Genomic DNA, 72,089 nt, shown 5'->3' on the forward strand with positions numbered 1-72,089 from the left:
TGATAGGAGGCTTAGGGAAAGGCGTAGAGAGAAATTAAGCAAACCTGGGTCCTCAGCTAAATCCTGGTCTGTCCTTTCGGAACCTATACCTCCTTCTGCTGTTCCTACCTCTTGTTCTATTCCTGAAGAAGAACCAATGATATTGGGGTCCACATCCGCCTCCAGGAGAAAGTATCGCCTAGAAAACGCTCTGTGTCTGTATTGCGGCAAACCTGGACATATCCTGAGAAACTGTCCAACCAGACCTAAACCACCGCCGGGAAATCGCCAATGCCTGAGTGATTGCCGGGAGGGTCACTCAGGCACACAGGTACCTCCTAATAATATTGAGAAATGTTTACTCCCTGCTATTCTTGTTAATGGTAATAAAACTTTTGCATGTCAGGCGATGGTGGATTCAGGTGCCACCATGAACTTCATCAATGAAGTGGTGGCGCAAGCTCTAGGAATTGAATTAATTCCCTTGAAATACCCATTTCAGGTATCTGGAGCAGATCTAACCCCTTTGTCTGAAGGGAAAATCTTAGCCCGTACTGCTGAGGTGCAGTTTTTTGTCGGCAGTTTACATGTTGAAAAAGTGTCATTTTTTGTTATTAAAAAAACTGTCTGCAGACATTATTCTTGGTTTACCCTGGTTGCGTGTACATAATCCAGTGTTTAATTGGGAAACTTCGGAGTTGGTTAGATGGGGAGATTCCTGTACTTCTCATATTAATACTATTTGTACTATCAAAAATGATATCAAAATTCCAGAATTTATTACCGAGTTCAAAGACGTCTGACAAGCTCAGTGCGGAGGCCTTGCCTCCACATCGACCTTATGACTGCGCAATTGATTTGGTTCCTGGAGCTAAACTACCCAAAGGTTGCATTTTTAACCTTTCAGCTCCAGAACGCGAGTCCATGCGCCAGTACATTAAAGAGAGCCTATCTAAAGGACATATCCGACCTTCAGTTTCTCCTGTGGGGGCGGGGTTTTTCTTTGTTGAAAAAAAAGATGGTGGCCTCCGACCTTGTATTGACTACAGGGAATTGAATAAAATTACAGTCAAAGACCAACATCCTCTGCCACTCATCCCGGATCTTTTTAACCAGGTGGTGGGGGCTCGGTGGTTTTCTAAAATTGACCTCCGCGGAGCTTACAACTTGATTCAGATAAGAGACGGGGATGAGTGGAAAACCGCATTTAATACCCCGGAAGGTCATTTTGAATACCTAGTTATGCCTTTTGGTTTGAGCAATGCTCCGGCGGTATTTCAACGTTTTGTGAATGACATTTTTAGGGATCTGTTAGGTAGATATCTAGTAATTTATTCAGATGACATCCTCATATTCTCACCGGACTGGGAGTCACATCAGCAACATGTAAAAGAGGTTCTTCTTAGGCTACGTCAAAACCACCTCTGTGCTAAGTTATCCAAGTGTCAATTTGGAGTCCAGGAGATAGGTTTTTTGGGATACATCCTTACTCCTGGTACCATTGGTATGGATCCCAGAAAGGTATCTGCAGTACTTGAATGGGAGAAACCTACTACCTTAAAAGAAGTTCAAAGGTTTCTAGGTTTCGCCAACTATTACCGAAAATTTATCCGAAATTTTTCTTCTATTGTTAAACCTCTCACCAATTTGACCAAAAAGGGGGCGGATCCTGCCTCCTGGACACCAGAGACGGAGGTAGCGTTCGCCACCTTAAAACAACTTTTTACTTCTGCCCCAGTCCTGGTCCATCCTGATCCTGAATTGCCCTTTATTGTAGAGGTTGACGCTTCAGAAGTAGGTGTAGGAGCGGTCCTGTCTCAGGGCACTGAACCATTTACCAACCTCCAACCTATCGCCTACTTTTCCAGGAGGTTCTCCACTACCGAGGCCAATTATGATGTTGGCAATAGAGAGCTTCTGGCGATTAAGTGGGCCTTTGAAGAGTGGAGACACTTCCTGGAGGGGGCCAGACATAAAATTACTGTACTAACTGACCACAAAAACTTATTATATTTAGACAAGGCAAAAAGATTAAATCCCCGTCAAGCCAGGTGGGCTCTATTTTTCACTAGGTTCCACTTTGTAATTACCTACCGTCCCGGCTCAAAGAATACTAAAGCAGATGCCTTGTCTAGAAGTTTTGGTCTTAGTGGTAGTTCTGATGGGGAACCTGAAAATATACTTGCTCCTGGGGTGGTAGTGGCAGTTTTGACCTCGGATCTTGAAACCCGTATTCTCAACACTCAGGATGCTGCCCCTAGTGCGCTACCACCAGGTAAATTGTTTGTCCCTAGCCACCTCCGCTTGGAGCTCTTAGAGGAGATCCACTCCTCTGTTCTGGCGGGTCATCCAGGCATTGCTGGTACTGGGAATCTGTTATCACGAACGTATTGGTGGCCATCTTGGCAACGAGATGTTAAAAATTTTGTTCATTCTTGCGAGACCTGTGCCAGATCTAAGGTGCCCCATGAACTTCCAGCGGGTCTTTTACATCCACTCCTGCTACCCAATAGACCCTGGTCACACATATCCATGGATTTTATTATCGATCTCCCGTCCTCTAAAGGGAAATCGGTAATTTGGGTTGTAGTAGATCATTTTTCTAAGATGTCCCACTTTGTTGCCTTGAAAAAATTGCCTTCAGCTAAATTGTTGGCCTGGTTGTTTATCCGCCACATTTTACGTCTGCATGGTATTCCTTCAAATGTGGTGTCGGACAGAGGCGTACAGTTTGTGTCCAGGTTTTGGAAAGCCTTTTGTAACAGGTTGGGAGTCTCGCTTTCTTTTTCCTCAGCCTTTCACCCAGAGACTAACGGTCAAACAGAGAGATTGAATCAATCTTTGGAACAGTATTTGAGGTGCTTTGTGTCTGATTGCCAAGATAAATGGAGTGAATATTTGCCCATGGCTGAATTTGCACTAAATAATCATGTCAACTCCTCGACTCGGTCGTCCCCTTTCCACATTAACTATGGAACCAGTGATCGTTCAGGGGGAACTAGAGTATGAGGTGGAACGGGTCATTGATTCACGCAGAGTGCGGAATTCCCTTCAGTTCCTCATACATTGGAAGGGGTATGGACCAGAGGAGCGTGTTTGGGTGGCAGCCAGAGACCTTCACGCTCCTAGATTGGTGGAGAAGTTTTACCGTTCTTACCCTACTAAGCCAGGGGGTCCTCTTGAGGGTCCGGAGGCCCCTCCTCAAAGGGGGGGTACTGTCAGGATACGGAGTCGCCGCGGTCTCCTTGCTGCGCGGCGTCTCCCTGGGAGACGTGTTAGGAGTTCTATTGGGTGTGCTTAGGTCATTAAGGGTTAATCTTTTCCTTGCTCTCAGTCTCCATGCCATTAGCCATCAGGTGTGTTCTCTGCTGCTATTTAAACCCCACCCAGGCATGGATCCTTGCCAGCCATTCACTTTGGGTTTCCTGGTCCCCCTGCTCAGTCTGTTTCCCTGTCTGTTTGTATTTGGTCTGATCCTTGGTTATATACCCGGCTTGTATTTTTGACTATCCCTTGTCTTTTGATTCGGTACCTTTATTATATCTCCTGGCTTGACCTCTTGCTCGTCTGACCTCGCCTTCTCTTCTGTGTCTTGCTGGGACTTGTGGTCCTCCCTGGTTCCATGCTGTTTAGTCTTTTGTTTTGCATTGCAGTTACACTGTGCTTTCTGTTTAGGTGTGACCCCCGTGACTCCAGTCCCTAGGACTTTCAGGGCCTCCTCTTCCCTTATCCTAGCCGCCGGGATAGAAGCGTAAGGAGTCGTGGTAGGTGCACTTCAATTAGGAAGTGCATTGGTCTGCCTCATCTCAGATATTACAGCATAGTTATAGCTGCAGGGCCTACGACCCCTTTTGTCCTTAGCTGCACAGTGTTGCTTTCCCAGTTGTGTCACTTTGCACTGCCTGACCCTGACTCCAATCCTTACAGTCATATTATGGAGGTATTCTTCCCTATTGCTACAAAGGTGAAATTGTAACTTAACACTGCTTAAATCTGGTATCATCTAGAAAATCTATTTTATCAGCATTCACAGTAAACGAAACAGGTACAACTAATAGAGATGAGCGAGTAGTACTCGATCGAGTAGGTGTTCGATCGAATACTACGGTATTCAAAATACTCGTACTCGATCGAACACTACTAGCTGTTTGAAGTTAAGATTCGATGCAGAACCAGCGTTGATTGGTAGAATGCTATACATTGCCAATCAACGCTGGTTCTACTCTTACCTTTAGAAGTCTTCTCCTTGCGCAGCGTCCCCGCGTCCTCTTCCGGCTCTGCATTCACTCTGAACCGACTGCGCATGTCCGCGCGGCTCTGCCTAGGCCCGATCCCTAGCAGAGTGAATTCAAGGCCGGAAGAGGACGCCGGACGCTGTGCAGGGAGAAGAATCCAGCCCGACCCTCACTCATGGACTTGGTAAGTAGAATTTGATCGAATGTTGCGTACCCCTGAAACGAGCATTTCCCATCATAGACTATAATGGGGTTTGAAACCCGTTCGAACAGTCGAACAGTGTGCGGCTGTTCGAATCGGATTTCGAACCTCGAACATTTTAGTGTTTGCTCATCTCCAACAACTAACAAGTTATGCCACATTCAGTCCTGCTAGATATGTACAACCTGTGCATGGTCTGTACAAAAGATGGCTTCCATCTTCTGCGTACAACACGTGTCTTTAATCACAATGGCTGCAGTTAAGTTGTTATCTTTTTATGTGCTTTGGATCACCTTTCTCATGAAAATCGCTACTTCTTTATGCTATTTCCTCCAGTCTTCATCAACTGAAGAAACAGCTGCCAATAATACATTCAACCTTCATGTTAGTAAATGCACCCAAGGACTAGAATCTCTTGGTAGGAAGCAACATCTTGATGTTCTTAACATCTTGTACAGAACTAGTCACATAGAGAAGGTATAAACATTACATACAGGAGCTTTGGGAAAAAAGACATATCACACCGTAAAAAAATGAATCCTTTCTATCATGTAGAAAGAAGAAAACAAACATACAAAAATGTTATCAAAAACATTGAAGCTGGCAAAAATCTGAGCCTTTTCCTCTCGAGATTTCTGTAAATGTAAGCGCATTGTTTTTCTCTCCACACTTGCTGAGTGGGCAGGCTCTCCATGATATGAGATAGGGAAGATATTGGCATATGGTAATGCAGAGTATGAAGATTGCAATGTTGAACACATCTCTGGATATTCTTTTGTTCAATATGTTTTGCAAAATATTTAATTGGTTGCATCGTATATAACCGATAAAATACAATGTACATGACAGGAATAAAGAATGACTACAGTGAAAAAGAAAAACTTCACAGTGCTCTTTGATCCTTATGAACAGTAGTGCAAAAGCCTTTTCCTTTAAAGTTCAGTTGTTTGAGCTGCAAATCTCACCTTGCTCTTGATTCATTACTAATACAAAGTTGTTATTATTGTCTGCCATGAAACAATGGCTTGAAGCCCAGTCACCGGTCACTGTGCCTACCAACCTGCTACCTTATGTTAAAGGGATCCAATCATTGGATTCCTTTCCTAACATGTAGGAATAGCCTTAAGAAAGGCTATTCTTCTCATAACTTTAGAAGTCTTCTCCGTGCCGCTGTTCGGTAGAAATCCCGGTTTTCTTCTTCATGCAAATGAGTTATCTAGCAGCACTGGAGGTACCCCAATGCTGCGGGCATGTGCAGTCGGCTCTGCCTGAGGCCCGATGGAAGAGCTGACTGCGCATGCCTAGAAGTTTAAAACCCACCACCAGAAAAGACGCATGGAGGGAGTTCCCGGCGAAGATAGAGGTGTCGCTGGAGATTTCTCTGCGCTGTTTGAGCACTGTGGACTACCCCCAGTGCTGCGAGAGAACTCATTTGCATACAGAAGAAAACCGGGATTTCTACCGAATGGAGGTGCGGAAAACACATCTAAAGGTAGGAGAAGAATAGCCTTTAGGGGAGAAAAAAAGGAAATTCAATGATTGAATCCCTTTAAAGGGATCCTATCATACCAACGCTTTTTTTTTCACGTTGGAATAGCCTTAAGAAAGGCTATTCTTCTCCTACCTTTCGTTGTCTTCTCTGCACCGCCATTCCGTAGGAAACCCGATTTTTAATGGTATGCAAATGAGTTCTCTTGCAGCACTGGGGGTGGACCTCATCACTCAAACAGCACTGGGGGCATCCCCAATGCTGCGAGAGAACTCTCTCCAGCACCGCCTCCATCTTCGTCAGGAACGTCCTCTTCATCATCTTCTTCCGGTGCAGTATTGTAAGCGGCCATTTTCTCGTGACCTGTGGGCATGCACAGTCTGCTCTGCCCAAGGCCCGAGGCCTAGAAGTCTGAAACCTGCACCGGAAGAAGAGGACGTTGCTGACAAAGATGGAGACGGCACTGGAGAGAGTTCTCTTGCAGCATTGGGGACGCCCCCCGTGCTGTTTGACCGCTGGGGTCCGCCCCCAGTGCTGCGAGAGAACTCATTTGCATACCGTTAAAAACTGTGATTCTTACGGAACCGCAGCACGGAGAAGACAACGAAAAATAGAAGAATAGCCTTTCATAAGGCTATTCCGAAGTGTTACTCAGAAAAAAAAGTGTTTGAAAGATACGATCCCTTTAAAGCTGACAAATCTTTTTTCTCATGTAGGTCTCATGCACACGACTGTAGTTTTTATCTGCAATTGTCATAAAAGAACAACCCATCCATTTCTATGGGCTCATACAAGTGGCTGCATTTTTTGGGGCCGTGTGAAAGGTCTGTAAATTATGAAGCATGTCTTAGTCTTTTTGAAACCTTTCACTCCTTACTCACACCCAAGGTGCAGACGCCATTCACAGACCTTAGTGCTGATGACCTGGCCATGTATTTCCATGATAAAATTGATAAGATCCGTCAGGAAATTACTGCCCAAGCCCCAGGTGGCATTGACTCCCACACCTACGATAGTACTGATCCCCTCACCAGCCGCACTTTAGACTGTCCATTCTCATCTTTTGAACCTGTCACAGAAGAGGAAGTCTCCCAGCTACTTTCTTCATCTTGCCCCACAACCTGCAGTAGTGACCCCTTCCCCTCACACCTTCTCCAATCTCTGTCCCCTGCTGTCACTACTTACCTTACTAAAATATTTAACCTCTCTCTCTCTTCTGGAATCTTTCCATCCTCCTTCAAGCATGCTGTTATAATCCCGCTACTGAAAAAACCCTCCCTGGACCCATCCTGTGCTGCTAACTATCGACCCGTCTCTAACCTCCCCTTCATCTCTAAACTTTTGGAATGCCTGGTTTATTCTCGGTTAATCCGTTATCTCTCTGCTAACTCTCTGCTTGACCCCTTACAATCTGGTTTCCGCGCTCTGCACTCTACTGAAACAGCTCTCACAAAAGTCTCTAATGATCTACTAAAGGCTAAATCCAATGGTGACTTCTCTCTTCTTATTCTTCTGGACCTCTCTGCAGCTTTTGACACTGTTGACCATCAACTTCTCCTCACTATGCTCCGCTCAGTCGGCCTCAATGACACTGCGCTCTCCTGGTTCTCCTCTTATCTCTCAGACCGCACTTTCAGTGTATCATTTGCGGGCTCTGTTTCCTCCCCTCTTTCCCTTGCTGTTGGGGTTCCTCAGGGCTCGGTCCTCGGCCCCCTGCTCTTTTCTCTCTACACAGCCCCCATTGGACAAACCATCGCCAGATTTGGCTTCAGGTACCATCTTTATGCTGATGACACCCAATTATACACATCTTCCCGTGACATCACCCCTGCACTCATACAGAACACCAGTGACTGTCTCTCTGCTGTCTCTAATATCATGTCCTCGCTCTATCTGAAACTAAATCTCTCTAAGACTGAACTATTACTGTTTCCACCATCTAACAGATCTGTCCCTGATATATCCATTGCAGTCTCAGGCCTTACTATAACTCCTAGGCAGCATGCCCGCTGCCTTGGGGTCATATTTGACGCAGACCTTTCCTTCACCCCTCATATTGAATCACTCGCACGTTCATGTCACCTCCACCTCAAAAACATCTCCAGAATACGCCCTTTCCTTACCAGAGATACACTAAAGACACTTATTGTCTCTCTGATTCATTCTCGCCTTGACTACTGTAATTCCTTACTAATCGGTCTTCCCCTCACTAAACTCTCTCCTCTACAATCTATTCTGAATGCAGCAGCCAGGCTCATCTATCAGGCTAGATGCTACAGCGATGCCTCCGGTCTGTGCCAGTCACTACATTGGCTGCCTATTCATTATAGAATAAAATATAAAGTTATTACTCTCATCCACAAGGCTCTCCATAATGCCACACCTCCCTACATTTCTTCCCTCATCTCTGTCTACCGCCCAACCCGTGCTCTCCGCTCACTCAATGACCTAACACTTACATCCTCTATTATCAGAACCTCCCATTCTCGTATACAAGACTTCTCCCGAGCTGCACCACTTCTCTGGAATGCTCTACCCCGGACAATAAGATTAACTCCCAACTTCTACAGTTTCAAACGCAAACTAAAGACGCATCTTTTCAGACAAGCCTATCACAATTCCTAATGCACAAAATTGTCTGAACACTGTATAAGCAATGCCGCCCCTGCTACCTCTTGTGTCACCCCCTCTACCTCATAGATTGTAAGCTCTTTTGAGCAGGGTCCTCAGTCCCATTGTGTGAAATGACGTTCTTTGTTATGTATGTCTGTATCTGAACCCTATAAATTGTACAGCGCTGCGGAATATGTTGGCGCTATATAAATAAAATGTATTATTATTAGTCTTGGCCACATTGATGTTTTGGACAAGGCCATCTACAGGCAGGTTGAAATTGCAGATAATCTATCGGTGCACATCCATTTATTTCTCTCACTTGTATAGCGCCATCATATTCTGCAGTGCTTCATAGAGATATTGTCAATGTTGTCCCTAGTAGGACAGCACAATCTAAATTCCCTAACTTGTAGGAAACCAGAATACTCTGAGGAAACCATGCTAACACAGGGAGAACATACAAACTCCTTGTCCTTTGTTTCGGACCTAGGATTCCAGTGCTGCAAGGCATCAGTGCTAACCACTGAGTCACCATGCTGCCCAAAGACTTGTGTCCATAGCTTCACCACAATTGTGTATGGTGGCTAAGCAATGAAGGGAAAATAGAGTTTGGAATATAATGTGACCTATTTCAGAGGGTTTGGTCTAGCAAGTGACAAGAGTATTAACCTTTCATGTCTTTTTGCATATCTGCAAATATGGAAGACTATGGATGCACTAAAGACCATATTTGCAAACGGTGCATCAGATGCAGATGACATACTGAACAACTATGAAATGTAAATGCGGATGGGTTAATCCCCAAATTGTGGGCGGTATATTTTATAAGGTCATGTGCAGAAGCCCTTAGGGAGCCTTCACACGGAGTATAGTGCATAAAAACCAGCTCACATTGACTTGAATGGGTGCCGTCATACGAGCGCTCCCCATTGAAATCAATGGGAGGCTTTTTTCCCTATTGCTTTCAATGTGATACGTGTAAAAAACCTCTGTGGTCAACTCACTATCACATAGCATAGACTGCTAGCTTGAATCAGTTCCAAGGCTGCTGCAATTACAGACCACATAAGTACCTGCTATAGACACACAAACAAAAAAATTTGCTATGTGGGTAAATAATTCAATGTTGCTACTACTGGGACCCGTATGTCTTCTTGTAGGCTGAGGCCCCACATTGTGGAAACGCACCTTTTCTGTTGCAGATTTTGCTGCATTTTTTTTGAGCCAAAGCTAATAATAATAATAATAATAATAATAATAATATAATGGCTTTAAAAGGAATGGGAAATATATAGAAAGTTCTTATACTCCTGCTTTCTGCTCAATCCAGTCCTCGCTCGTAAAAACGTAGCAAAATCTGCAACAAAAAAAGCTGCGTTTCCGCAAAGAGAAAGTACAGTGCTTAAGTAATTCAAGTCCTTATTAAAAAGTATGATGCTAATAAACAGCATAAAGTACTTATTTAGACTTCAATGTACACACTAAAGCGCAGACCCAAACAGGTTTTTAAGTGCATCACTAAAGGTACAGTACATAGTAGTGTTAAATGTTCATTAAAAAGTATAGGTAAAATGGTTTTGAGGCTTTGAAGTTAGAATTACAACAATCATTTATGACAATGCAGCTAATAGGTTGCAGAAATCTGAAATAAATCAGCCATATTTTAAGAACATAATGCAATTTCCCACTGTGGGGGGCTAATAATATCTTATGAAAAATTGTGTATAGAGGTGGGGGTTGAGATGGTTCTATCTGTCCATCTCTCTCTCCCAGAGAGATGCAGTTTGGATCTTGTCAGACTGGTTATGCAAGACACTATGCACTGTGCTATCTTACAAAGAAACTAATTAAAATGGAGACAGATCGTCTGGAATCAGGGGCATTGTTAGGAAAGGATCAAAGACCAAAGACCCTTCCAAAGATAAAGGGACAAGAGAAGGGTAATTAAGCTAATTGTCTCCAACAAGGATGTCTATTGTCTTTAGAATACCATGAGATAGACATCTAGGATGTGTATTTGAGACATGTGCTGATGGCTGCCATTTTGATTGATACATGCGGCTACCATGTGCTCACAAGACTCCATTTTAGAGTAAAGCCAGCCTTCAGGGGTGTGTGTCCTCTCTCCAGTTTCTTATCCAATAGATATGCATCAGGGCTATTGTTACAAACTTCTCCACCAATAGATGTAAGCTAATTCTACTAGCCAATCCTGTTCTGTCTATGCCATGTGATATATACTTTGTTCTAGCCACCATTAAAGTAGAATCCATTTTGATACACGACCACCATGTGTCTCTGTTGATTCTCCGGGCTAAAGATGGCGGCAGCCGATCTTGGCCTGTTAATTAATTTTCCTTTACAGACAGCATATCTCTGGGGTATTATGATTTGACCTCGACACCGCCCACCACTTTGTATATGCCGATCCTATGCAGACCAGTGTGTACATAGACTGCAAAGGAACCCTGTACGTAAGGTGGTATTTATACAGGGCGTGGCATTTCTCTGACAATTCTGTCTCTTGACAGCCAGAGACATCTAATATTCTGTCAGATATAAGTATATGGGCTTACCCACATGTCTACTTTCAGTGGACGTGTGATGTCTATTGAAATCGCAGACTATATCCACACCCATTGATATTAATGGGTGCATACAAACCATGGACAATACAGGTCATGTACTAATAAGCTTGTAAATATATGAAATGAAAATATTGGACTCTAACCCTAATGGTACTCCATTGATGAAACTCTTTCTATGTATGCTGTTTTTGGAAGATAGAAGCTGTGCTTTTCTAATCTTATACAACCCCTTTAACATCTTCCCTTCTTTTACGAAGGAAGTTGCAACAGTATAAACAACCACAAAACCGCCACACAACTGTGAAGAGATTTCTGTATTTATGGCAATGTATGGGCTTAAATTTCTATATTGTAGTTCTGTAAAAAAAATTTTTTTTTAATAAAAAGGGTCTGTGTGTAATAACCTCATGGGGCATTACTGCAGATGGGTAAAGGAATAGCAGCATATGGCCAAGATAGAAAATCATCTGAATTTTCTTTCTTGTGGACCTTCTCCCCTTACACATCTGTAATGTATCCCTTCTGGTGAAGTCTCACTAAATAATTATTATTAGACTTCCATGCAGCGGCTCATCACAACTTACACGTAGGATAACATAACCTATAAGCCTGCATGTTGTTGTAATGCGTCTTATGGCTGTAAATTGTTCACAGCTTTATTGTTCACGTGGGCAAATAAATCAAAAGCTAATAGATTAGAAGGTTCTGTTCAGCCTTCAGGGCTACAGATAATATGAACACCCTATTTTTTTATGATTATTATTATTTATTTATTTATATTCTATTTTATTTTTAATTTCTTTATTTTTTATTTATGCTTTGATTTTTTTTTTTTTGTGCTTATTTTATGATTATTTAGTATGTAACAGACTTTTTCTATTCCTTTAAGCAATTCACTGGCAATATAATTTTTGTTGTTGCTTGGTTAAAGAGGCTGGACTCACTGAGATCAACTGATGGCTAGGTTGTGATCAGAGGGTTGTGCAGATGGGACAACCCCTTTCATGTAAGATAAGATAAGATAAGATAAGATAATCCTTTAATAGTCCCACAGTGGGGAAATTTCAGTATTTTACAGCAGCATAGTAATACAGATACAGGATAATACACAGTAATATATTACAGATGTAGACATATATATGCTGAGTAGAGAAGATATGAGGAGTCCATAGCAGCTAAGGAAGAGAAGAAAGAAAGAAGGAAGGAAGACTTCATAGTCATAATCATTAGTTCTCTGTGCAGAGTGATTTTCGCTTGGTCTGATGTAGATTATACAGCCTGGTCGCGGTTAGCGATAGCGCTCCTTCTCACACTTGAGATGAAGTAGACGGTCACTTACAGTGCTGCCAAGTCCCATCAAGGTCCCATACATGGGTGGGATTTGTTCTCCCGCATGGAGCTCACTACGGACAGTATCCCTCTGTCACCCACCACCTGTACTGGGTCCAGGGGCTCCCCAGAACAGAGCTGGCCCTTCTGATCAGCCTGTCAAGTCTATTAATGTCCCAGGTTGATATACTGTTCTCCCAGCAGGCTACACCGAAAAAGATGGCTGAAGCAACCACAGAGTTGAAGAAGGCCCTAAGAAGTGGCCCCTGGACTCCGAAGACCCTCAGCCTCCAGGGGCTACTGAAGGCTGTAAGAATGTCTGCTAAATAAAGGATCAAAATTGAGACTCATTGGTACTGTTTAATGAACTAACTTGAAAGGTGATGACAAATAGCAAGCTTCATGATTAACAACAACTCCACTCAAACAGGGAGATTCAGGACCTCTGCTCTCATGAGTTGTAGGGGGCCCAAGATCTGAACACTTACACATCCAGCAGATTCCCCTCTACACTGGGAAGGTAATAACTATCTGAATTGACTTTAAACATCCATCTTTATTAGAGATGAGCGAACAGTGTTCTATCGAACTCATGTTCGATCGGATATTAGGCTGTTCGGCATGTTCGAATCGAATCGAACACCGCGTGGTAAAGTGCGCCATTACTCGATTCCCCTCCCACCTTCCCTGGCGCCTTTTTTGCTCCAATAACAGCGCAGGGTAGGTGGGACAGGAACTACGACACCGGTGACGTTGAAAAAAGTAGGCAAAACCCATTGGCTGCCGAAAACATGTGACCTCTAATTTAAAAGAACAGCGCCGCCCAGCTTCGCGTCATTCTGAGCTTGCAATTCACCGAGGACGGAGGTTTCCGTCCAGCTAGCTAGGGCTTAGATTCTGGGTAGGCAGGGACAGGCTAGGATAGGAAGGAGAAGACAACCAACAGCTCTTGTAAGAGCTAAATTCCAGGGAGAAGCTTGTCAGTGTAACGTGGCACTGACGGGCTCAATCGCCGCAACCCAGCTTTCCCAGGATCCTGAATGGAATACACTGTCAGTGTATTCCCGTATACCCGATATATACCCCGATACCCGTTCCAACGGTGTGCCCCCCCACCTTCACCCCAGAAATACCCTGCAAGTCCCCTAGCAATAGAATTGGGGCTATATACACCCACAATTTTTACTACTGGTATACAGTGCCATTGTCTGACTGGGAATTCAAAGAATATATTGGGAATACAAATACCCTCATTTCTTGCTACTGCCATATAGTGCCAGTTTCTGACTGGTAATTCAAAGAATATATTGGGGTTACGTGCACCCACAATTTTTACTACTGGTATACAGTGCCATTGTCTGACTGGGAATTCAAAGAGTATATTGGGAATACAAATACCCTCATTTCTTGCTACTGCCATATAGTGCCAGTTTCTGACTGGGAATTCAAAGAATATATTGGGGTTACGTGCACCCACAATTTTTACTACTGGTATACAGTGCCATTGTCTGACTGGGAATTCAAAGAATATATTGGGGTTATAAATACCCTCATTTCTTGCTACTGCCATATAGTGCCAGTTTCTGACTGGTAATTCAAAGAATATATTGGGGTTACGTGCACCCACAATTTTTACTACTGGTATACAGTGCCATTGTCTGACTGGGAATTCAAAGAATATATTGGGAATACAAATACCCTCATTTCTTGCTACTGCCATATAGTGCCAGTTTCTGACTGGGAATTCAAAGAATATATTGGGGTTACGTGCACCCACAATTTTTACTACTGGTATACAGTGCCATTGTCTGACTGGGAATTCAAAGAATATATTGGGGTTATAAATACCCTCATTTCTTGCTACTGCCATATAGTGCCAGTTTCTGACTGGTAATTCAAAGAATATATTGGGGTTACGTGCACCCACAATTTTTACTACTGGTATACAGTGCCATTGTCTGACTGGGAATTCAAAGAGTATATTGGGAATACAAATACCCTCATTTCTTGCTACTGCCATATAGTGCCAGTTTCTGACTGGGAATTCAAAGAATATATTGGGGTTACGTGCACCCACAATTTTTACTACTGGTATACAGTGCCATTGTCTGACTGGGAATTCAAAGAATATATTGGGGTTATAAATACCCTCATTTCTTGCTACTGCCATATAGTGCCAGTTTCTGACTGGTAATTCAAAGAATATATTGGGGTTACGTGCACCCACAATTTTTACTACTGGTATACAGTGCCATTGTCTGACTGGGAATTCAAAGAGTATATTGGGAATACAAATACCCTCATTTCTTGCTACTGCCATATAGTGCCAGTTTCTGACTGGTAATTCAAAGAATATATTGGGGTTACGTGCACCCACAATTTTTACTACTGGTATACAGTGCCATTGTCTGACTGGGAATTCAAAGAATATATTGGGGTTATAAATACCCTCATTTCTTGCTACTGCCATATAGTGCCAGTTTCTGACTGGTAATTCAAAGAATATATTGGGGTTACGTGCACCCACAATTTTTACTACTGGTATACAGTGCCATTGTCTGACTGGGAATTCAAAGAGTATATTGGGAATACAAATACCCTCATTTCTTGCTACTGCCATATAGTGCCAGTGTCTGACTGGGAATTCAAAGAATATATTGGGGTTACGTGCACCCACAATTTTTACTACTGGTATACAGTGCCATTGTCTGACTGGGAATTCAAAGAATATATTGGGGTTATAAATACCCTCATTTCTTGCTACTGCCATATAGTGCCAGTTTCTGACTGGTAATTCAAAGAATATATTGGGGTTACGTGCACCCACAATTTTTACTACTGGTATACAGTGCCATTGTCTGACTGGGAATTCAAAGAGTATATTGGGAATACAAATACCCTCATTTCTTGCTACTGCCATATAGTGCCAGTTTCTGACTGGGAATTCAAAGAATATATTGGGGTTACGTGCACCCACAATTTTTACTACTGGTATACAGTGCCATTGTCTGACTGGGAATTCAAAGAATATATTGGGGTTATAAATACCCTCATTTCTTGCTACTGCCATATAGTGCCAGTTTCTGACTGGTAATTCAAAGAATATATTGGGGTTACGTGCACCCACAATTTTTACTACTGGTATACAGTGCCATTGTCTGACTGGGAATTCAAAGAATATATTGGGGTTATAAATACCCTCATTTCTTGCTACTGCCATATAGTGCCAGTTTCTGACTGGTAATTCAAAGAATATATTGGGGTTACGTGCACCCACAATTTTTACTACTGGTATACAGTGCCATTGTCTGACTGGGAATTCAAAGAGTATATTGGGAATACAAATACCCTCATTTCTTGCTACTGCCATATAGTGCCAGTGTCTGACTGGGAATTCAAAGAATATATTGGGGTTACGTGCACCCACAATTTTTACTACTGGTATACAGTGCCATTGTCTGACTGGGAATTCAAAGAGTATATTGGGAATACAAATACCCTCATTTCTTGCTACTGCCATATAGTGCCAGTGTCTGACTGGGAATTCAAAGAATATATTGGGGTTACGTGCACCCACAATTTTTACTACTGGTATACAGTGCCAATTTCTAACTAGGAATTCAAAATGCGCAAGGCTCCCGGAAAGGGACGTGGACGAGGCCGTGGGCGAGGTCGGGGGAATGGTTCTGGGGAGCAAGGTAGCAGTGAAGCCACAGGGCGTCCCGTGCCTACTCCTGTGGGGCAGCAAGCATTGCGCCACTCCACAGTGCCAGGGTTGCTTGCCACATTAACTAAACTGCAGGGTACAAACCTTAGTAGGCCCGAGAACCAGGAACAGGTCTTGCAATGGCTGTCAGAGAACGCTTACAGCACATTGTCCAGCAGCCAGTCAGACTCTGCCTCCTCTCCTCCTATTACCCAACAGTCTTGTCTTCCTTCCTCCCAAAATTCCGAAGCTTTACAGAACAATAACCCAAACTGTCCCTGCTCCCCAGAGCTGTTCTCCGCTCCTTTCATTGTCCCTCAACCTGCCTCTCCACGTCACGATTCCACGAACCTAACAGAGGAGCATCTGTGTCCAGATGCTCAAACACTAGAGTCTCCTCCATCTCCGTTCGATTTGGTGGTGGATGACCAGCAACCCACCCTCATCGACGATGATGTGACGCAGTTGCCGTCAGGGCATCCAGTTGACTGGCGCATTGTGCGGGAGGAGGAGATGAGACAGGAGTTGGAAGAGGAAGTGGTGGATGATGAGGACACTGACCCGACCTGGACAGGGGGGATGTCAAGCGGGGAAAGTAGTGTGGATGTTGAGGCAGGTGCAGCACCAAAAAGGGTAGCTAGAGGCAGAGGCAGAGGTCAGCAGCTTAGGCGAAGCCAGGCCACACCCGGAATCTCCCAAGATGTTCCAGTTCGTACCCAGCCCCAAAAAACTCCCACCTCGAGGGCACGTTTCTCGAAGGTGTGGAGTTTTTTCAAGGAATGCGCCGAGGACAGATATAGTGTTGTCTGCACAATTTGCCTCTCGAAATTGATTAGGGGCTCTGAGAAGAGCAACCTGTCCACCACTTCAATGCGCCGTCATTTGGAATCCAAGCACTGGAATCAGTGGCAGGCAGCAACGGCAGGACAAAGGCCGCCTGCCGTTCACGCCACTGCCACTGCCTCTGCCTCTGCCACTGCCACTGCTGACTGTGCTGGCGATGCACTCCAGAGGACGAGCCAGGACACCACTTCATCTGCCTCCGCCACTTTGTTGACTTCTACCTCATCCTCCCCTGGTCCTGTCTTATCTCCTTCTCCTGCACCATCAAAGGCACCATCAGGCGTTTCTTTACAACAACCCACCATCTCTCAGACATTGGAGCGGCGGCAGAAATACACTGCTAACCACCCACACGCGCAAGCCTTGAACGCCAACATCGCTAAACTGCTGGCCCAGGAGATGTTGGCGTTCCGGCTTGTTGAAACTCCCGCCTTCCTGGACCTGATGGCAACTGCGGCACCTCGCTATGCCGTCCCTAGCCGTCACTACTTCTCCCGGTGTGCCGTCCCCGCCTTGCACCAGCACGTGTCACTCAACATCAGGCGGGCCCTTAGTTCCGCGCTTTGCACAAAGGTCCACTTGACCACCGACGCGTGGACAAGTGCATGCGGACAGGGACGCTACATTTCACTGACGGCACACTGGGTAAATGTAGTTGAGGCTGGGACTGCTTCCCAAACTGGCCCGGTGTACCTCGTCTCCCCGCCTAACATTCCTGGCAGGGACACGAGAAGAACACCCCCCTCCTCCTCCTCCTCTACCGCCTCCTCCTCCGCCTCCTCCTCCGCCACCGCCTCCTCCTCCGCTGTTAGATTGACCCCAGCTACGAGTTGGAAACGTTGCAGCACTGGCGTTGGTAGACGTCAGCAGGCTGTGCTGAAGCTGATCAGCTTGGGGGACAGACAGCACACTGCCTCCGAGGTGAGGGATGCCCTCCTCGATGAGACGGCAATATGGTTTGAGCCGCTGCACCTGGGCCCAGGCATGGTCGTTTGTGATAACGGCCGGAACCTGGTAGCAGCTCTGGAGCTTGCCGGACTCCAACATGTTCCATGCCTGGCCCACGTCTTCAACCTAGTGGTGCAACGTTTCCTAAAGAGCTACCCCAATGTTCCAGAGCTACTGGTGAAAGTGCGGCGCATGTGCGCCCACTTTCGCAAGTCGACAGTAGCCGCTGCTAGCTTAAAATCTCTCCAGCAACGCCTGCATGTGCCACAACACCGGCTTTTGTGCGACGTCCCCACACGCTGGAACTCAACGTTTCAGATGTTGAATAGAGTGGTTGAGCAGCAGAGACCTTTGATGGAATACCAGCTACAAAACCCTAGGGTGCCACAAAGTCAGCTGCCTCAGTTTCACATCCATGAGTGGCCATGGATGAGAGACCTTTGTGACATCCTACGGGTCTTTGAGGAGTCCACAAGGAGGGTGAGCTCTGAGGATGCGATGGTGAGCCTTACAATCCCGCTCTTGTGTGTTCTGAGAGAATCCCTGATTGACATCAGGGATAACTCAGATCACACAGAGGAGTTAGGGATAGCATCCGATCCGTCACAGCTGGAGAGTAGGTCCACACATCTGTCCGCTTCACTGCGTTTAATGGAGGAGGAGGAGGAGGAGGAGGAGGAGGAAGAAGAGTTGTCCGATGATGTGATGGTGATACAGGAGGCTTCCGGGCAACTTCGAATCGTCCCATTGTTGCAGCGCGGATGGGTAGACATGGAGGATGAGGAGGAAATGGAGATTGAACTTTCCGGTGGGGCCAGAGGAGTCATGCCAACTAACACTGTGGCAGACATGGCTGAGTTCATGTTGGGGTGCTTTACAACCGACAAGCGTATTGTCAAAATCATGGAGGACAACCAGTACTGGATCTTTGCTATCCTTGACCCCCGGTATAAAAACAACATCTCGTCTTTTATTCCGGTAGAGGGGAGGGCCAATCGCATCAATGCTTGCCACAGGCAATTGGTGCAGAATATGATGGAGATGTTTCCAGCATGTGACAGTGGCGGCAGGGAGGGCAGTTCCTCCAGTAGGCAACCAAGTTCTCACCGGTCCACACAAACGAGGGGCACACTGTCTAAGGTCTGGGACACCTTGATGGCACCCCCTCGCCAAAGTGCCGCCACGGAGGGTCCTAGTGTCACCAGGCGTGAGAAGTATAGGCGCATGTTGCGGGAATACCTTTCCGACCACAGCCCTGTCCTCTCCGACCCCTCTGCGCCCTACACGTATTGGGTGTCGAAGTTGGACCTGTGGCTTGAACTTGCCCTATATGCCTTGGAGGTGCTGTCCTGTCCTGCCGCCAGCGTCCTATCTGAGAGGGTGTTCAGTGCAGCCGGTGGCATCATCACTGACAAGCGCACCCGTCTGTCAGCTGAGAGTGCCGACCGGCTCACTTTGATAAAAATGAACCACCACTGGATAGAGCCTTCATTTTTGTGCCCACCTGTGTAAAGCACCCCAACATGAAACTCCATGTCTGTACTCAACCTCTCCAATTCCTCCGCATCCTCATACTCATCCACCATAAGCGTTGCACAATTCTGCTAATACTAGGCTCCCTCCAACATGATTTCCCCCAACTCTGCTGGTTAGAGGCTCCCTCCACCCTGATTTCCACCAACTCTGCTGGTTAGAGGCTCCCTCCACCCTGCTTTCCCACAACTCTGCTGGTTAGAGGCTCCTTCCACCATGAATTTGCCCAAACTGGGCTGTTTAGAGGCTCCCTCCACCATGAATTGGTCCAAACTGGGCTGGTTAGAGGCTCCCTCCACCATTAATTGGTCCAAACTGGGCTGGTTAGAGGCTCCCTCCACCATGAATTTGCCCAAACTGGGCTGTTTAGAGGCTCCCTCCACCATGAATTTGCCCAAACTGGGCTGTTTAGAGGCTCCCTCCACCATGAATTGGTCCAAACTGGGTTTTTTAGAGGCTCCCTCCACCATGAATTGGTCCAAACTGGGGTGGTTAGAGGCTCCCTCCACCATTAATTGGTCCAAACTGGGCTGGTTAGAGGCTCCCTCCACCATGAATTGGTCCAAACTGGGCTGGTTAGAGGCTCCCTCCACCATGAATTGGTCCAAACTGGGGTGGTTAGAGGCTCCCTCCACCATTAATTGGTCCAAACTGGGCTGGTTAGAGGCTCCCTCCACCATTAATTGGTCCAAACTGGGCTGGTTAGAGGCTCCCTCCACCATGAATTTGCCCAAACTGGGCTGTTTAGAGGCTCCCTCCACCATTAATTGGTCCAAACTGGGCTGGTTAGAGGCTCCCTCCACAATTAATTGGTCCAAACTGGGCTAATTAGAGGCTCCCTCCACCATGAATTGGTCCAAACTGGGTTTTTTAGAGGCTCCCTCCACCATGAATTTGCCCAAACTGGGCTGTTTAGAGGCTCCCTCCACCATGAATTGGTCCAAACTGGGCTGGTTAGAGGCTCCCTCCACCATGAATTTCCCAAAACTTGGCTGTTTAGAGGCTCCCTCCACCATTAATTGGTCCAAACTGGGCTGGTTAGAGGCTCCCTCCACCATGAATTGGTCCAAACTGGGGTTTTTAGAGGCTCCCTCCACCATGAATTGGTCCAAACTTGGCTGTTTAGAGGCTCCCTCCACCATGAATTGGTCCAAACTGGGGTGGTTAGAGGCTCCCTCCACCATTAATTGGTCCAAACTGGGCTGGTTAGAGGCTCCCTCCACCATTAATTGGTCCAAACTGGGCTGGTTAGAGGCTCCCTCCACCATGAATTTGCCCAAACTGGGCTGTTTAGAGGCTCCCTCCACCATGAATTTGCCCAAACTGGGCTGGTTAGAGGCTCCCTCCACCATGAATTGGTCCAAACGGGTTTTTAGAGGCTCCCTTCACCATGAATTGGTCCAAACTTGGCTGTTTAGAGGCTCCCTCCACCATGAATTGGTCCAAACTGGGGTGGTTAGAGGCTCCCTCCACCATTAATTGGTCCAAACTGGGCTGGTTAGAGGCTCCCTCCACCATTAATTGGTCCAAACTGGGCTGGTTAGAGGCTCCCTCCACCATGAATTGGTCCAAACTGGGGTTTTTAGAGGCTCCCTCCACCATGAATTGGTCCAAACTTGGCTGTTTAGAGGCTCCCTCCACCATTAATTGGTCCAAACTGGGCTGGTTAGAGGCTCCCTCCACCATGAATTGGTCCAAACTGGGTTTTTTAGAGGCTCCCTCCACCATGAATTTGCCCAAACTGGGCTGTTTAGAGGCTCCCTCCACCATGAATTGGTCCAAACTGGGTTTTTTAGAGGCTCCCTCCACCATGAATTGGTCCAAACTGGGCTGGTTAGAGGCTCCCTCCACCATGAATTGGTCCAAACTGGGGTGGTTAGAGGCTCCCTCCACCATTAATTGGTCCAAACTGGGCTGGTTAGAGGCTCCCTCCACCATTAATTGGTCCAAACTGGGCTGGTTAGAGGCTCCCTCCACCATGAATTTGCCCAAACTGGGCTGTTTAGAGGCTCCCTCCACCATTAATTGGTCCAAACTGGGCTGGTTAGAGGCTCCCTCCACAATTAATTGGTCCAAACTGGGCTAATTAGAGGCTCCCTCCACCATGAATTGGTCCAAACTGGGTTTTTTAGAGGCTCCCTCCACCATGAATTTGCCCAAACTGGGCTGTTTAGAGGCTCCCTCCACCATGAATTGGTCCAAACTGGGCTGGTTAGAGGCTCCCTCCACCATGAATTTCCCAAAACTTGGCTGTTTAGAGGCTCCCTCCACCATTAATTGGTCCAAACTGGGCTGGTTAGAGGCTCCCTCCACCATGAATTGGTCCAAACTGGGCTGGTTAGAGGCTCCCTCCACCATTAATTGGTCCAAACTGGGCTGGTTAGAGGCTCCCTCCACCATGAATTTGCCCAAACTGGGCTGGTTAGAGGCTCCCTCCACCATGAATTGGTCCAAACTGGGTTTTTTAGAGGCTCCCTCCACCATGAATTTGCCCAAACTGGGCTGGTTAGAGGCTCCCTCCACCATGAATTGGTCCAAACTGGGCTGGTTAGAGGCTCCCTCCACCATGAATTTGCCCAAACTGGGCTGTTTAGAGGCTCCCTCCACCATTAATTGGTCCAAACTGGGCTGGTTAGAGGCTCCCTCCACCATGAATTTGCCCAAACTGGGCTGTTTAGAGGCTCCCTCCACCATGAATTGGTCCAAACTGGGTTTTTTAGAGGCTCCCTCCACCATGAATTGGTCCAAACTGGGCTGGTTAGAGGCTCCCTCCACCATGAATTTCCCAAAACTTGGCTGTTTAGAGGCTCCCTCCACCATTAATTGGTCCAAACTGGGCTGGTTAGAGGCTCCCTCCACCATGAATTGGTCCAAACTGGGGTTTTTAGAGGCTCCCTCCACCATGAATTGGTCCAAACTTGGCTGTTTAGAGGCTCCCTCCACCATGAATTGGTCCAAACTGGGGTGGTTAGAGGCTCCCTCCACCATTAATTGGTCCAAACTGGGCTGGTTAGAGGCTCCCTCCACCATTAATTGGTCCAAACTGGGCTGGTTAGAGGCTCCCTCCACCATGAATTTGCCCAAACTGGGCTGTTTAGAGGCTCCCTCCACCATGAATTTGCCCAAACTGGGCTGGTTAGAGGCTCCCTCCACCATGAATTGGTCCAAACGGGTTTTTAGAGGCTCCCTTCACCATGAATTGGTCCAAACTTGGCTGTTTAGAGGCTCCCTCCACCATGAATTGGTCCAAACTGGGGTGGTTAGAGGCTCCCTCCACCATTAATTGGTCCAAACTGGGCTGGTTAGAGGCTCCCTCCACCATTAATTGGTCCAAACTGGGCTGGTTAGAGGCTCCCTCCACCATGAATTGGTCCAAACTGGGGTTTTTAGAGGCTCCCTCCACCATGAATTGGTCCAAACTTGGCTGTTTAGAGGCTCCCTCCACCATTAATTGGTCCAAACTGGGCTGGTTAGAGGCTCCCTCCACCATGAATTGGTCCAAACTGGGTTTTTTAGAGGCTCCCTCCACCATGAATTTGCCCAAACTGGGCTGTTTAGAGGCTCCCTCCACCATGAATTGGTCCAAACTGGGTTTTTTAGAGGCTCCCTCCACCATGAATTGGTCCAAACTGGGCTGGTTAGAGGCTCCCTCCACCATGAATTGGTCCAAACTGGGGTGGTTAGAGGCTCCCTCCACCATTAATTGGTCCAAACTGGGCTGGTTAGAGGCTCCCTCCACCATTAATTGGTCCAAACTGGGCTGGTTAGAGGCTCCCTCCACCATGAATTTGCCCAAACTGGGCTGTTTAGAGGCTCCCTCCACCATTAATTGGTCCAAACTGGGCTGGTTAGAGGCTCCCTCCACAATTAATTGGTCCAAACTGGGCTAATTAGAGGCTCCCTCCACCATGAATTGGTCCAAACTGGGTTTTTTAGAGGCTCCCTCCACCATGAATTTGCCCAAACTGGGCTGTTTAGAGGCTCCCTCCACCATGAATTGGTCCAAACTGGGCTGGTTAGAGGCTCCCTCCACCATGAATTGGTCCAAACTGGGTTTTTTAGAGGCTCCCTCCACCATGAATTGGTCCAAACTGGGCTGGTTAGAGGCTCCCTCCACCATGAATTTCCCAAAACTTGGCTGTTTAGAGGCTCCCTCCACCATTAATTGGTCCAAACTGGGCTGGTTAGAGGCTCCCTCCACCATGAATTGGTCCAAACTGGGGTTTTTAGAGGCTCCCTCCACCATGAATTGGTCCAAACTTGGCTGTTTAGAGGCTCCCTCCACCATGAATTGGTCCAAACTGGGGTGGTTAGAGGCTCCCTCCACCATTAATTGGTCCAAACTGGGCTGGTTAGAGGCTCCCTCCACCATTAATTGGTCCAAACTGGGCTGGTTAGAGGCTCCCTCCACCATGAATTTGCCCAAACTGGGCTGTTTAGAGGCTCCCTCCACCATGAATTTGCCCAAACTGGGCTGGTTAGAGGCTCCCTCCACCATGAATTGGTCCAAACGGGTTTTTAGAGGCTCCCTTCACCATGAATTGGTCCAAACTTGGCTGTTTAGAGGCTCCCTCCACCATGAATTGGTCCAAACTGGGGTGGTTAGAGGCTCCCTCCACCATTAATTGGTCCAAACTGGGCTGGTTAGAGGCTCCCTCCACCATTAATTGGTCCAAACTGGGCTGGTTAGAGGCTCCCTCCACCATGAATTGGTCCAAACTGGGGTTTTTAGAGGCTCCCTCCACCATGAATTGGTCCAAACTTGGCTGTTTAGAGGCTCCCTCCACCATTAATTGGTCCAAACTGGGCTGGTTAGAGGCTCCCTCCACCATGAATTGGTCCAAACTGGGTTTTTTAGAGGCTCCCTCCACCATGAATTTGCCCAAACTGGGCTGTTTAGAGGCTCCCTCCACCATGAATTGGTCCAAACTGGGTTTTTTAGAGGCTCCCTCCACCATGAATTGGTCCAAACTGGGCTGGTTAGAGGCTCCCTCCACCATGAATTGGTCCAAACTGGGGTGGTTAGAGGCTCCCTCCACCATTAATTGGTCCAAACTGGGCTGGTTAGAGGCTCCCTCCACCATTAATTGGTCCAAACTGGGCTGGTTAGAGGCTCCCTCCACCATGAATTTGCCCAAACTGGGCTGTTTAGAGGCTCCCTCCACCATTAATTGGTCCAAACTGGGCTGGTTAGAGGCTCCCTCCACAATTAATTGGTCCAAACTGGGCTAATTAGAGGCTCCCTCCACCATGAATTGGTCCAAACTGGGTTTTTTAGAGGCTCCCTCCACCATGAATTTGCCCAAACTGGGCTGTTTAGAGGCTCCCTCCACCATGAATTGGTCCAAACTGGGCTGGTTAGAGGCTCCCTCCACCATGAATTTCCCAAAACTTGGCTGTTTAGAGGCTCCCTCCACCATTAATTGGTCCAAACTGGGCTGGTTAGAGGCTCCCTCCACCATGAATTGGTCCAAACTGGGCTGGTTAGAGGCTCCCTCCACCATTAATTGGTCCAAACTGGGCTGGTTAGAGGCTCCCTCCACCATGAATTTGCCCAAACTGGGCTGGTTAGAGGCTCCCTCCACCATGAATTGGTCCAAACTGGGTTTTTTAGAGGCTCCCTCCACCATGAATTTGCCCAAACTGGGCTGGTTAGAGGCTCCCTCCACCATGAATTGGTCCAAACTGGGCTGGTTAGAGGCTCCCTCCACCATGAATTTGCCCAAACTGGGCTGTTTAGAGGCTCCCTCCACCATTAATTGGTCCAAACTGGGCTGGTTAGAGGCTCCCTCCACCATGAATTTGCCCAAACTGGGCTGTTTAGAGGCTCCCTCCACCATGAATTTGCCCAAACTGGGCTGTTTAGAGGCTCCCTCCACCATGAATTTGCCCAAACTGGGCTGGTTAGAGGCTCCCTCCACCATGAATTGGTCCAAACGGGTTTTTAGAGGCTCCCTTCACCATGAATTGGTCCAAACTTGGCTGTTTAGAGGCTCCCTCCACCATGAATTGGTCCAAACTGGGGTGGTTAGAGGCTCCCTCCACCATTAATTGGTCCAAACTGGGCTGGTTAGAGGCTCCCTCCACCATTAATTGGTCCAAACTGGGCTGGTTAGAGGCTCCCTCCACCATGAATTGGTCCAAACTGGGGTTTTTAGAGGCTCCCTCCACCATGAATTGGTCCAAACTTGGCTGTTTAGAGGCTCCCTCCACCATTAATTGGTCCAAACTGGGCTGGTTAGAGGCTCCCTCCACCATGAATTGGTCCAAACTGGGTTTTTTAGAGGCTCCCTCCACCATGAATTTGCCCAAACTGGGCTGTTTAGAGGCTCCCTCCACCATGAATTGGTCCAAACTGGGTTTTTTTAGAGGCTCCCTCCACCATGAATTGGTCCAAACTGGGCTGGTTAGAGGCTCCCTCCACCATGAATTGGTCCAAACTGGGGTGGTTAGAGGCTCCCTCCACCATTAATTGGTCCAAACTGGGCTGGTTAGAGGCTCCCTCCACCATTAATTGGTCCAAACTGGGCTGGTTAGAGGCTCCCTCCACCATGAATTTGCCCAAACTGGGCTGTTTAGAGGCTCCCTCCACCATTAATTGGTCCAAACTGGGCTGGTTAGAGGCTCCCTCCACAATTAATTGGTCCAAACTGGGCTAATTAGAGGCTCCCTCCACCATGAATTGGTCCAAACTGGGTTTTTTTAGAGGCTCCCTCCACCATGAATTTGCCCAAACTGGGCTGTTTAGAGGCTCCCTCCACCATGAATTGGTCCAAACTGGGCTGGTTAGAGGCTCCCTCCACCATGAATTGGTCCAAACTGGGTTTTTTAGAGGCTCCCTCCACCATGAATTGGTCCAAACTGGGCTGGTTAGAGGCTCCCTCCACCATGAATTTCCCAAAACTTGGCTGTTTAGAGGCTCCCTCCACCATTAATTGGTCCAAACTGGGCTGGTTAGAGGCTCCCTCCACCATGAATTGGTCCAAACTGGGGTTTTTAGAGGCTCCCTCCACCATGAATTGGTCCAAACTTGGCTGTTTAGAGGCTCCCTCCACCATGAATTGGTCCAAACTGGGGTGGTTAGAGGCTCCCTCCACCATTAATTGGTCCAAACTGGGCTGGTTAGAGGCTCCCTCCACCATTAATTGGTCCAAACTGGGCTGGTTAGAGGCTCCCTCCACCATGAATTTGCCCAAACTGGGCTGTTTAGAGGCTCCCTCCACCATGAATTTGCCCAAACTGGGCTGGTTAGAGGCTCCCTCCACCATGAATTGGTCCAAACGGGTTTTTAGAGGCTCCCTTCACCATGAATTGGTCCAAACTGGGCTGGTTAGAGGCTCCCTCCACCATGAATTTGCCCAAACTGGGCTGGTTAGAGGCTCCCTCCACCATGAATTGGTCCAAACTGGGTTTTTTTAGAGGCTCCCTCCACCATGAATTTGCCCAAACTGGGCTGGTTAGAGGCTCCCTCCACCATGAATTGGTCCAAACTGGGCTGGTTAGAGGCTCCCTCCACCATGAATTTGCCCAAACTGGGCTGTTTAGAGGCTCCCTCCACCATTAATTGGTCCAAACTGGGCTGGTTAGAGGCTCCCTCCACCATGAATTTGCCCAAACTGGGCTGTTTAGAGGCTCCCTCCACCATGAATTTGCCCAAACTGGGCTGGTTAGAGGCTCCCTCCACCATGAATTGGTCCAAACGGGTTTTTAGAGGCTCCCTTCACCATGAATTGGTCCAAACTTGGCTGTTTAGAGGCTCCCTCCACCATGAATTGGTCCAAACTGGGGTGGTTAGAGGCTCCCTCCACCATTAATTGGTCCAAACTGGGCTGGTTAGAGGCTCCCTCCACCATTAATTGGTCCAAACTGGGCTGGTTAGAGGCTCCCTCCACCATGAATTGGTCCAAACTGGGGTTTTTAGAGGCTCCCTCCACCATGAATTGGTCCAAACTTGGCTGTTTAGAGGCTCCCTCCACCATTAATTGGTCCAAACTGGGCTGGTTAGAGGCTCCCTCCACCATGAATTGGTCCAAACTGGGTTTTTTAGAGGCTCCCTCCACCATGAATTTGCCCAAACTGGGCTGTTTAGAGGCTCCCTCCACCATGAATTGGTCCAAACTGGGTTTTTTAGAGGCTCCCTCCACCATGAATTGGTCCAAACTGGGCTGGTTAGAGGCTCCCTCCACCATGAATTGGTCCAAACTGGGGTGGTTAGAGGCTCCCTCCACCATTAATTGGTCCAAACTGGGCTGGTTAGAGGCTCCCTCCACCATTAATTGGTCCAAACTGGGCTGGTTAGAGGCTCCCTCCACCATGAATTTGCCCAAACTGGGCTGTTTAGAGGCTCCCTCCACCATTAATTGGTCCAAACTGGGCTGGTTAGAGGCTCCCTCCACAATTAATTGGTCCAAACTGGGCTAATTAGAGGCTCCCTCCACCATGAATTGGTCCAAACTGGGTTTTTTAGAGGCTCCCTCCACCATGAATTTGCCCAAACTGGGCTGTTTAGAGGCTCCCTCCACCATGAATTGGTCCAAACTGGGCTGGTTAGAGGCTCCCTCCACCATGAATTGGTCCAAACTGGGTTTTTTAGAGGCTCCCTCCACCATGAATTGGTCCAAACTGGGCTGGTTAGAGGCTCCCTCCACCATGAATTTCCCAAAACTTGGCTGTTTAGAGGCTCCCTACTCCACCATTAATTGGTCCAAACTGGGCTGGTTAGAGGCTCCCTCCACCATGAATTGGTCCAAACTGGGGTTTTTAGAGGCTCCCTCCACCATGAATTGGTCCAAACTTGGCTGTTTAGAGGCTCCCTCCACCATGAATTGGTCCAAACTGGGGTGGTTAGAGGCTCCCTCCACCATTAATTGGTCCAAACTGGGCTGGTTAGAGGCTCCCTCCACCATTAATTGGTCCAAACTGGGCTGGTTAGAGGCTCCCTCCACCATGAATTTGCCCAAACTGGGCTGTTTAGAGGCTCCCTCCACCATGAATTTGCCCAAACTGGGCTGGTTAGAGGCTCCCTCCACCATGAATTGGTCCAAACGGGTTTTTAGAGGCTCCCTTCACCATGAATTGGTCCAAACTTGGCTGTTTAGAGGCTCCCTCCACCATGAATTGGTCCAAACTGGGGTGGTTAGAGGCTCCCTCCACCATTAATTGGTCCAAACTGGGCTGGTTAGAGGCTCCCTCCACCATTAATTGGTCCAAACTGGGCTGGTTAGAGGCTCCCTCCACCATGAATTGGTCCAAACTGGGGTTTTTAGAGGCTCCCTCCACCATGAATTGGTCCAAACTTGGCTGTTTAGAGGCTCCCTCCACCATTAATTGGTCCAAACTGGGCTGGTTAGAGGCTCCCTCCACCATGAATTGGTCCAAACTGGGTTTTTTAGAGGCTCCCTCCACCATGAATTTGCCCAAACTGGGCTGTTTAGAGGCTCCCTCCACCATGAATTGGTCCAAACTGGGTTTTTTAGAGGCTCCCTCCACCATGAATTGGTCCAAACTGGGCTGGTTAGAGGCTCCCTCCACCATGAATTGGTCCAAACTGGGGTGGTTAGAGGCTCCCTCCACCATTAATTGGTCCAAACTGGGCTGGTTAGAGGCTCCCTCCACCATTAATTGGTCCAAACTGGGCTGGTTAGAGGCTCCCTCCACCATGAATTTGCCCAAACTGGGCTGTTTAGAGGCTCCCTCCACCATTAATTGGTCCAAACTGGGCTGGTTAGAGGCTCCCTCCACAATTAATTGGTCCAAACTGGGCTAATTAGAGGCTCCCTCCACCATGAATTGGTCCAAACTGGGTTTTTTAGAGGCTCCCTCCACCATGAATTTGCCCAAACTGGGCTGTTTAGAGGCTCCCTCCACCATGAATTGGTCCAAACTGGGCTGGTTAGAGGCTCCCTCCACCATGAATTTCCCAAAACTTGGCTGTTTAGAGGCTCCCTCCACCATTAATTGGTCCAAACTGGGCTGGTTAGAGGCTCCCTCCACCATGAATTGGTCCAAACTGGGCTGGTTAGAGGCTCCCTCCACCATTAATTGGTCCAAACTGGGCTGGTTAGAGGCTCCCTCCACCATGAATTTGCCCAAACTGGGCTGGTTAGAGGCTCCCTCCACCATGAATTGGTCCAAACTGGGTTTTTTAGAGGCTCCCTCCACCATGAATTTGCCCAAACTGGGCTGGTTAGAGGCTCCCTCCACCATGAATTGGTCCAAACTGGGCTGGTTAGAGGCTCCCTCCACCATGAATTTGCCCAAACTGGGCTGTTTAGAGGCTCCCTCCACCATTAATTGGTCCAAACTGGGCTGGTTAGAGGCTCCCTCCACCATGAATTTGCCCAAACTGGGCTGTTTAGAGGCTCCCTCCACCATGAATTGGTCCAAACTGGGTTTTTTAGAGGCTCCCTCCACCATGAATTGGTCCAAACTGGGCTGGTTAGAGGCTCCCTCCACCATGAATTTCCCAAAACTTGGCTGTTTAGAGGCTCCCTCCACCATGAATTGGTCCAAACTGGGCTGGTTAGAGGCTCCCTCCACCATGAATTTCCCAAAACTTGGCTGTTTAGAGGCTCCCTCCACCATGAATTGGTCCAAACTGGGCTGGTTAGAGGCTCCCTCCACCATTAATTGGTCCAAACTGGGCTGGTTAGAGGCTCCCTCCACCATGAATTGGTCCAAACTGGGTTTTTTAGAGGCTCCCTCCACCATGAATTTGCCCAAACTGGGCTGTTTAGAGGCTCCCTCCACCATGAATTGGTTCAAACTGGGCTGGTTAGAGGCTCCCTCCACCATTAATTGGTCCAAACTGGGCTGGTTAGAGGCTCCCTCCACCATTAATTGGTCCAAACTGGGCTGGTTAGAGGCTCCCTCCACCATGAATTTGCCCAAACTGGGCTGGTTAGAGGCTCCCTCCACCATGAATTGGTCCAAACTGGGTTTTTTAGAGGCTCCCTCCACCATGAATTTGCCCAAACTGGGCTGGTTAGAGGCTCCCTCCACCATGAATTGGTCCAAACTGGGGTTTTTAGAGGCTCCCTCCACCATGAATTTGCCCAAACTGGGGTGTTTAGAGGCTCCCTCCACCATGAATTTGCCCACACTCTGCTGGTTAGAGGCTCAATCCACCCTGATTTTCAAAACAAATGTTGGTGCCAACCTCAACTTACTACAAGGGCCAAATTCACTGCTGGTGACAAGCTCTCCTCACTGCAAGTGCCAAATACACATGTTTCAAGGTGTTTTCCTACTGTCAGAGAGGTGGTATTGAGTGTGTAAAGTGTGTAGTTGTTAGGCTGTGATGTTGGGATAATAGAGGGTCTTTGGTGTGTTAGATGCCCCCAGACATGCTTCCCCTGCTGTCCCAGTGTCATTCCAGAGGTGTTGGCATCATTTCCTGGGGTGTCATAGTGGACTTGGTGACCCTCCAGACACGGATTTGGGTTTCCCCCTTAACGAGTATCTGTTCCCCATAGACTATAATGGGGTTCGAAACCCGTTCGAACACACGAACATTGAGCGGCTGTTCGAATCGAATTTCGAACCTCGAACATTTTAGTGTTCGCTCATCTCTAATCTTTATATTTTCTTTTTATTAAATCCCAAAATCGTAAAATATTTTACTATGCATATTTTGCATTCTATTTTTTGGAAACTTGGGATTTTATTGAATTTATAGGCTTTTTCTGTGTAAGATGTCAATGCAGCTTATGACAGTAAAGTAACAGATTTACCAAAAACTTTGATCGAAAATATGTTTTTAGAATGAAAAAACAATAGATCAAGTTTTCGCTTAGATCCTGTTCCTCACCTTAGGGGGAGTTCAGATGTACAAAGTCACAGCGAACTCATAACCCAGTCTGCATGTTACGTGTGGTGTTATAGATTTGCAGTGTGCTTTGTCGTTTGCTTTGAAAAGAATGAAATCCACAATGAAAGTCTGCAACAAATCCATAACATAAGGTCAAGTTCAGATGTGTCTGATTTGTTGCTGATTTTGGTGTGGATTTTAAAAAAAACATTTGTACATAGCATAGTCTTCTACGGTTTTTAAGGATATTATATGGTGTAAATTTTTTATGACACTTATAGCAGATTAGTTGTAGATTTTATGGTAAAATCTACTGTGTTTTTTCATGGCACAGACTACAAAATCCTCAGCATGCCTTTAAAGTCACAGTTCATGATATTTGTATTACAGTAAAAAAAAAATACAGCGCTGTTATTGGCTTACCAGGGATAAAGCATATCATGTAGAGTTATTTAATATTTTCTTTATTTTCATTTTACCTTACAAGACATCTGAAATCGTTTCATGCAGCATGTCAGTCTGCAACATCTCTTTATTTGATTTCCACTTGTTCATGTTGGGTTTCTTCCATGGTTAGATTAAACATTACATTTTGTTCCAGTGTGCGTGTGTGTGTGTGTGTGTATGGGATAGAGAATTTAGACGCCAGCAAAATGTATGATGTGTATTAGTGAATCAAGTAATGTCATTATCTATCTATCTATCTATCTATCTATCTATCTATCTATCTATAAATCATCTTATGTATATGTTTCTCTATTATATCTATCTTGTATCTACATCTATTTATTATTTTGTTTCTATATCAATTCTATCTGTGATATACAGGCAGGTAGATAGACTGATAGAGACATCTATCTATCTATCTATCTATCTATCTATCTATCTATCAGGGTCCGGGGTTGCTAGGTGGGGTGGCATAGACACACAAGTCCAGTTTGTTTAGTCCAAAACAAAGGTAGAATTTTATTTCCACTCAAAAATGTAGTGCAGCAACAAAAGGAAACAATACAAAAATAAATACCTGCCCGGCTAGGCTCTAACTAAACATAGAATAGGTTACCTCACCTAGAATAACAGAAATCCAAAAACTAGTAGAATCATTCAGGACACAGCTCCAAAAATATGACCTCTCAGTTGGAACTCCAGCCAAGCTCTGCCTAGAGTCTGCTGCTGGAGCTGACTTCTTAAACTCCCTTGATGAGCAGACTCTCTGCAGCTGAGTCACTGCCGGAACATCCCCAAAGTGTCGACTGGACAGGGGTGGAATGACAGGTCCCACTACCAACCTACCTGTCATTCCTAAAAATCCAGCCCAGTAACCGGAACTTCGAAATAACCCTCAGCAGACAATAGTTATCTGCTGAGAAACGTTCTTTCTAGAGTTCTCATCTCACTCACCTTAGTAGTTTGGGTGAGATGTACACCCCCTCCATTACCTGACCAGCCATCGGCTTACCCTATTTATATCTATCTATCTATCTATCTATCTATCTATCTATCTATCTATCTATCTATCTGCACCAGAGAAGGAGGTGGTGAGCTCCTGGTATCAGCACCACATAAATATCCAAGCAAAAAAGCAGCACTCCAATTTGTATCAAGCACAACTTGTGAAGTGTATTCTATGTAAATGCAACATTTCAACTGCAGTGAGACTTTGTCAATCAAAGTGCATGTGAATACAGTGTAGTATATACTGTACATGATGTGAATATACAAATTCAGTTATATTCAATTAGCAAATATAGTATACATACAGTATAAAATCATCACAGTGGCCATATAGAGAATATAAAGTGATCATGCATATATTACATAATACATTCAATTTCACAGTGAATTCCTATAATATTATCTAGTAAAACAGACATAATCCCAAATAATCAATAAACAGTCAACAAGTGCATCATATCTATTTATAAAAATCAATTATGTCGTTTTTTACATGGAATAAACTTCACCAGATTGGTTTGATGCAAATTGTAGTGTTGCCTTTTTCCTTGGATAGCTATCTAATATTTATTATCTGTATTGTTAAAATAATAATAATAATAATAATAATAATACATAATCTCATATCTACCTATCTACTTATCTAATATTTCTCATATCTATCTAATATCTATTATTATCTATGTTATTAAAATGATAATATTAATAATCACATTTGTAATAATAAATCTAATATCTATCTGATATCTATTATTATCAATAATAATAATAATAATAATAATAATAATAATAATAATAATAATACTACAGTAGTTCTAATAATAATCTCATGTCTATCTCCGTCTATCTGTCTCTCATATGTCTCCACTGATCTTGTCTAGTAGTGTCACTAGTAAAATGCTCTTCACTTCCAATAAAAGTTCATAAAGGAAGTTGACTTAATAAGGAAGGAAATCTCTTGGCGAGGTCTCAGGGTCACTAATTAGCCGCACAATGAAACGTACTTCATATTAAACTTGCAATCAGTTGCGATCAGCAGGTTATTCTAATGTTATTCTAATGTCGCTGCAGTTCTGTAATTAATGGCATTTTAACAGGATTTCAATGGCAACTGGAAATGCAACTGAGAAATCACTGCTGCATTTATGTAGCCTTCTGGGAGTGGAGGCTTAAAGACATAATTATCAGTGATGGGTACAGTTCATCATTGGGGATGCGTAGTGTCACACACATCTCAACACAATATACATGGAAAGGTTGCAATGGAAATGGTTCATTATTATTGTACTAATACAACCGATCTGTAAATTACAATATAAACAGTTTTCTGGATTAAACTACCCCTAAGTAAATACTATATTAGAACTTGTTGAAGCTGCTGTATTTCATTATAGCACTATAAGAATAAATAATACTCACATATGCATGAATTATATACTATACATACTCATACATATGGATGCTCCTGCAAGCTGATGCTCTCACACATGTAAAAGGATTTGCATACAGATACAATTCTATATGCAATTGCACATTAACACAAGCATACACATACGGGGGGAAGTTGTCAAGCCCAGAAGTCTGAAGGTAAAAAGACTCAATATAGAGTTTTAAGACATTTAGAGCTCATTTGTGATCACAAGTTTGCAACGTTTGGATATTTATAGACATGTGCAAACCTCTAAAACTTGTTTTTTCTCGATCCTCTGGTTTGTTTCAGCCCAAACTTGAACAGGTAGAACCGTAAGTAAAATTATAATACTCTGTGGTCTCTTCGGAGTATAATATCTGTAGGCCCAGGGGAGAAGTAAAAAATTCCACCCAAAATTATACTTACCTTCCTTCACCCCTTTTGAGCTTCCTTGGCGTCTGGCACTCTCGGTGATGTCATGCTTCCAGGGTCACTGTTGAGTCCTGTGATTGTGCCTCAGCGGTGACATGGGAAAACTGAGCACCATGACGTCATGGCTCTCGGAGTGCCCATGTGACCAATGTGGCCCAATCATAGGCTTTATTGGTAACCACAAGAGCATGATATCACTAGGAGAGCAGTGCATGCCTTGAGGAGACCCAAGAGAAATGAATAGAGATGTTCGATTCAATGCGAACACCATGTTGCAAATGCACTTAAAATTCGATTCCCTTTCCACCTTGCCTGGCGCTTTTTCTGCACCAATAACAGTGCAGGGGAAGTGGGACAGGAACTATGACAACAGAGGCCATTAATAAAACTAGGAAAAAGCCATTGGCTGCCGAGGACATGTGACCTCTGATTGAAACAAACAGGCGGCATCAGCTCCGATTCATTCTGTGCTTGCACTTAGTTAGAGAGAGACATCTGCTGAGGGCTAGTTAGGTTTTAGATTCTGCCATGCAGGAATAGCAAAGAAGAAGAACCACAACCGCTCTTTTAAGAGCTACACTAAAGGGAGAAGTTCAAACAAGCTTGGCACAGTGTCTACCCACAAACGCTAAAGTGGGATTCACAGCAATAAAGCCAGGCTGTATCCACGCAACCCAGCTTTCCGCGGTGAGGATTAAGCTAAGTGGGATCCACTGAAATTGTATGCCCATATAACCTATATATGCTTAATCCAGGGTTCAACAGGGTGTCCCCCCCCCCCTCCCGAAACTAAGGGGTATACACTGAAATTCTCAGCCCATATACACTATATATGCTTCATCCAGGTTGTCACGGTGTGTACCCACAAAAAAGCAGTGGGATATACATTCTAATTTTCAGGCTATATACGCTTCATCCAGGTTATCACGGTGTGTACCCCTCAAAAAGCAGTGGGATATACATTCTAATTCTTAGGTTATATATGCTTCATCCAGGTTGTCACGGTGTGTACCCACAAAAAATCAGTGGGATATACATTCTAATTCTCAGGCTATAGATGCTTCATCCAGGTTGTCACGGTGTGTAACCCCAAAAAATCAGTGGCATATACAGTACATTCTAATTCTCAGGCTATATACGCTTCATCCAGGTTGTCACTGTGTGTAACCCCCAAAAATCAGTTGGAAATACATTCTAATTCTCAGGCTATAGATGCTTCATCCAGGTTGTCATGGTGTGTACCCCCCAAAAAATCAGTGGTATATACATTATAATTCTCAGGCTATACACGCTTCACCCAGGTTGTCAGGGTGTGTACCCACAAAAAATCAGTGGCATATACATTCTAATTCTCAGGCTATATACGCTTCATCCAGGTTGTCACGGTGTGTACCCACAAAAAATTAGTGGGATATACATTCTAATTATCAGGCTATACACTCTTCATCTAGGTTGTCATTATGTGTACCCACAAAAAATCAGTGGGATATACATTCTAATTCTCAGGCTATAGATGCTTCATCCAAGTTGTCATGGTGTGTACCCCCAAAAAATCAGTGGTATATACATTATAATTCTCAGGCTATACACGCTTCACCCAGGTTGTCAGGGTGTGTACCCACAAAAAATCAGTGGCATATACATTATAATTCTCAGGCTATATACGCTTCATCCAGGTTGTCACGGTGTGTACCCACAAAAAATCAGTGGGATATACATTCTAATGCTAAGGCTATATACACTTCATCCAGGTTGTAATGGTGTGTACCCACCAAACCATCAAAACCATCTAAAAATGCGCAAGGCTACCGGTAAGGGACATGGACAAGGCCGTGGGCGAGGCCGTGGGCGTGGGAATGCTGCTGGGGAGCAAGGTCGAGGTGAAGCCACAGTGCATCCTGTGCCTACTCCTCAGGGGCAGCAAGCATTGCGCTTCTCCACAGTCCCCGGCTTGCTGGCCACGTTAATTAAGAAGCAGGGCACAAACCTAACTAGGCCCGAGCACCAGGAACATGTGTTACAATGGCTGGCGGATAATGCTTCCACCACATTATCCACCAACGAGTCAGCCTCTACCTCAACTCCTCCTCCTACACAATATTCTGGTCAGCCTTCCTCCCAAAATGCCCAATCTTCCCAGCAGAATAATCCCAACTTTCCCTCCTCCCAGGAGCTGTTCTCTGGTCCTTTAACTGTCCCTCTCCCTGTCCCTCCATTTCCCGATTCCACGGAGCTACCAGATGACTTTCTGTGTCCAGATGCCCAAACACTGGAGTCTCCTCCATCTCCTGTTGATTTTGTGGTGGTTGACCAGTAATCCACCCTCAGTGACGATGGCGAGACACAGTTGCCATCAGGGCAGCCTGTTGCCATCAGGGCAGCCTGTTGCCATGTGCGGTGTGCAGGAGGAGGAGGCGAGAGAGGAATTGGCAGAGGAGGTGGTGGGCGACGAGAACACTGACCCGACCTGGATAGGGGAGATGTCAAGCGGGGAAAACAGTGTCGATGTTGAGGGAGGTGCAGCACCAAAGAGAGTAGCTAGAGGCAGAGGCATGTCCAGAGGCAGAGGTCAGCTGCTTCACCAGGTCACATCCAGAATGGCTCAAGATGTTCCCTATCATAGCCATCCCAGAAAAACTCACCCATCGAGGGCACGATCCTTGATGGTGTGGAAATTTTTCAAGGAATGCACGGAGGACAAATATAGTGCGGTTTGCACAATTTGCCACTCGAAACTGAGTAGGGGCTCAGAAAAGAGCAATGTTTTGACCACTTCCATGCGCCATCATTTGGAATCCGAGCACTGGACTCAGTGGGAGAGATCAAACACAGGTCAATCATTGTCCGGCGTTGCCGCCACTGCCTCTTCCACTGTTGCCAGTGCTGGCGCTGCAGTCCAGAGCACCAGCCAGGATACCTCAACATCTGGCTCCGCCACTTTGGGGATTTCTCCCTCATCCTCCCCTGTTCCTGTCTCAGCTCCTTCTCCTGCACCATTATGCGCCTTCTCCAAGCAACCCACCATCTCTCAGACATTTCAGCACAGGCAAAAATACAGCGCTAACCACCCACATGCGCAATCCTTGAATGCGCACATCTCCAAACTCCTGGCCCAGGGGATGTTGGCGTTCTGACTTGTGGAAACTCCGGCCTTCCGGGACCTGATGGCAAGTGCAACACCTTGCTATGCTGTCCATAGCCGTCACAACTTCTCCCGGTGTGTCGTCCCTGCCTTGCACCAGCACGTGTCACTCAACATCAGGCGGGCCCTAAGTTCCGCGCTTTGCATAAAGGTTCACTTGACCACTAATGCTTGGACAAGTGCATGCGGACAGGGACACTACATTTCACTGACGGCACACTGGGTGAATGTAGTTGAGGCTGGGACTGGGTCACAAACTGGGCTTGTGTACCTCGTCTCCCCGCTTATCATTCCTGGGAGGGGCTCTGAAACAACACCCTCCTCCTCTTCCGCCACCATTAAATTGACCAGAAATGTCCAGGGGTGAATGGGTGATTAGGGGGTATAACAGTAAATGGGGTTTCATCTTCCCCTCATTTGGTGACAGCTGGACATGTATTGGGCAGCGATCTCCACAGTGGACTCCTCTTCCCCTTTTCCACCAATGAAGACCACTCAGACCCCCACCGACCAGATGGGGAACTTTACTCTCCCATTCTGTGTGGAGCAGTGGTTGGGCATCATGTCCACCACTCCATTCATTTCTATGTGAGCATTGGAGCTCTCTATGGGATCTCCACTGATCTGCAAGGTATAGCTTACGGGATAATGTGCTTTCATGGGGAAACATCTTTATGTAGTCAATGCACATTAAAGTTAGCACAACTCACTAAATCCAACTGAACCAAATGACTTTCTATGTGTACCACAGCACATTGGTAGGACATGTAGAATCAGCCTGGATTATCTTATTTATCCTTATCTTATACCTAACACACTGCAGGTTATCCAATGAATTGCTTAGCAATAAAGGATAAAAGGAGTTATCTAGGTATACTCTCCGGCCTGATGTGACATCATACACGGAGAGATGTGACTACACACTGAGCGGTTGCTGAGGCAACTGTCCGATACCCAGCAAGTATCCTAATCTAGTTAATTGACCAATGCAAAATACTTACTGGGCATTGGAGGATTGTCTTGGACAGTTGCCTTGGAGAAAGCACCTGGACAATCCCTTTAAGGCACTTTTAGACCTGGTCCTTAACCGATTAAGGTTTTATCAATAAGGAAGTATGAAGACATCCATCAGGAAATAAGCAAGAAAGAAGTCATTAAAAAAATCCCATCATGTGGCAAGAAACAATCAGGTTTATTTTGGTTGTTTCTTTGCTCTGTTCTTCATTCTCTTGCGTCCACCACAACCACAGCCTAAACTGCAGGTCTTCCGCAGTCTTTTCCAGCGAGCACTCTTCTTCTTGTTTTGTTTTTTGTCTGGTGTTGGTTGTTGTAGTATTAAAATTTGTTGAGGTAGCTTTTCGATTTCTCCTCTTTGCATCCATTTTGGGGGTTGTCCAGGTCTTATTAGGTACAGCCATTCATTGGGGTCCTCGTCGTTGTCTACAAATAGAGAATCCATAATGAGAATAGTTTCAGATATTCAGTGTCCTTCACAACAGATCACTTGATGTTTTTGGATTTTTTTGGACATTTGAGGTGGGTTCAGTTTCTGCTCTTCATATTGACTATTGTCAGGAGAAGCCTTACAGGTCATATGTGACAGGGACAATCTGCTATAGATTGGGGTCACACCCAACCTTCTCAGGGTTATTAGTGATTCTTACCTGGGAGCCGGGGGTGGTTGAAAGGGACCCTGAGGGGCGTTATGTTTTTGTACAGGCGTGGATTGATTCAATCCTATATGTGATGCTAGGTGTGTACTTGCCCCCTGCGTCTGACCTTTCTGCTCTCCTGAAGGCGGCGCAGTTTGTATCTAGATTTCCCGAGGCAGTGGTGCTGTGTGGGGGACTTTAATAAAGTAATGAACAACGCTCTGGACTGGTTTTATACTGCTTCGGACTCCCCGCCTGTCACTCTGCCCATAGACATGCCCTGTCCCGTATTGATTACGCCTTTGGGAATGTTAAAGCATGTACCATTTTGCATTCAGCCTCCTACTTACCCAGGGCGCTTTCTGACCACTCCCCCTACTGATAGAGCTGACCTATGGTGACACTGCTAGATTGAGTCGCAATTACCATATACATCCCTTCTGGCTCAAATTATTTCAACCAAATGATCGGATACCTGACCAGTTACATGTCTTTTTGGCGGTTAAGTCCCCTGATACTTCCCCTTCTCTTTTATGGGAGACCACTAAGGCATACCTTAGGGGTTGCATTAAGTCCTCCATTTCCTTTGTTAAGCGGGAATCTTCGTTGTTGGAGGCCAGTCTAGCGGCTCAGTGTACCTCCTTGGAGGCAGCTTATGTCGCCAACCCGACTGATGATACTAGATCCCAGTGGTTGCTAGCTGGCAGACGATACTTGCATTGCCTGCATGATAAGGCCCGTAGGTCTCTCTTTTTTTAATAAGCAAAGATTTTATGAGCTGGGTAACCAATCGAGTAACTTGTTGGCCCACTTGGTACACCAGAATACTGCTTCCCCTGCCATTCTTCATGTGCGCTCGGAAACGGGCGCCACGATATCTCATAGCCAGGGCATCCGCGACAGGTTCCACCAGTATTATCAAGTGATTATGAAGATAATCTTGTTTCCCTTAGTCCTAACAGTGGCACACAGGGGGTATTTCTGCCCCTGTGTGCTGGTAGGACAGGCGGATATTTAATTAGCCAATCAAATGCGTGGCAGGCCCTATAAGAGGGCACAAGAACCTCCCCTCTGCGTGTATATACAAAAGTACCTCCATAACATTTATACACAGTTTTATACATAAGATATGATTCCCAGGGTGGGAAATCTTGTGCCGCTGTTAGGACTAAGGGAAACAAGATTATCTTCATAATCACTTGTTCCCTGTCATCCGTACCAGCGGCACAATGTGGGGATATAGCAAGCAGGTCCCCAAGATGGGTGGGACTAACCCATGACCGAACTTAAAACGGTCTGGGCAAAGGCAGTGGAATCTGCCACTTGGTCCTTCAGGCGGTAATGCAGAATGAAGGTGGATTCAGATGCCCAAGAGGCAGCTGCGCATATTTGGTCCACAGACAAAGCACTTCTTTCTGCCCGTGAAGTGGACACTGCCCTGGTTGAATGGGCATGAAGGAAAGATGGAGCCGACAGCCCTTGGGTGGTATAGGCGACTCTAATAGTCTCGGTAACCCACCGGGATATTGTAGCTTTGGCGGCTTTGGCGCCCTTGTTTTTCCCCGTGTAGCTGACCAACAGGTTTTCAGTCCGCCTAAAGGGGCGAGTGCACTGCAAGTAGATCTGCAGGCATCTGACCACATATAGTTTGTGCCATCTTTCTTCTTCAGCAGAAGAAGGGAAAGGAAAAAATACTGGAAGGGAAATCAGTTGGTTCCTGTTTACAGCAGATGGCACCTTGGGACGAAACCCAGGGAGGAACCTAAGCTGTACATGGTCAGAGAAAAGGTGGTATATGGCTCCTCAGCGGACAAAGCTTGTAGTTCACTAACGCATTTGGCAGTTGTGACTGCCAATAGCAGCGCCATTTTGCCGGTTAGCGACTTGAGGGAGACCTCTTCCAGAGGTTCAAATGGCTGGCCACATAGGGCGTTCAGGACCGGAATAAGGTCCCATTGGTGGATGGGGGTGTTTACCACCGGTCTCAGCCTAGTTGCCCCTTTAATAAAGGTGCTCACTAAGGAATCCTGAGACAAATGCCTCCCCAGATAGGCAGACAGGGCCGCTACGTGTACCTCGAGTGTGGCCGCAGCAAGACCTCTGTCTAGTTCGTCTTGAAGGAAGTCCAGGATCGCCTCCGTAGGGGGATCGGTGGAGTCCACTTGATTCTGCAGACACCAGGCATTAAAGATGTTACCTATTCGACGGTAGTTCCTATTAGTCGAATCTGCTCTGGCGCTGGATAGGGTCTTCAAGACGGCTTGTGACAGTCCTCTATTCCTCAATAGGGACTGGTCAACCTCCAGGCTGTCAGGTTGAGTCTCCTCAGATCCTGGCATCTCAGCTCTCCTTGGGTTACCAGGCCTGGGAGAGGGGGAAGCCTCCAATATATGCCCTGACTCATTTGTATGAGCTGAGCAAACCAAGCCCTTTTTGGCCAGAACGGGATTATGGCTATTCCCGAGGCTTGGTCCTGTCTTATTTTTATCAATACCTTCGGTATGATTGGAATTGGAGGGAATATGTAAAACAGCCTGAAGAACCTCCATGGGATGGACAGGGCATCCACCGCCAAGGGATTGTCCTCCTGGTACAGAGAGCAGAAGGTCCCCACCTTGGCGTTGAGTCGGGTAGCCATAAGATCGACCTCCGGGAGACCCCATCTCTGGACGATCTGTTGAAATAGGTCTGGATTGAGAGACCATTCTCCTGATACGGTAATACCCCGACTCAGCTGATCCGCTACTATGTTCAGGGAGCCCTTTATGTGAACAGCGGATAACTGGACCAGATTCTTCTCCGCCCAGGCAAATATGAGATTCGTCTCTCTCAGCAAGGTTGGTGACCTGGTGCCCCCTTGTTTGTTTATATAGACTACCACCGTCGTATTGTCTGACCGGATTTTGACAGACTTGCCTTTCAATTCTGGGGCAAAGTGTACTAGGGCCAGGTACACTGCTCTGAGTTCCTTGAGATTGGATGACCCCAGCTCCGGACATCTCCATCGTCCTTGTACAGTTTTGTCTTGACAATGGGCTCCCGATCCCCACTGGGATGCATCTGTTGTCAACAGAGTCCACACTGTCGGGACCGTGGTCCTTCCGTCTTTCAGGTGTATCCACCATCTGAGGGAAAGACGAGTAGCGGAAGAAAGGCAGATCTTCTTGTGCAATCCCCATGGAGACCTGTTCCAGGTTCTCAACACTTCCATCTGCAGGGGACGCAAATGCCATAAAGCCCAAGGGACCGCCCTGGCCGAGGATCAGGACCAGGACTCTCATGGCGGTCCGGATGGTTACCTGCCAAGTGCGCAATAGGAATCGTGCACTGGCTTGGATTCTTTCCTTCCTTGGACTGGAGAGGAAGATCTGCATCGCTTCTGAATCCACTATAAATCCGAGGAATTTTCTTCGGGTGGATGGAACGATTTCGGACTTCTCCCAATTGATAATCCTGACTCCTGTAGGAAGTTGATGGCAAGGTTAAGCTGCTGGAGGAGGGCAGCAGGAGACTGAGCTTTCAGTAGCCAGTCGTCTAGATAAGGGACGATGAAAAGACCCTGAAGTCTGAGGGCCGCGGCGACCGGAGCGATCACCTTGGTGAATACCAGTGGGGCGGATGTGATGCCGAATGGCAGAGCTGTGAATTGATAGTGCTCCCTGTGGCCGGCCATAGAGACGGCAATCCTGAGGAACTTCCTGTGGAAATGAGCAATGGGGACATGTAGATAGGCGTCCTTCAAATCGAGGGTAACCATCACCTCTCCTGGCTGAAGAAACACAGCCGCGGAATCCACGGTTTCCATTCGAAATGACCTCTTCCTGATAAACCGATTGAGGTAACTCAGATCTATTATCATCCTCCAGCCCCCGGTGACCTTGGGGACCAGAAAGACGGGGAAGTAAACTCCCAGACCGTGGTCTGAGGCTGGTACCTTCTCCAGGGCGCCCTTGGTAACATATTCGGCGACCGAGGCTTCTAGACTGGCCTGCTGAGAAGGTGGAAGAGTTCAGGTGGAAATGAACCGATCTGGAGGTGGAAGATGAAAGTCGATGTGATACCCGTGCTGTATGATCTTCAACACCCATGGGTCTTGGATATGGGTGAACCATGCTCTGGAAAAGGAGGAAAGACGTCCTCCCACAGGAAGGGGGGCCACAGGGAGCTGCCCCACGTCAAAACTCAGGCTTTCTCTTGGTGTCCTCCTTGGAAGCACCACGACCAGCTCCCCTAGGGCGATATCTAGAACGCCGTTGTTGGGAAGGGCATCTATAATTAGAGGAAGAACCTCTGCCTCTAGAGGGAGCACGTCTGCCCCTGGATGCTTGAGGTAGGGACCTTCCCCTACCTTCAGATAATTCCTCCATAATGGCGTCTAAGCTTTGGCCAAACACCCTTCCCGGCTCAAAGGGGAGAGCACAGAGAGCTGCTTTAGACGCAAAATCTGCCCGCCAAGGCTTTAGCCAAAGGGGTCTACAGGCCGCAGTAGACAACGCCATAGATTTGGCGGAGATTTTTAATTGATGGCGGGAGGATTCCGCCAAGTAATCTGCAGCCCTATGAACTCTTTTCATAGAGGCCAGAATCTCATCTCTGTCTACGCCCGAGTCTATATCCCGCTCCAAGGCGGCTAAGCGGTTGCGCAAAAAGTCATCAACCGTAGAGGAGGCTATGGCCACAGAGGCTTGCGCGGAGGAAGCTGAGTAGACCTTCTTCAGAACGGAGTCCGCCCTATGATCCAGAGGGTCCTGAAGATTTGAACCATCTTCCAAGGGCACCAGGGTTCTGCGGGACAGCTTTGCTACGGCCAAATCCACCTTCGGGGGAGGCCCCCAGGAATCCCACTGGGCAGTGTCAACAGGAAATAAGCTCTTGAAGATCCTGGAAAGCGAATGTTCTTTCTCTGGCTGTTTCCACTGCTGCGCCATAAGGTCGGTCAGCGTGGCGTCCGCATGGAAGGCGATATGTCCCCCAGAGGCAGATGTGGAGGCTTCCCCGTCAACATCTCGGCCCACTGTAGACCAGATGGACTTCAGCAGCCTGCCCGTTTGTTCATAATGGAACGCAGGTCTGCTGGAAATGACTGAGTCGTCCTCGGAGGAATCATCCTCTGCCACCCGCAGCTGTTCCAAGGGGGGGAGAGACGAGGAACGGTGCTCAGAGCATGGTCTCTTGGTGAGCTGAGACAAGGTGGAATGGATCCCTTTGAGGGAATCATCCTGCAAAACAAAAGGAGAGTACAAGCAAGGGAAAAACTATTTACTCAAGCGATGCCCAAACTCACCATCTCCTTGACCCAGGCCATCATATCTCTGGGAGAGGTCTCCACAGGTGGAGGACCTCTGCACCCGCAACAACGGGCCCACTCATAGCCTGAAAATAGGCAAGTTATAGGACCAGTAGTACCCCGCAGGGAACAACCTTTCAAGCCGCTACCTACCATCAGGGAGCGGTGTGTCACAATCGAAGCAGGAAAGATGTTTCCTCTTGGAAGAGGTTTTCCTCCTACCATCCCCAGGAGGGGTAGTAGAGGATGACATATCCTACAGAGAGAGATAATAGACCATGCAACACTGTCACCATGACATCATACCAGCTTTAAAAAAGGGTAGATCTTACCAGGTCCTGTAGACCGGACAGCGAGGTGACAGATCCCAATAAGGTTCGCAAACTGGCAAAGAGTTCAAGATCAATGAACACCACAATCGCACGCCTTCAGCAGATACTGCAGGAAGGTCTCTGACACCAGGCCAGCCAGCCTTTTAATTCTGGCCGGCTGGAAGTGGGCGGAGCCACAATCAAAGCAGGTGAGGCAACCTGCCCAGACAACTACCCCTGTAATCAGGGGTCTGCAAAGATATACATTCCCCCCCCACCAAGAGGCCCTTAACCTGGGCACTTACCCCCACATCTCCCCGTCTTTTCCGGCCTTTAATAAGGCCTGAATCTCCCCTGAGCGAGCGGCCGCCGGTGCCAGGCCGTTGCCATGGCGCCATGAACAGGATACACATCAGTGTGGTTCCACCCGCCGGCAGTCCGCGCGGCCACCCAAGGCGGCATGCGGAGTCCCCGGACTCTCACCAAAATGTCAGGTAAGTCACAAGGAGCGGGGGAAGCGGAGGAGAGGGGGGGAGGGGGGATAGAGGGGGGTAGCCACACATGGCTAACAAGCACCTTCTCCCCACAGGGCACAGAAGGTGACAAGAAAAAAACAACCGCTCAGGAGGTGAGTAATCCTGCTGAGCTTCTCTAAGAGTACACAAGTCCTCCCACCTGTCCTCTGTCCACACAGGACAGAAAAAAACACGCAGAGGGGAGGTTCTTGTGCCCTCTTATAGGGCCTGCCACGCATTTGATTGGCTAATTAAATATCCGCCTGTCCTACCAGCACACAGGGGCAGAAATACCCCACATTGTGCCGCTGGTACGGACGACAGGGAAAGTACACTCACCGGCCACTTTATTAGGTACACCTGTCCAACTGCTCGTTAACACTTAATTTCTAATCAGCCAATCACATGGCGGCAACTCAGTGCATTTAGGCATGTAGACATGGTCAAGACAATCTCCTGCAGTTCAAACCGAGCATCAGTATGGGGAAGAAAGGTGATTTGAGTGCCTTTGAACGTGGCATGGTTGTTGGTGCCAGAAGGGCTGGTCTGAGTATTTCAGAAACTGCTGATCTACTGGGATTTTCACGCACAACCATCTCTAAGGTTTACAGAGAATGGTCTGAAAAAGAAAAAACATCCAGTGAGCGGCAGTTCTGTGGGCGGAAATGCGTTGTTGATGCCAGAGGTCAGAGGAGAATGGCCAGACTGGTTCGAGCTGATAGAAAGGCAACAGTGACTCAAATAGCCACCCGTTACAACCAAGGCAGCCAGAAGAGCATCTCTGAACGCACAGTACGTCGAACTTTGAGGCAGATGGGCTACAGCAGCAGAAGACCACACCGGGTGCCACTCCTTTCAGCTAAGAACAGGAAACTGAGGCTACAATTTGCACAAGCTCATCGAAATTGGACAATTGAAGATTGGAAAAACGTTGCCTGGTCTGATGAGTCTCGATTTCTGCTGCGACATTCGGATGGTAGGGTCAGAATTTGGCGTCAACAACATGAAAGCATGGATCCATCCTGCCTTGTATCAACGGTTCAGGCTGGTGGTGGTGTCATGGTGTGGGGAATATTTTCTTGGCACTCTTTGGGCCCCTTGGTACCAATTGAGCATCGTTGCAACGCCAAAGCCTACCTGAGTATTGTTGCTGACCATGTCCATCCCTTTATGACCACAATGTACCCAACATCTGATGGCTACTTTCAGCAGGATAATGCGCCATGTCATAAAGCTGGAATAATCTCAGACTGGTTTCTTGAACATGACAATGAGTTCACTGTACTCCAATGGCCTCCACAGTCACCAGATCTCAATCCAATAGAGCATCTTTGGGATGTGGTGGAACGGGAGATTCGCATCATGGATGTGCAGCCGACAAATCTGCGGCAACTGTGTGATGCCATCATGTCAATATGGACCAAAATCTCTGAGGAATGCTTCCAGCACCTTGTTGAATCTATGCCACGAAGAATTGAGGCAGTTCTGAAGGCAAAAGGGGGTCCAACCCGTTACTAGCATGGTGTACCTAATAAAGTGGCCGGTGAGTGTAGGTTATATAGCTCCAGCCTTGGGGTTTCTGAGCGGGATATGTTCGACTATCTTGATTCCATCACCTTTCCTACTTTGTCAATCAGCATGCTTTTTTGGACTCCCCTTTTACTCTGGAGGAGTTGATGGAGGCACTGTCTGGCATGGCAAATGGGAAATCTCCGGGCCCTGATGGCATCCCTGTTTAGGTATACTCTCAGTATAAGGATGTGCTTCTTCCTGTGCTGCTGGAGTGTTACAAGTCTGCTTTTGAGGGCCGCAGTCTTCCAGCATCCTTCTATGATGCTACCATTATCCTGCTGCTTAAGCCAGACAAGGACCCGCGGGACTGTGGCTCTTATAGGCCTATAAGCTCTGTCGTGGGCAGATCCCAGTTATTGGATAAATTAAATCTAAATTTCACCTCCATATTGTTTTAATTCCTGTGAAATGCTTAAAGGGATTCTACCATTGAAATGAATTTTTTGGCGATCACACGTCGGAATAGCCTTTAGAAAGGCTATTCGTCTCTTACCTTTAGATGTGGTCTCCGCTTGCCGTTCCTTAGAAATACCGGTTTTTACCGGTATGCAATTAGTTCTCCCGCAGCAATGGGGGCAGGCCCCAGCGCTGAAAATGCGATGGGGGCGTCCCCACTTCTGCTCGAGAACACGCACCAGCGACACCTCTCTCTTCAGCTGGATCTTCCTCTTCTTTCATCGTCTTCCTTTGCATCACCTCCGACGCCTGCGCAGTTGGCTCTGCCAGTGAGACACTAGTAGAGCTGAATGAGCATGCCAGCCGGCGGCCATTTTTGGGAGGCCACTCTTGCTCTTGTAGTTCAATACAGGAGCGGCCTCCCAAAAATGGCCGCCGGTTGGCATATGCACTCGGATCTGCTGGTGTCTCACTGGCAGAGCCAACTGCGCAGGTGTCGGAGGTGACGCAAAGGAAGACGACTAAAGAAGGGGAGGATCCAGCTGAAGACAGAGGCGTCGCTGGAGCGTGTTCTATTTTCAGTGCTGGGGCCCGCCCCCATTGCTGTGAGAGAACTAATTTGCATACCAGTAAAAAAAGGTATTTCTAAGGAACGGCTCAGCGGAGATCACATCTAAAGGTAAGAGACGAATAGCCGAATAGATGAATACTCACCCTCCAACCTCCAACTGGCCGTCATATATATATATACATATATATATACCGCCAGGACCTACCGCTGCCTTTATCGACCACTTCACCACCTGGCTCACACACCTCCTAGCCACAGACACCCCCACCATCATCATGGGTGTCTTCAACATCCCCATTAACACAGACCACCCTTCCGCCTCCAGTCTCCTGTCCCTCACCGCCTCCTTTGGTCTCTCCCAATGGTCTTCCTCTGCCACCCACATAAAGGGGGGCACACTAGACCTAATTTTCACCCGCCTCCATATGCAACCTCTCTAATTCTCCATCCACACTCTCTGACCACAACCTGCTGCCATTCTCTGCCTTCTCCTCTCCAATAGACACCCCAACCTCTAAACCAACACGCCCTCGCAGGAACCTCAACCGCCTTGACACCTGCACCCTCTCAGACTCTCTCCTACCACTCACTGACATATCCTCACTCCAGGACACAGATGCCGCTACTGCCTTCTATAATACCACCATTACCTCAGCCCTTGATTCTGTGGCCCCCTACACATACACCAGAGCCTGACCGATCAATAGACAACCCTGGAACACTGACCTGACGAAAAAACTGAGACGTGCCTCGGGGGTTGCAGAACGCCTCTGGAAGAAAAGCCACTCCCAGGAGGATTTCCTCATGTACAAAGAAGCAGTTCTCACATTTAAAAACGCACTCACCTCCGCAAAGCAGGTCTACTTCACCACACTCATATCTGCACTCTCTTGCAACCCCAAACAGCTATTCTCCACCTTCAACTCCCTCCTCCATCCTCCCACCCCCTCCAACATCACCTATCTCAGCTGACTACTTTGCCTCTTACTTTAAAACTAAAATTGACACCATCAGAAACAGTCTCGCCCTACACCCCCGACAACCCCTCTACCCAACTACTTGCTGCTCCTCATCACTGACCTGTTTCCCCACTATCACTGATGAAAAACTCTCCTCCCTTATCTCCAAATCCCACCTCACCTTCTGCGTGCTCGAGCCGATCCAGTCACATCTCATCCCCAAGCTCACTGAAGTCATTACTTCAGCCCTAACCCATCTCTTCAATCTATCCCTAACCAATGGATCCTTCCCCTCAGCCTTCAAACACGCCACAGTCACACTTATATTTAAGAAACCGTCCCACGACCCATCCTCTCCTGCCAACTATCGTCCCATCTCACTGCTCCCGTATGCCTCAAAACTTCTTGAGCAACATGTCCACTCCAAACTCTCCCCCTATCTCTCGTCCAACCTGCTCTTGGACATACTTCAGTTAGGCTTCAGACCCCGGCACTACACTGAAACTGCCCTAACAAAAGTCACCAATGACCTGCTAACTGCCAAAGCCAAGCACTATTACTCTGTCCTCCTCCTCCTCGACCTCTCCTCTGCCTTTCACACAGTTCACCACTCCTTCCTGTTAGAAATTCTCTCATCCCTTAGTATCTCAGACCTGGCCCATTCCTGGATCTCCTCATACCTCGCCAATCCCACATTCAGCGCCTCCCACTCGCACACCACCTCCTCACCTCACCCTCTCTCTGTAGGTGTCCCCCAGGGCTCCGTCCTAGGACCCCTCCTGTTCTCCATCTACACCCTTGGGCTGGGCCAACTCATAGAATCTCATGGTTTTCAGTACCACTGCTATGCCGATGACACCCAAATCTACATCTCTGGACCAGACATTACCTCCCTGCTGGCCAGAGTTCCAGATTGTTTAGCGGCCATAGCCTCCTTCCTCTCCTCCCGCTTTCTCAAACTCAACATGGAGAAAACAGAGTTTATCATCTTCAGCCCATCCTGTATGGCCCCTCCACCTGACCCATCTATCAAAGTTAATGGAACCCCACTTACCCCTGTACCACAGGCCCGATGCCTTGGGGTAACCCTGGACTCTGACCTATCCTTCAAGCCACATATTCAAAGCCTCAACACCTCCTGTCACCTTCCAGCTCAAGAACATCCATGGAATCCGCCCCTTCCTCACCCAGGAAACTACCAAGATGCTCGTCCAGGCCCTCATAATCTACTGCAACACCCTTCTCCATGGACTCCCAGCTAACACCCTCGGACTCCTCCAGTCCACCTTAAATTGCGCTGCTCGTTTAACCCCTTCCCGACATGCGCCGTAATAGTAATGTCGGGTCTGTAAGCAGTAGACAACCGGCTCTAATGCCTCCGATCGGTCCCCGGACCGATCGGAGGCGTTAACCCCTCCGGCGCCGCGGTCAAAGGCGTGGGCGCCGCCATTTTGGCCGGGATCGCCGGCTCCTGGAGCATGCTCTAGGGCTGACGTCCCGTTGCCATGACAGCCGGGAGCCTTGTACAGGCTCCCAGGCTTGTCTGCAAATCCTCTCTTTTGCAGGCTGGTCTATGCAGCCTGCAAAAGAAAGGATGCTTTTTTGCAATGCATTGCAATGCATTAGCATTGTAATGCATTGCATTAGTGATCAGACCCCCTGGGGTTCAACACCCCTAGGGGGTCTAATAAATGCAAAAAAAAAATTAAAAAAAAAAGTTAAAAAAATATAAAAAAAATATAAAAAGAATTAAAAGTTCAAATCACCCCCCTTTCCCTAGAACACATATAAAAGTAGTTAAAAACTGTGAAACATATACATGTTAGGTATCCCCGCGTCCGAAATCGCCCGCTCTACAAATCTATAAAAATATTTTTCCTGTTCGGTAAACGCCGTAGCGGGAAAAATAGTCGAAAGTGCCAAACCGCCGTTTTTTCACTGTTTTGATTCTGATAAAAATTTGAATAAAAAGTGATCAAAGCAATAACATTTCCCGAAAATGGTAGAACTAAAAAGTACACCCGACCCCGCAAAAAAAAAAAAACGCCCTATGCATCCCCGTACACTTACGTATAAAAAATTTACGGCCGTCGGAATATGGCGACTTTTAGAAAAAAATATTTTTACCACAGTTTTGGAATTTTTTTTAGGGGTCAAAATGTAAATAAAACCATATAAATTTGGTATCTCTGGAACCATACCGAAACACAGAATATAGGGGACATGTCATTTTGGCTGCACAGTGAACGCCGTAAAACCAAAGCCCGTAAGAAAGTCGCAGAAATGCATTTTTTCTTCAAATCCACCCCATTCTGAATTTTTTTCCTGCTTCCCAGTACATTATATAGAATAATTAATGGTAGCATCATGAAGAAAAATTTGTCCCGCAAAAATTAAGACCTCATATAGCTCTGGGAGCGGAGAAATAAAAAAGTTATGGGGTTTAGAAGGAGGGGAGTCAAAAACGAAAAACGAAAATCAAAAAATGCCATCGGCGGGAAGGGGTTAATCCACCTCACCCCCCATCTTCATTGGCTGCTCCCCTCTGCCAGTCCCTCCACTGGTTACCTATAGCCCAGTGAATTGAATTCAAGCTACTAACGCTAACATACAAAGCCATCCACAACCTGGCCCCTCCATATATCTCTGAACTAATCTCCCACTACCTGCCTACACTTAACCTCAGATCCTCCAATGACCTCCTACTCCGCTCTGCCCTCATCCGCTCCTCACACAACCACCTCCAAGACTTCTCCCGTGCATCCCCCATGCTCTGGAACTCCTTACCAAGACACATAAGAATGACCCCCACAATCACAGGATTCAGGAAGGCCCTGAAGACTCACCTATTCAGGAAGGCCTACAACCTCCAATAACACTATCACCGCACTGCCATCTGAACAGTCTCCCCACTCTCCATCTGTCTCTACCCCCTTCCCCCATAGATTGTAAGCCCTTGTGGGCAGCGTCCTCTACCCCACTGTGCCAGTCAGTCATTGCTAGTATTATATCTACCTGTATATTTTGTGCATTGCATGTAAACCCTCAAATGTAAAGCACCATGGAATTAATGGTGCTATATAAATAATAATAATAGTAATAATAATAAGAAGAAGAAGAAGAATAAGAATAATAACAGCCTTTCTAAGGGTGAATTCACACTGAGTAAACGCTAGCTTATTCTGAACGTAAAACACGTTCAGAATAAGCGGCGTCTAAAGCAGCTCCATTCATTTCTATGGGAGCGGGGATACGAGCGCTCCCCATAGAAATGAATGGGCTGCTTCTTTCACTCCGTGCAGTCCCATTGAAGTGAATGGGGAGTGCCGGCGTGTACGCTCCGGCATGAGCAGAGCTTGCCGTATACGCCGGCACTCCCCATTCACTTCAATGGGACTGCACGGAGTGAAAGAAGCAGCCCATTCATTTCTATGGGGAGCGCTCGTATCCCCGCTCCCATAGAAATGAATGGAGCTGCTTTAGACGCCGCTTATTCTGAACGTGTTTTACGTTCAGAATAAGCTAGCGTTTACTCAGTGTGAATTCACCCTAAAGGCTATTTCGACATGTGATCGCCAAAAAAATTAATTTCAATGGTAGAATCCCTTTAAAGGGTTAACAAACATCCCAAATGCTGTTTTGAATTATTTGAGGGGTACAGTTTTAAAAACTTGGTGATGTATGGGAGATAATAATAATAATAATAATAATAATAATAATAATATATAGGTCTTTATAATCCTCTTCAGAACTGAAGTGGTCCCTAAAAATGAGTTTGGGAAATTTTCTTGTAAATCTGGAAAATCGCTGTTACACCTGTAAGCCTTGTAACGTCCAAAATAAATGAAAGGACCATTAAAAGAAGATGCCAATATAAAGTACAGATATGGTAGATATTTATCAATGTATTTGGGTGGTATGGTTATCTGCCTGAAAAGCAGAGCATTTCACATTTGGAAAATTGCAATTTCCATCAAATTTCCGATTTTTTTAAAATAATTAAATACAAAAAATTTTGATCAATGTTTACCTCTAACATGAAGTACAATGTGTCATGCAAAAACACTCTCAAAATCACTCGTGTAAGGTATAGCGTCTCAAAGTTATTGCCATATAAAGTGACACGTGTCAGTTTGGAAAAATGAGGCCTGGTCCTTAATAGCAAATTTTTAATCCTGTTCATCTCATTCACGAAACAGCCCTAACCACTTAAGGTGCCCATACACCATTAAATGGAAGTCAGCCAAACTGCAGATTTGGGCAAGATTCGCTGACTATCATTTATATGTGGGAAAGAAGAATCAGGCATGTTGGAGTTCAACAAGTCCAATCTTTTCTTAACATAGGAAATAAACAAGAACCTTGAAATGTCATGCTTGTCCCTCCACACTGAAAACACACATCAACCTTGCTTGTTCAAGCAGTCATAGGGAGGAATTGGTGTCATTGGAATGATTGTTTGGTTGCAACTAAATATACTGTAGGTACATAAATGTTTTATGTCTATCCTGTACATACTGTATACAAGGAAAGCCATATCCCAATACAGTATTGTATAGCAACCACAGATTAGAGGTAACCATAAGAATGTATATATATGTTCTCGATTCTTCAGGTAGGCAATTCCACAGATTCACAATCCTTAGGGTGAATTCACACTGAGTAAACGCTAGCTTATTCTGAACGTAAAACACGTTCAGAATAAGCGGCGTCTAAAGCAGCTCCATTCATTTCTATGGGAGCGGGGATACGAGCGCTCCCCATAGAAATGAATGGGCTGCTTCTTTCACTCCGTGCAGTCCCATTGAAGTGAATGGGGAGTGCCGGCGTGTACGCTCCGGCATGAGCAGAGCTTGCCGTATACGCCGGCACTCCCCATTCACTTCAATGGGACTGCACGGAGTGAAAGAAGCAGCCCATTCATTTCTATGGGGAGCGCTCGTATCCCCGCTCCCATAGAAATGAATGGAGCTGCTTTAGACGCCGCTTATTCTGAACGTGTTTTACGTTCAGAATAAGCTAGCGTTTACTCAGTGTGAATTCACCCTTATGGTGTAGGGATTTTGTCAACCTTTTTTTTTTCCTCCAGAGGTCATTCCCCCTCATCTCTTGAGACTGTAACCAGCAGTCTAGCCAGATGCACCAGTGGTAAAATGCCCAACATGGTGCTCACCTGGCTGCACCTAGTGCTGCATTCCTCAACTGTCAACATACCACTCATCTGGACAGCCTTCTGGGGTACCAGAGTCCTTCACGGGTAAAGGAATCAAGACACACACCAGACATTCCTGGAGAGTTCTTCATCGTTTGGGGGTTGCAAATACATCACTAAAGCAACACTTGTAGACAGAAGTGACAAGCAGTTCTCTGTGAGCTTGGCGACAGACATCTTGCTTTTTCTGGTAGTGGGATGTGACACCTGCCTCCTAAAACTCATACCACTACTCGTTGGTTCTGGCAGGTCCTCCGGCTCTGTAAACTAACTACTGGATCAAGACTTGCCAAGGTGTCTCCTCAAGCTGACCAAACTGTGCCGTGGCCTACTAGCAGTAAGGCACTCCGTTTTCCAACTCCTGGACATCCTTTTTATGAAATGGTACCCCGAACTGAACCGCATATTCCAGATGAGTCAAACTAATGATTTATAAAATGGTAATATTACATCCCTGTCACATGAATCCATGTTCATTTTTAATACATGACATATATCCTTCTGGTTTTAGAAGCAGCTGACTGACATTATGCTGTTATTTAGTATATGGTCTACAAATACACCCAGGTCCTTCTCTACCAATCACTCCCCCAATTTTACTCTACCTACAACATATGTCCCAGATACATAACTTAATATTGATCTACATTAATGCTCTGGATCTGTCCAAGTCTGCACACAGTACCACACGCTGGAGGATTAGATACACACGTCTGCACACAGTACCACACGCCGGAGGATTAGATACGCGTGGCTTCACACAATACCACACGCCGGAGGATTAAATAAGCACCTCTGCACACAGTACCATATGCCGAAGGATTAGATACACGCCTTTCCACACAATACCCACGCACTGAAGGATTAGATACGCGGCTCTGCACAGAGTACCAAACATTAGAGTTTTACTTCAGGTTTCCATAGCAACCCTGACATTTTTCTGCACTGCTGTATGTCAGATTTAAAGTGGCAGGGCGCTGTGGATGACACTGTTACACAAGGTCACATTCACACTGCTTTATTCCAGGTATCCATAAAAAATGAGAAGTTTTATGAGCAATACACGTCTGTGAAGTTTTGCTTCCTGCTTGGGAAAAAAGCATCGGAAACCGTTCAAATGTTGAAGACCGCTTACAAGGATGATGCTATGTGTCAAGCTCAAGTTTACTCATGGTTCACCCATTTTAAAAATGGTGAAATGTCAATTAATGACGGACAAAAGTGTCCAAAAAATCAACGAGCTCATGCGTGAAGATCGACGACGAGCCATTGAGGAATTCGAAGAGTTGTCTGGAGTGAGTTGGAGCTCTATTCAGCACATTTTATCAGAGGATTTGGGCATGTTACGGGTCGCTGCAATGTTTGTGCCGCGGCTGTTGACTGATCAACAGAAAGAGCGTTGCATCAAAACATGCCGTGCCATGAAAGAACATGCCGAAACCGACCCAGAATTTTTTCTAAAATTATTATGGAAATGAGTCTTGGTGCTATGCTTACGACTCGGAAACCAAACAACAATCAAGCAACTGGAAGACGCCATCCTCACCCCCCGCCAAAAAGGATTGTCCAATGTGAAGACAATGGTCATTTGTTTTTTTCGATGCAAAAGGGATTGTGCATTCGGAATTTGTTCCAACAGGTCAGACCGTCAACCAGGTTTTCTACTTGGGGGGTTCTAAAGAGGTTGCGCAACAGTGTGCAGTGAAAAAGGCCCAAAATGTGGCAGTCTGGTGATTGTTTTTTCCACCATGACAATGCCCCAGCCCACACCGCCATCTCAGTGACCACTTTCATGGCAAGAAACGGCATGGCTGTCTTGCCCCACCCACCCTATTCACCCGATATGGCTTCCAGTGACTTTTTTTTATTCCCACGAATGAAGAGGAATCTCGAGGGAAAGCGTTTCGCCAACGTGGAGGAGGTGAAGAGGAAAACGGCGGAGGCACTTGCACATATCAAAGTAGATGAGTTTAAAAAATGTTTTGAACAATGGCAGACAAGATTTGACAAGTGTATTGCCGCTAAAGGAGAGTACTTTGGAGGAGATTGAAGGCATTGTGTATAAAAAAAATAAATACACGCTTCAAAAACAACTTTTCTGGAAACTTTTGGGTACCCCCTCATAAATAAACTCATGGCAGTTGCTGTAAGTCATGGGGGGAGGTTTGATTAAAAGACATTTACACTTGTTCCGTATGGGAATACATTTTCCTATACATTTATTCAAAGTAGGTTTAAATTTCTCCCCATTATAGGGAGTCTGTCAACTACTGCAGACAAAGTGGGAGAAGTCACCCAGGCATTGGGACCAGAGCTGGGTGGCAGTTAGGGGCAATTATCTAGAGCAGAGAGAGAGGCCCCAGTACAAATAGAAATGCCCCTAAAAATGCAAATCTGCATAAGACTATAACACAGATTTTCATGAAAATGGAGCTACAATGGAGAATAAGAAAGGCATCTTTGGAAAGTGTAGAAGCCGCCCTACAAGGTACTGTCATTAGTTTGATGCCAATTTTCCAGCTAACAGCCTTCCTTTAAATGGGTTATTTACACTGGGGCATCTCCGTCCTGGCCCATCCAGATTCACGCCCGCTCTGCCATCTGTCTAAAAAAAGTGGCATACTGGACACAGAGGCTGAGGTCTGGCACAGTGTGCTAAAATGCACCAAGCTGAGGTGCATTTTGGCTACAAATGCCTTAGTAAATGTGAACCAGTGTACAGTGAATGAGAAATGATGTTCTTGGCATGTAAACATTATGGGATGTTGTTCTGTCCAGGAACAGCTGATCTGTGGGGTCTCAGTTGTGGAACACCTGAAGATAGGCCATCATAATTGGGGAGGCGGATAACCCTTTTAACATCTGTATCTTTGTGCTACCTTAAACTTGTGAGAAATGGTGCTTTTGCATTCACACCTTTTTTTTTTTTTTTTTTTTTTTTTTTTTTTTACAGTATAGGTATAAAGTGATTATATTGTGGTCATTGTATATGCATATTATATATTCAATTTAATATAAAGTCATACAAATCTAGCAAGTTTGTTGTTTGCATTTACCGGTTTCCCGTTCAGTGGATGGAATGAGGGCAACAAAAGTTAATGATGAGGTTGCCATAGGAATGTCAAACAAGTGGTGCCCTTTTCCTTGGAAACAGTAAGAAACAACATTGTGTAACACAGAGCATGAAAAGTCAGCGGGGGGAGGTAACAGACACACAGCACTGGGAATAGAAAGCGTGACTTCTCTGCAGATACAAACGGGAACAATTGCATAAAAAATTGAAAACAAATCAGATTACAAAAGAAATTTGGGCATTGTGCTGCTGCTTATATCTCTGAAAATAATAGTCAAGGCCACATTCCAAAGCATTGAAAACCTCAAAAAATGCGTGAAAAGTTTTCATGTAAGACTGCCAAGTATCTTCACCTGAACATATTTCTTAAAGCACTACTTCTCAATCTGACATTGTATACTAGTTCAAAGAATGAAAGACAGAATGATAGAAAGAGTGAGAGTGATAGAGAAAAAGAAAGAAAGAAAGAAAGAAAGAAAGAAAGAAAGAAAGAAAGAAAGAAAGAAAGATGGAAGTAAGGAAGAAGACTAAAAGATAGATAGATAGATAGATAGATAGATAGATAGATGATAGTGAAAAAGAAATAAGAAAGAAGGAGAGAAAGAAAGAAAGAAAGAAAGAAAGAAAGAAAGAAAGAAAGAAAGAAAGAAAGAAAGAAAGAAAGAAAGAAAGAAAGAAAGAAAGAGATAGATGCAAGGAAGGAAGAGATTAAGAGAAAGATAAATAGATAGAGTAAGGAAGGAAGAGGGGGAAGGAAGGAAGGAGGGGGAAGGAAGGAAGGAAGGAAGGAAGGAAGGAGGGGGAAGGAAGAAAGGAAAGAAGGAAGGGAAGAAAAAAAGAAAGAAAGAAAGAAAGAAAGAAAGAAAGAAAGAAAGAAAGAAAGAAAGAAAGAAAGGAGAAATGAAGAAAAAAAAAAGGAAGAGAGAAAGAAAGAACGAACGAACTGACTGGTCAGAGAACGAAGAACGAGAAGAAGAGAATAGATATAGAAGAAAAAAAAAGAAAGACAGAGGAAGAAGAAGGAGAGCAAGCAAGAAAGAGGCCACTGGGGATTCTCTGTGTTACTCTTTGCTCTCACTTTTGTGCATTTTGGTTCAATAATTTAACAAAAACAAAGAAAAAAGATGGCGTCAGTGCTGTTACGAAAGCTGTTAATGAGATATATTTGTGTATAAAACTATCCTACAAGATATAGTATTTCTTTACTTTCCGTATGGTGTGTATTCAGAACACAAGTTTTGACCTTGATGCGCTTCATCTCCCATCACTCTAAAAGCAAAACATCAATAAAGATTAATGAACTTGTGCTGCCGATACTTGTCTATATCATTGTGGCCGCTACAATAGCGAAGGACAAATTCCACTGAAAAGTTTAAAAAATAAAGTTACCTGTAGTTGTATAAGAGGAGTTTTATAATACCCAACTAGACAGATTTATTTATTTATTTTATTTCTATTTATTATTTTTTTTTATACTTTTCCTTATTTTTTTTAATCAAATAAAAAATAAAGCTGGAAATACAGTAAGTTATTTTAATTTTTTTTTCACTTTGTTGGCCATTATTGCAGAGAATAATTAATTGATATAGAAAGAGAAAGTAGAAGGGCGGTAGTTTCAATTAAAGTGAAACTTTGGGCACAACATGAAAATTTATGTTTTGGCAAACGCCATGGAGCTGATGCCAGTTCGGCTTGTCATGTCCGCACAGAATCCAGCTTCAGTCTCATTGCAGGATAGTTCAGGCTCTCTGAAATTAAGGTAAGTAAAGTATTTTGGAAGTCATCTCATGTTTAGAGCAAACGGCATCTCATTCAACTGGACCCAAAACACAAGATTTATTACCACTTTGCCGTTCCATACTTTAGTGACAAACTAGAACTGTAGATATACTCACAATTATTTATTTAATATTTGGTTAGTAAATCCAATTTCTCCTAAAACCAATTTACCCCAGTACTAGTAAAATCCTTGACAACACAGGGCAACACGGTGGCTCAGTGGTTAGCATTGTAGCCTTGCAGTGCTGGGGTCCTGGGTTCAAATTTGCCAGGAACAACATCTACAAGGAGTTTGTATGTTCTCCCTGTATTTGTGTGGATTTCCTCCCTTTCTACAAAGACATACTGATAGGAAGAAAACAAAAAAGTACATTGTGATCCCTATATGGGGCTCACAATCTACATAAAAAAAATATATAAAATCCTTGACAAGATGCAGTTCCAAATGCAACCAACGGTGGGCCAAATATAGACAAACAGTACTGTGAAAAAGTTTTAGGCAGAATGCTTTCAAAAATAGAAGTAACAACAGTTCATTGTTGTCAATTCAAATGAAATGAATGTAGAAAAGTGAAATCTCAATCCCTTCAATATTTGGTGTGACCTTCGCCCTTTGGAGGAGGAGTCCTGGAAATGATGATACGGCCCCTGCAGAGCTCTGATTTCAGCATCATCCAGTCTGTCTGGGATTACATTAAGAGGCAGAAGGATTGGAGCAAGCCTACATTCACAAAAGTGCTTAGTTCTCCAAGATGTCTGGAACACCCTCCCTGCCAAGAGTCCTTGAAGCACTATCTTCATGTGTATGTAATGATGCTAGTTATCAGATCTGGAGTCCAACAGCCAGAATAATCAGGCACTGGATGGAGTAAGCTGTGAGTTTATATAGGACGGGCTAAACTGTGATTGGCCACAGAACAGGTGATCTCCATAACCCAATTGCTCCAATAGAAGAGACTAGAGATGAGCGAACACTAAAATGTTCGAGGTTCGAAATTCGATTCGAACAGCCGCTCACTGTTCGAGTGTTCGAATGGGTTTCGAACCCCATTATAGTCTATGGAGAACATAAACTCGTTAAGGGGGAAACCCAAATTCGTGTCTGGAGGGTCACCAAGTCCACTATGACACCCCAGGAAATGATACCAACACCCTGGAATGACACTGGGACAGCAGGGGAAGCATGTCTGGGGGCATAAAAGTCACTTTATTTCATGGAAATCCCTGTCAGTTTGCGATTTTCGCAAGCTAACTTTTCCCCATAGAAATGCATTGGCCAGTGCTGATTGGCCAGAGTACGGAACTCGACCAATCAGCGCTGGCTCTGCTGGAGGAGGCGGAGTCTAAGATCGCTCCACACCAGTCTCCATTCAGGTCCGACCTTAGACTCCGCCTCCTCCGGCAGAGCCAGCACTGATTGGCCGAAGGCTGGCCAATGCATTCCTATGCGAATGCAGAGACTTAGCAGTGCTGAGTCAGTTTTGCTCAACTACACATCTGATGCACACTCGGCACTGCTACATCAGATGTAGCAATCTGATGTAGCAGAGCCGAGGGTGCACTAGAACCCCTGTGCAAACTCAGTTCACGCTAATAGAATGCATTGGCCAGCGCTGATTGGCCAATGCATTCTATTAGCCCGATGAAGTAGAGCTGAATGTGTGTGCTATGCACACTCATTCAGCACTGCTTCATCACGCCAATACAATGCATTAGCCAGTGCTGATTGGCCAGAGTACGGAATTCGGCCAATCAGCGCTGGCCAATGCATTCTATTAGCCCGATGAAGTAGAGCTGAATGTGTGTGCTAAGCACACACATTCAGCACTGCTTCATCACGCCAATACAATGCATTAGCCAGTGCTGATTGGCCAGAGTACGGAATTCGGCCAATCAGCGCTGGCCAATGCATTCTATTAGCCCGATGAAGTAGAGCTGAATGTGTGTGCTAAGCACACACATTCAGCACTGCTTCATCACGACAATACAATGCATTAGCCAGTGCTGATTGGCTAGAGTACGGAATTCGGCCAATCAGCGCTGGCCAATGCATTCTATTAGCCCGATGAAGTAGAGCTGAATGTGTGTGCTAAGCACACACATTCAGCACTGCTTCATCACGCCAATACAATGCATTAGCCAGTGCTGATTGGCCAGAGTACGGAATTCGGCCAATCAGCGCTGGCTCTGCTGGAGGAGGCGGAGTCTAAGATCGCTCCACACCAGTCTCCATTCAGGTCCGACCTTAGACTCCGCCTCCTCCAGCAGAGCCAGCGCTGATTGGCCGAATTCCGTACTCTGGCCAATCAGCACTGGCTAATGCATTGTATTGGCGTGATGAAGCAGTGCTGAATGTGTGTGCTTAGCACACACATTCAGCTCTACTTCATCGGGCTAATAGAATGCATTGGCCAGCGCTGATTTGCCAGATTACGGAATTCGGCCAATCAGCGCTGGCTCTGCTGGAGGAGGCGGAGTCTAAGATCGCTCCACACCAGTCTCCATTCAGGTCCGACCTTAGACTCCGCCTCCTCCAGCAGAGCCAGCGCTGATTGGCCGAATTCCGTACTCTGGCCAATCAGCACTGGCTAATGCATTGTATTGGCGTGATGAAGCAGTGCTGAATGAGTGTGCTTAGCACACACATTCAGCTCTACTTCATCGGGCTAATAGAATGCATTGGCCAATCAGCGCTGGCCAATGCATTCTATTAGCGTGAACTGAGTTTGCACAGGGGTTCTAGTGCACCCTCGGCTCTGCTACATCAGATTGCTACATCTGATGTAGCAGTGCCGAGTGTGCATCAGATGTGTAGTTGAGCAAAACTGACTCAGCACTGCTAAGTCTCTGCATTCGCATAGGAATGCATTGGCCAGCCTTCGGCCAATCAGCGCTGGCTCTGCCGGAGGAGGCGGAGTCTAAGGTCGGACCTGAATGGAGACTGGTGTGGAGCGATCTTAGACTCCGCCTCCTCCAGCAGAGCCAGCGCTGATTGGTCGAGTTCCGTACTCTGGCCAATCAGCGCTGGCCAATGCATTCTATTAGCCCGATGAAGTAGAGCTGAATGTGTGTGCTTAGCACACACATTCAGCTCTACTTCATCAGGCTAATAGAATACATTGGCCAATCAGCGCTGGCCAATGCATTCTATTAGCTTGATGAAGCAGAGTGTGCACAAGGGTTCAAGCGCACCCTCGGCTCTGATGTAGCAGAGCTGAGGGTGCACAAGGGTTCAAGTGCACCCTCGGCTCTCCTACATCAGAGCCGAGGGTGCGCTTGAACCCTTGTGCAGCCTCGGCTCTGCTACATCAGAGCCGAGGGTGCGCTTGAACCCTTGTGCACACTCTGCTTCATCAAGCTAATAGAATGCATTGGCCAGCACTGATTGGCCAGAGTACGGAATTCGGCCAATCAGCGCTGGCCAATGCATCCCTATGGGAAAAAGTTTATCTCACAAAAATCACAATTACACACCCGATAGAGCCCCAAAAAGTTATTTTTAATAACATTCCCCCCTAAATAAAGGTTATCCCTAGCTATCCCTGCCTGTACAGCTATCCCTGTCTCATAGTCACAAAGTTCACATTCTCATATGACCCGGATTTGAAATCCACTATTCGTCTAAAATGGAGGTCACCTGATTTCGGCAGCCAATGACTTTTTCCAATTTTTTTCAATGCCCCCGGTGTCGTAGTTCCTGTCCCACCTCCCCTGCGCTGTTATTGGTGCAAAAAAGGCGCCAGGGAAGGTGGGAGGGGAATCGAATTTTGGCGCACTTTACCACGCGGTGTTCGATTCGATTCGAACATGGCGAACACCCTGATATCCGATCGAACATGTGTTCGATAGAACACTGTTCGCTCATCTCTAGAAGAGACCAGATCAGGCAAGGTACAGAACAAACAGGATTCCAAATAGTATAATGGACAAGGCTGCAGAACATATCCAGGAAGTCATGGGTTCAAGATCCAGTGAATTCAGTTCATGACAGTGTTCCTGGAAGAATTGGCAAAGGCAAAGGAGGGCAGTCACACCAAATATTTATGGGATTTAGATTTTTCTTTTCTTCATTTCATTAATTAATAAAAAATAAACTATTATGTGTCACTCGGTTATAGCTAAAGGCCCATGGGCCCAAGTGCAAAAAGTTAAGCTTGGGCCCCCTGTGACTGTCAGCTGATTTTCTTCCACGTCTGATTCAATTGCACCAGATTCCAGGGGTGATAAGTTTACAATATACACACTTACAAACATCAAAGTTAATCAGAATGGAAATCAAAGAATTTTAATCAGCCTTGGTGTGGTGAGGGCTCCCCTGGCTGCTACTTCTATAGTTACGTTGATGAGTCCTGAGGTGACTGCACTCTCTATGCCCCTTCGGATTATGCCCCTGGCCATAAATAGAAAGTGATTCAATGTACTAGTAAGACATGGGAGGTCTCAGAAGAAGATTACTTAGATATTATAATGTCCTCTTCATAAACCATGCTATACAACATAAAAGCCAAAGAGTGCTGGCCCCTTGTATAATAGAATACTACTTCTTTGATTTTTGAATATAGAAAGACCAGAAATTTTAATAGAAAAACAGTAAGTTGAACTGAAACTTGTAGCACAAACCAATTGCCAGGAATCCCATCATACTCCTTCCGATTTGCAATTGCCACCTTAAGGTTTCCATTACCACAAAACAAACTCTGTTTGGGTCTGCAAAACTTCAGAACTTTAAGATGCAGACTCAATGAGAATTAAGACCAGGGTATTTAAACTTTTTTGATGTTCAGTCATGTGCCTGTGATTGTCTTGTGCAGTTGGGCTCCTTAATCTACCTGAGAAAGACTTGTTTACTGCTGATCTCCTGATTTCTGACCTGTTCTGCTGGTTAACCCACATGGCTTCTGATTTGGGTATTTCTGTTACTTCTTGGATTTGACTTCGGCATGGACTCTGACTTATTTTGGCAAACTCCATCCATTCCTGGCATGACCTCAGCTTGTTTATTACTACCTTAGTCCTCCTAATAGTAACTGATTTATTTCTTTATATCTGTTTCTAGGATATTTTAGGGAATAGTTATACCTGGGAGTTGCATGCTTTGCAATTTCATAACACCTATATATCAATCTGCTCAATTCCTCCTGCTCTATAAAGCCCGGTTGTTATGGTTCTGTGTGTATGTATAAAAATTATAATAAACACAACCCGAACCGCTAAACCGCAGAGCACTGCGGCGAGGTCCACAGGCCCAGATGGGCAGCCGTTAGTCTTAGTTATGCACCACCAGTTGAACTGCACTGGCAGTGATGTAACACAAATGTGAACAGGCGGCAGCCAAGTCTCCCCAGTTAAACGACACTGGGGAAGCGTGCCAAAGTATAGTAGTTCAGCAAGTGAAGCTTTGACAGGATCCCCTGCTATACAGCAGGAGAACCAGGCCTTAGCCTGTGCTTCACTCTACTGCAAACACACAAGGCTGCTAGGAGTTAGCTTCACTCCTGGTCAGTCACCAAACAAACTCCTAACCTTCAAGGAGATACAAAGCAATTGAGCTAGGAATGGGTTGACTGGTTCAAAAGGGGCAGCTCCAAGGAATTCTAGCTGGGTCCCTACTCAGCTCCTAGATTTGACTGGAACCTGGCCCTAACCTCCTATCTCAACATATGTTAAGCAAAGTGTGAGCACCGGGCGGGCGTCGGCTCACACTTTTTAAAGGCTAATCCCCGCACAACAGGGGCGGTGGCATAACATCACCGGTCATGCTCAGTAAGGCCAACCTGGGACTTAGCCTCAGAGCAGACCCAAAATGCCTGAGCATGCTCAGTAGGGAGAGAATGGCACTTAGCCTCTGAGCGGCTCCAAAATGTCTGAGCATGCTCAGTGGGCCAAAAGCTGGACTTAGACTCCAGACATCTTACTGCACGGTGCCGAGGGCGAGGTTCGGATTGGCCCGCAGGTGGCGCTGTGCGCCGTGATGGAAACCTGCGAGACCCGATCCTAACACTGGTTCACATCTGCGTTCGGGTTTCTATTTGGGTAGTCTGCTTGGGGACTCTCTGAATGGAAAGCTATATGCATGAAAATGCAGATACCTAAGGAAACCCGTGGACCCCATAGACTATAATGGGATCCGTGTGTTTTGTGCTCGAAATATGTAGAGAAAAAAGTGCTGCTTGTGGACTTTTATATCCGCATGTTTCGTGCAGAAATTGAGAGGACCTCATTACAGTCTATGGGGTCTGTGGGGTTCCCAGGTAATTGCTTTTTTATGAGTAGAGGTTTACATTGGGGGGGTCCCCAAGCGGAGTCCCCGAACGCAGATGTGAACCAGGCCTAACATGCTGCCTGCAGAGTACATGGCATTTTCGAACAGATTACACATTATACTGTCACAAGTAGTTCAACAGACGTCAGTGCTGAGTGGGAATATGTATGTACCATCATAGAAAAATCTGTTTTTCCTCTTTATTTGGTGCCACAGGTCAAATTGTTTTCTAAGTATCTGTTTGAGTATATTTCTGTCAATAATATGTTTGCAAAGCCTTTCTCAGACAAGGCTGCTCGCTGCCCCCCTTCTGTCCTCTATGGTCACAGATTCTCTTGCGGCCTTGGTGAGGAAGTGGAGATAAAAGGCTTTAAATATCTAAATAGAAAGAATCCATCTCACTGTATGCGGAGGATTTACTTTTGTTTGAAGATGATTTTAAAACGTAATTGAAAGTTTTTCATTATCTAAAGTTTTTATTATATGGACATATGTGGTTATTACAGTATTCAAGCTTGTATTGTTCGGAAATAGGGTTTTTCCAAATTTGCTGGTAAAACGGCCCAGTTTATTTTCAGATATACAATAGATTGTATTTTACTGCCACTTTTTGGGAAAAAGAATGGCTAAAGAAATTCAGGTAGCTGTCCAAATTTTTGTGAATTCTAATGTGGATTGATTTACAATGAAGTTGTCTTGGCTTAAAAGGGTTCTTTCTTATTTCTTGAGATTTGGATCAATAATGATCTGTTTGGTGTCAAAAGATATCTCTTGCCCAATATGAGGTCATGGCAACTGCTTTAGTTCTTTATTAGTTTTCTAGGTTATTAATTTTTGTCTTCTTCTGATAAGGTACATGTAGGTGTCCTGAGAGCCACATCAGATGAGGGAAGCTATAAATACTATTATACCAGAAGAAGCCCACACGGCTAAAAGAGGCCACATGGCTAGAAGTGAAGGTCTGCACTCCGTAAACTGAAGACTGACTAGATGGATATACTCAAGTCCTTTATTGGTATAATAACTGTCCAATGCATTTCGAGCTATATGGAGCGCTTCTTCAAGTGCACAAATTTCTTGTATATATCCATCTAGTCAGTCTTCTGTTTACAGACCAGTGAGCACAGACCTTCACTTCTAGCTGTGTGGCCTTCATTTGGTTTGGTATTGACCGGTTATCTGGGATCAGCTTCTGAGCTCTGCTGCCACCATCATCTTTGATGTCTATGATTGGTGTTGTGACCATCTCACAACACTCGAAGGTGAGGGACCAAATGGTCCATTGAAATCAGTTTAATATCTAATATTCACAATACCTTCACGTTAGCCTTAACGAATTTGCACTATAGCATGCTCAGTGTTCTCTTTACATTTTTGTCTCCATAAATGCTATTATGGCCTAGTGTCACCAGGCATCTTGTACTAAAGCCAGATTTATGGGTCAAAATTTTTCCATTTGTATTGAAAGGGAGTCTGTCAACAGAAAAATCTATATAAGATAAGATAATCCTTTAATAGTCCCACAGGGGGAAAATTTCAGTATGTTACAGCAGCATAGTAATAAAGATACAAGATAATACACAGTAATATATTACAGACGTAGACACACATATGCTGAGAAGCAAAGATATACTAGGAGTCCGTAGCAGCTTAGGAAGAGAAGAAAGAAAGAGGGATGACTTCATAGTCATATTCATTTAGTTTTCTGTGCGGAGTGATCTTCGCTTGGTCTGATGTAGATTATACAGCCTGATCGCGGTTGGAAGGAAGGACCTGCGATAGCGCTCCTTCTCACACTTGGGGTGAAGCAGATGGTCACTTACAGTGCTGCCAAGTGCCATCAAGGTCCCATACATGGGGTGGGATTTGTTCTCCCAGATGGAGGTCACCACGGACAGTATCCTTCTGTCACCCACCACCTGTATTGGGTCAAGGGGGCTCCCCAGGACAGAGCTGGCCCTTCTGATCAGCCTGTCAAGTCTATTTCTGTCACTAGTTGATATACTGCTCCCCCAGCAGGTCACACCGAAAAAGATGGCTGAAGCAACCACAGAGTTGAAAAAGGCCCTAAGAAGTGTCCCCTGGACTCCGAAGGCCCTCAGCCTCCTGAGCAGGTAGAGTCTGCTGTGGCCCTTTCTATGCAGTGCCTCCAGGTGATCAGCCCAGTCTAATTTATTATTGATTAGCACACCCAGGTACTTATAGGTCTTGACTATCTCAATGCATGTCCCTTTGATCTCCACCGGGGTCGGAGCACTTCTCCGTTTGAGGGCAATGCATGTGCTGTTTACTATATATAGGAAGTGAGATATGTTCTAGTGATACTTACAAACATGTTGTCTTCCTAATGTATGTTGGTTACTGATCTTTGAGGGCAATGTGTGTGCCTCTTTTTGTATATAGGAAGCAAGATATATTGCAATAGAACTTATAGACCTTGACACTATATATATACTGTTCCCCTTTATGATACCTAGTGATACTTACAAACATGTTGTCTTCCCAATGTATGTTGGTTACTGATCTTTGAGGGCAATGTGTGTGCCTCTTTTTGTATATAGGAAGCAAGATATATTGCAATAGAACCTATAGACCTTGACACTATATATATACTGTTCCCCTTTATGGGGTGAACAAATAGCATTGGAATTTAAAAAAGTCTATATCTAGGTTCTATATAACCATAATTGACGGTAACACTCACCTAGGTGGATTTTATTACATTATTACATGATATGAGGGTATATGTTGTATTTTCTGATGTTTTTGTGAGGAAAATCAGCAGTAGCTAAAGGGACTACTATCATCTGTGGCATCCCACTACACCCATTCTTTGTATTTGTACATCTGGTTCCTTGACATTGTCCTATTTTTGTATATGTGGTATATTATTATAATAAAGATTTCTGATATTTTTATTAGTATCTTGTATATTTATGTCATACTTACCTTTCTTGCGGTTGTCACTTCTCCGTTTAGTAAAGTCCACCACCATCTCCTTGGTCTTCCCAGCATTAATCCTGAGGTGGTTCAGCTGGCACCATTCAACAAAATCCTGGTTTAAGTCTCTGTATTCCCTATCGTCGCCATCAGTGATAAGGCCGACTATAGCAGAGTCATCGGAGTACTTCTGTAAGTAACAGCTGGATGAGTTGTGCCTAAAGTCAGCAGTGTACAGTGTGAAGAGATCACAGTGTCAGACACACAGTCCCGGGATTTCACATACTGAGGGCGGTTTGTGAGGTAGTCCACTCCACCAAGGTTCAGCTCCCCCTCAATAGCCCTGGCTGAAGGGTGTTGAACGCACTGGAGAAATCAAAGAACATTATTCTCACAGTGTTCCCAGGTTTCTCCAGATGAGAGAGAGCTCTTTGAAGAAGGTGGATGATGGTGTCATCTACCCAATGCCCGACCGATAGGCAAACTGGAGGGGGTCCAGAGTGGAGCACACTAGAGGGCGTAGGTGTGTCAGGACCAGTCTCTCTAGGACCTTCATCAGGTGGGATGTCAGTGCTACAGGTCAGTAGTCATTGTAGTCCATCGGGTTGGTTTTCTTTGGGACTGGTACCACGCAAGATGTTTTCCACAGTTGAGGTACCTCTACCAGCTTTAGACTCATATTGTACATGTGCGTAATAATACCACACAGCTGGTCACCGCACATTTTAAGAACCCTTGCGCTTAAACCATCGGGTCCCCCAGCCTTGTTTGCTTTAATCCTCTTGATTTCCTTACATACTTGAGACTCCTTGAGGATCAGATAGCCAGATTGCAATTTACTGCCAGTCGTTGGGGGTTGGGTCTTGGTGTGTGAGGGGAGGGGGGTTATTATGAGTTAGCCATTAAAAAAAGTATAATGTACTGAAGACTCTCAAGTTTTGTTTTTTGTTTTTTTAAATATTTCATACCCACTGGCTAACATGGTACAAAAACAAACATTTTCTTCTTTATACCTTCTATCTGGTGAGCTACCTTTTGTTTGTGTCCAGATATTACCTTCAGGCTATCCCACACCTTCGAGACTCTACCTTCCCCCATCTGTAGTTCCATATTTCGCCTGTAGTTGGCTTTCCCCTCTCTGATCAGTTATCTCAACTGTTTCTGCACCTCCCCCAGGCCATTTTTGTCCCCAGACCTAAAGATTCTCTTTTTCTGCTTGAGAAGGGCTTTATTCTCAGAGTTGATCCATGGTTTTTTTTATTGGAGAAACACCTCACCTTTCTAGTTGATACCGTGCTGTCTGCACGGAAGTTAATGTAGTCAGTTATGCAGTGTGTAAGTTCCTCATTGTCACCTGGAAATGAGTCTTGAAACACTTCCCATAATGTTATATTAAAACAGTCCCTCAGAGTCTCGACACTTTCCTCTGACCAAATTTTCACGGTACTGCGCACCAGTGGAGTGTAAGTGGGTCGCAGATGTACCAGGTTGTGGTCCGAACTGCCTAGGGGCAGTAGGGCAGATGAGTTATATGCATCCTTTACATTGGCAGAGAGCAAGTCCAGCGTTTTGTTGTCTCTTGTGTGGCAGGTTACATACTGTGTGAAACTTGGTAGAATGGATGCTGGAGAGACATGGTTGAAGTCTCCAGACACCAGGAGGAGGGTATAGGGGTGAGATGATTGCAGCTCGCTCACAACAGCATAGAGGACTTCACAGGCAGCACCAGCTTTAGCAGAGGGGGGGACATATGCAGCTAGCACGATAACATGTGATAGCTCCTTTGGCAGGTAATAAGGTCTCATGCTTATGGCTAGTGGTTCAATATCCTTTTCACATGATTGTTTCTTAACTACAATATGTCCTGGATTACACCATCTCTCATTCACAAAATATTGCAAGCCCTCCTTCCTTGCGCTTACCGCTCTCCAAAGTCCTGTCCGCACAAAATCACGGGGTGATTTCAGTATATCAATCTAAGGACAATACACTGCAGAGCTGCTTTTACTCTTTCCAAAGATGCCTTCTTATGTTACGTTGCAGCTCCAGTTTATGAAAATCAATGTTTTAATTTTCGTATAATCTTCATTTTTTCATAGTTTGGGATCTTGGGATACAATTACTAGTTGTTATGGTCTCAAGTTACAATGGTTTCAACTTACAATGGTCGTTTTGGAGCTATTTAATATTGTAACTTGAAGGACCATTGTAATTTTTTTATGGGTGCCCAGTCATTTGTCTCAAAAAAAAAAAAAAAAAAAAAAAGTGTACGACACTGCTAATTTTCCAACCAATTTGCTACTTTGGGTAAAGAGGGCAGAGCAAGACTGGGATCGACTTGACTTTAATTTGCTCCAGAAATCTGATATGAGGTATAGGTGACTTCTACACCAGAGATTTCACTTCTGGTGCATGGGTCAGAATTATTCTGACCACATATGCCACCAGTGCTCACAATATTAAGACTGGCACATAATATACAATAAACGTTCCCCTATGAATTCTGTAAATATTATAATGTACGTTCTACATGTACTTACATTGACAACAGGAAAGGAGGCACAAGTATTCTTGTTCTTTGAGATTAGAGATATGGAACATTACCCAAGATGGCCAATCCAATGCATTTTGCTGCCCATGCTATACATGCATTGACTAAAATGGAACAGCGGGATTCTGAAGTTCAACAAAATATAATTTAAGGTCAGATGTGTGTCGACAGAATAGTCTCAGCTGCTGCCAAACAACTTATGTGACACATTTCATAATAGTGAGAAGCTTATATCACTTTATTTTTACCTCCTGGTAGTTTATTTTTCACATTTAGAAACTATTATCTTGAATATTTATTCTCAGTCCGCGTAGTACTGTGGAGGCCAACAATGATAACCATCCTGCATTGACATATTCCTACTTAGCCTGCTGGGAAAATATTATTCTCAGGCAATTTAATGTCGTCAGCTAAAATAAAGCTAAAGGCCGGCATGGGTTTTGGAGCAATTTTAGCATTGTGTGTTTTCTAATTCTTTGTTTCCATTGACAGTCAGTATGCAAAGTGTTATAACGTTCTGCTCTCATATTGAACAGCATTATGCATGTTTTTATTTTTTTGTGAGAATTATTTGGAGACTAGAATATTGTTTAACCCCTTAACAACCAAGACCAAGCATTTTTTCTTGTTTCTTAAAGGGGTTTTCTGGGAAAAAAAGGGTTTTTTTGTAAAAAAAAAAAAAAAAAAAAAGTCTGTTAGTGCTATTAATCGGTTATTAAATGCACTGTTATACATTTTGCATACTTTGAGTGATTTCTGAGTGTCTCTGGGAGTTGCTGGTATCTTCTGTTTTTGTTTACATAGTGTAGCTTCCTGCTAAATAACCTCCTCACTAACCCCTCTCACCTTACCCCCCTCCTTCCTCATTCCCCTTTCCTCATTCCCCCCACCATACACCCCTCCCTGTCTTTCTAGCTATCCCGCCCTTTCCTACCTACTCAGCCCAACCCCCAACCCACATTACATACTTAACTTCCACGCTTCTTCCTGCAAGACACCTCCTCCGCCTCCCGTACTGATTCAGTCTGTGCAAGCTCTTCTCCTCCAATGATGATCCACCATGCGTGGATGGGCAGTAGAGGTGAATTACCGGCAGCAGCGCGCACCCTGCACAGTCAGTACAGAAGGAGCATCCATCTAACTGGAAGAAGACTGGAGGGTAAGTATAATGGAGTGGATGGGGGAAGGGGAGTAGTAGTGATGATCCGTTTCTGGAAATGAGGAAATGGATCGTCACCAGATAATTAGATATTGTCCCTATAGCGGTCACATGACCATTCCAGGGGTATGGG

The sequence above is a fragment of the Leptodactylus fuscus genome, chromosome 1, assembly GCF_031893055.1.
Source record: "Leptodactylus fuscus isolate aLepFus1 chromosome 1, aLepFus1.hap2, whole genome shotgun sequence".
NCBI classification, from domain to species: domain Eukaryota; kingdom Metazoa; phylum Chordata; class Amphibia; order Anura; family Leptodactylidae; genus Leptodactylus; species Leptodactylus fuscus.